A 72,089-nucleotide genomic window follows, 5' to 3' on the forward strand; every position below is an offset into this window, starting at 1 on the left:
ATGTTGTAGCCAGGAAGGGCTATGGTGGTATCTTTGATGTGGGGCTTGAAACAGGTCTTGGATAGGAGTACAATGTCATGGTTATAGAAGGATATAGAGGCATGTAGATCTTCAGTTTTATTCATGATGCTGCAGATGTTTATACTGAGTATTAAGAGGTCAGAGGGTTTTTGTCTGCAGGGGATAATAGGTCCATGTATGTCTGTAGCAGTGGGTATAGTAGTGGAGGAGCCTGGGTTAGGCTGGATGTCACCACTGTGTGCAAGTTGGTTAGTAGCCGTGGTCAGTCTGTATAGGTAACTGGTGATCATATTGTGCATGAGTAAACTAGGCAGTTTTTTTTATAATTCGTTTCTTTGTAGGTGAGCTTGGTGAGCTCAAAGTGGGTGTGGTTGAAGATGGTAGGTAAAATGTATATGCGATTATGGGGATGAGTGTTTGAAAAGGTTAGCGTGAGGGAGTTTAGGTGATTGTGGCTAGTGACAGTGGAGTGGTAGGAAGTTAGATGGTAGCCTAGGGAGAGGAGAACTGCTAAGAAAATAGGAGGTGTAAGCATGGTGAGAGTTGAGGGGGTGGTGGTAGTATATGTGGAGTTACGTTATCTGGTTTGGGAGTTATTAGAGGGAGAAAGGATAGTGTGATGTGCAGAGCACCACAGAAAAAGTTAATGAGCAGGTGGTGAAAGGAAAGGGGGGAGAGTGGTTGGAGGATGATGTGATAGGTTGATGGGAGGTATTAGAGAAGTCAGGTGATTGTGGTTATGAATAAATTTGGGTATAGACAGGGTGGGTGTGATAAGGGGGCAGGGTGGGGAGCAAAGTGACCCTGAGAGATAGCGAGGGTGAACGGAGCAGGCTAAATCAACTCCAGAAGGTAAGCAACTCAACAAACAACTGAAACAGTGAGCTAGAGTAGGTAAGGTACTCATTAAAGTGCAATTATATTTAACTGTGTCTGGCAACGCCACTGCGACTTTTATGGGCAGTACCTATCAGTAAGTCACATGGAAAGTCAGAGCCATTTGTTAATTAAGGGATGCTGTTAATTTTAAGTTAGTTGCAAAGCAAAAGGGGGGTCTATGGCAGGCCTTAGCGTCAGTGCACACTACTCACTCAGAACAACAAGTATGATACTTTAATGAAAAAAACACCTACAGGTTTTAATGACTAGTGCAGCTCTGTAGTGGAAGATGATGGGGCAGGTAGCAGACTGCTGCAGCTTCAGATCACAGAGTACAGTCTCGAGGGAAAGGCAAATCAGCAGAGTTATATTTTCAGTAAAAAATGCAGCAGGTATATTTAAACAAGGACACCAGAACACCAAAATAAAAACACCAAAATACAAATAAAAATAAAAAAACACAAATTAAACCACCAGCACCTTACTTTCTTTATTCAACAACACTGATCTGGCACCTCGACAGTTCACCTTCAAGGATCAAAGTGTAACAATTTCAGCTGTTTTTTATATTAATACAAACAGCCAATTAACAGGATCCAGTTATGTAATCAGCCAATTTAAACATCAATTAATGCATACAATTGTTATAAACTTTCCAAAAACATATAAATTATCATATTATAAACATATTATATTGAATATTTTATACCAATGCAATATTATCAAACAGACTATCTATGTATAATTTATATAAATAAAGAATCCAAGCACCTAATCATTTAATTACCTAGTTCTTGGTTTAAACATAAAGGCAACAATGTTTGAAATTTAAGTATCATCCTGATTTCTAACTCAAGCAATTTACTAATATAATCGCCCCCTCTAGGAAGAAAGGGTTTGGCAAGTACACAAAAAAATAAATCATGATCAGAACCACCATACAGTTCATAGAAGTGATTGGCTATAGGACTAAAATTGTTATGGCTTCTCAATACCTAAGGTGTTCAAGAAAACGAATTCTAACCATCTGTTTACTTTGCCCTATATACCACCTTATGTTAGGACAACTGCATCCCAGAATATATACAACTCCTGTTGACCTGCAGTTAAAATAGTACCTAAAATTAAACAATTTTCCATTAATCAATGAACCAGATAAATTTCTCACTCTGGTACATATACAGCAATGGCCACAAGGAAATGTCCCTAATGGCAAATCAATGTTGGGCCCTTCAACAAAATTATGATTTAGCAATTTTTTTTAATTTTTTCCTTTACTAAATGAGAAAGTAACATTTCTGGGAAATAGATGGCCTATATTATCATCTTCAGCAATAATATGCCAAAATCTCCATACAATATTCACTAAGATTTCAGTTAAAGGAGAAAACCTAGTAACATAATAAAATGTATTATTTGCATCAGTACAACTAGAAAAGTTAGTGCCTCTAAATCTGTTACTATTGTTATTTACTTGCATTTTTTTGTGCTTTTAACATAACACCCCCAAGCACAGATTGCTTACAATGTTTAAGTTTTTCTTCGTCATACCCACTATCTTTTAACCTCCTTTCAACATTATCCAATTCAATTAATTTTAAATTTTCATCACTTAAATTCCCCATAGGATAAAGAATCCAAGTGCTCTGGATGCATGCTAGTTGCATGCAAAAACATATTTACTGAAGTTTGTTTTCTATATGGTTTAAAACTTATGGCCTCACCATCCCCATACAGTGTCACATCCAAAAAATTGATTGCTTCCATATTTAACTCATACGAAACAGTTAAACCATGTTCTTTGCCATTTAGGGTCTCAATAAAATCCACATAATCACAAATATTACCCTTACAGATGAAAATAAGGTAATCTATAAACCTCTTATAGAACAAAACTTTGTTTCTATAAAACATGGTTGGATATATGAATTTTTTCTCAAAATATCCCATGTACTCCATAGCATATGAGGGCGCATAAGAAGCCCCCATTGCTGTACCCTTTAAGCTGCAAGCTGTGCTTTTTTATATTTAAACAAGGTTTTAATAACTAGTGCAGCTGTGTAGTAGAAGATGGTGGCGCAGTTATTAGGCCGCACCAGCTTCTGCTTGCAGAGTACAGTCCTGAGGGAGAGGCAAATCACAGAGTTATATTTTCAGTAAAAAATGCAGCAGGTATATTTAAACAAGGTTTTAATAACTAGTGCAGCTGTGTAGTGGAAGATGGTGGCGCAGGTAGTAGAACGCACCAGCTTCTGATCACATAGTACAGACCCGAGGGAGAGGCAAATCAGCAGAGCTAAATTTTCAGTAAAAAATGCAGAAGGTATATTTAAACAAGGTTTTAATAACTAGTGCAGTTGTGTAGTGGAAGATGGTGGCACAGGTAGTAGAACGCACCAGCTTCTGATCGCATAGTACAGACCCGAGGGAGAGGCAAATCAGCAGAGTTATATTTTTCAGTAAAAAATGCAGCAGGTATATTTAAACAACGAGAAGCAAGAGGTGCACAGAACACCTGGACAGAGCAGTAACTAGGATTCAAAAAATTATTTGTTAGGGAATGTGACATCTTGTTAGATATGTTTAGTAAACGTGATTACCCTTCCAACGTTCTTACAGAAATTAAAAACAAGCTAAAGCATTTTAATGGTGCATATACCCCCTTACTGAAGTTATCAGATCTAGCTGAGAATAATTTGAGTGAAGAGGACACAGATAATATTTTACCAATTATGCCTGGAAGTCATGGGGAGGAAATGGTAGACAGTAATTACACCATGACTTTTATTACTGCTTTTTCTATAAATAGTGGTGACATTTTCAATCACATTATGAACAACAGGTGTATTTTCTCCTCTGATTACAAGATCATGAAGATTTTGGGGAATGGGCCTTTGGTTGTATATAAGAAGGATAGATCCTTTAAAGCACTTTTTGAGAAAAAAAGACAAGAAGAGAACAAGAACATGTAAAAAAATGGAGATGGCTAAGTGTGGTTGTTCTAATTGTAAACATATCCTAGTAGGTGAAAGTGTGGTTATTAGAGGTATCCAATACAACATCAGTGGATATTTTAACTGTGCCTCAACCCAAGCTGTTTATCTGCTTAGTTGACAGCATTGTCTGGATTTTTATGTTGGGAAAACCTCTAGGAAGTTTAAAGAAAGAATATATGAACACCTACATGAAATTAAAAAATGCAAACATACAAATGGCCTTTTCAGGCACATTTTAGATTACCCCTTAAATGTTTTTAAATTTACAGTGTTAGATCAGGTTAAGAAAGATATGAGGGGGTTAGTAGTTGGTGAACACCTACTTAAATCTGAATTTATATGTCAGTTAAAATTAAATGCTTTGGAAAAGCCTGGATTGAATGAAGCATGTTCAATTTCATCAGTTTTAAAATTAAAACAATTGGAGGTTTAACATTTTACATCTAACAGACAGTTTTGCACACACACACACACACACACACACACACACACACACACACACACACACACACACACACACACACACGTGATAATGTGACCATCATTATGATGCCAACATATTTTGTTCTAATATACCACATGTAGCAATAAGAGTTATGCAAATTTTAAATGGCAGTGTTTTACATTTTTAATAAATACACAAATGTGGGAGTTTCAAATTGTGGTGACATACTTTGCTAATACTAAGACTTAAGTGTCAGTCCCTAATCATTTACAAGCAGCTGTTGGTCAGACTTAGGATTAGAGTGGAAAGTGTTTGGAAATCTGTAAAAATGTGGATATCTACAGAAAATGAATAAAATGAGGTTGGTATGTGCTGCTAGTGGTCACCTCTTTGATTATTTGTTTGCATCTGCAGGAGGCCTGGAGCGCAAGTTACTAAAAATGAGTTTACTAACTGCAAACTGTCCAGGGAAGCATCTAAGAACCCAGGAATGGTGTCAGCCTGTCCAAGAGAGTTAGGTGTGCTGTTGATGTGTATGAAATAAACAGGCTATCTGTTATTTTCTTTAAGTGCAATTCCCTGTCATAATGCTATTTGAGACAAGAAAAAAATAATCTCTTCAAGAAAATAAACAACGTAGGAACCATATAGCTGCACAATAAACATATGACAGAGAGAGTTGATTACTTTATTTTCAGCTTTAGTTACCAGTCAGTGCAGATTTCATATTTTTTTTTATTTTGTGACCCAGTGCTTGCATGTTGGGTATATAAAGTGGCATTTACAGCTGAAGGTTAGTTTAACTGCATGAATAAATGCCATCACTTGGAGCTTTGTGTACTCACTGTCATCCTGCAGACTGCATGCAAATCAATGCATAATTATAATGCAGCATCACGTAAGTTTCAAAACAACTGGCAACTGCAAGTAACCTTCATTACTTTATAACAGTAACATGCTGCAAAAGTACAGCATAAATGCTGTTAACAAGTCCATTTATATTAGTAGCCAAAATCCTTTTATGTTTAATTTTTCATAATCAGCAAGCTATTGTTTGATTAAAAAAGTAACAATGACTACATATGCTTTATCCAAAAAAAGAGGAGTGGGTGGCTTTATTGGTCATCTTTTCCTTCACTGCCTTGACTGCCTTCTACACGCTTTCCCTTTGTGTTGCTTTGATGCTCATGCAGACTTGTATTTTCTGCTTTAAGTCAGTAAGTTATGTACACAGTTCATGTAAGGAAACAAAATCTTGGAGGATATTATTACCAGCTCAAGCATAGATTTATAAGACATGTTTTGTCCACTATTTTGGGTGAATTCCAAAGTGCATGAATGTAGCTTGTGATTTTTAGTGCACCACTGCAAGACATGATTTTTACACAATATTTCTTGTTGTTTTAATGTTAATATGTTTAATGTCAACCGAATGCGTCAACAAAACAAAGTGCCTTGCCACATTGTGTAGTCCAAGGAAATAGGAAAGAGTGTGTGTGTGTGTGTGTGTGTGTGTGTGTGTGTGTGTGTGTGTGTGTGTGTGTGTGTGTGTGTGTGTCAGTTATACCAAAAATAATGATGGGACAAAGACCAAAAAACTAGGGACAAATTTTAAATAATGCTCATGTAAAATTAGACAGCTGCTAGAATAACAGGTTTTGGATTATTATGTATTTTCTGAGGGATATGAAGTAGGAAATTCAAATGTCTGCCATTATTTATTATTTAGTGACATCAATCTTTATGTTGGTACCCCACAATCTCATTGGAGTAAGCAGGGTTACACAAATATGTATGCAAATTTTATGTTAATCAACATCCCAAATTTTGGCCGGTTGAACTTACTTTTCATGGGCCTTTGTCCAGGTTTTTGATGTTTGCAGGTTGAAAGGTATGGAGGACATGCAGACTCCACACATAAAGCACCCCAGCCAAGAATCCAACCAGAGGACTTCTTGCTGTGAGGTGACCACGCAAACCATTGCACCACTGTGCTGTCCTACTATAAAGCCTTGTCTGCTGGAGTTTTTCAACTGTTAAATGCTATTCATCATCATTGTAACACTGCGTATACAACTTTAGTAATACACTTATATGCACGTGTTTACTTGTGCGAGTAAATCTCAATATTATAACTGATAAAATATACTTATGTAAAAGTAACACATTAGTTAGTAACTAGGAATACTAATATATGACTTTTTTAGAAAAGTAATAAGTAATAGTAACATATTACTTTCACTGATAAGTAACTAGTAATATTAACTTATTACTTTTATAAGTAACTAGTACAACACTGCACATAAGTCATCTCAAAACAGCTGGTGATCTACTGAGTATAAGGAGTCATGCTAATCTATTGGGATACATGAAATATTTAAGTGCATTATTTATTTAGTTTAACATAGAAATCCTTTGGGTCTTCCCAGCTGAGTAATATACTTGTCTTTCTATATACTAAAGAGGGCATTGTATTCGCTGTGTTGGGTAAATGAAGAGTATAACAGTAAGTTGACCTATTTGGCTTTTCAAGATATTTCTCTGGAAATTAAATGGTCCAGAGAAAAGGATTGCCTGACTATGGTAGAAACATGATGGTCAAAAGAGACAAAGGTGTCTGTGTCAGTATAAAGGTTTTTTATGACCATATTTTTCATTACAGGAATACCATTTATAATGTATGTGTTGGGCAGCTTTTTTATCAAAGGCCATCGTACTGCACTTTTTCCTGTGTTGACATTTAGTTTAAGATAATTTGAAGTACACTAAGTATGTGCATATTCTGCCCATGCTAGAGCTGTTTAGTATCAGTGGTCGAGCGGATTATAGTGCATGAGTTGCAATCATCAAGAAACTCAGTCAGCTACACTAATACGATATTGTCTTAGATGGCTGCAAAATAAATGCTACATATAAAGATGTCTAGCACTTGACCCTATGGTACCCTTCTTTTAATAATTTTAAATTCAGTGAGATAACCAACAATGTTCACACCCTGGGATCTGTTGAGGGGCAAATTTACAATCCAGCATACAGTGTCTGGGTTTAATTTAAGTTTGTCTAATTTCTCAGTAATAACAGCATAAGGAATAATGTCAAAATCCTTGGTCAGGTTGGGATAAGTAGCATGTGTGGAGTGACCACTGTCCATATCTTCTGTATCCTTTTCAACAAAAGCTTTATAAGTTCAGGAGACAGAATCTGCCTTTCAGAAAACCAAAATTTGTGTTGTATAGTTCAATTAATTTTCTTATGTCTGTATTAACTACTTGTGCATTGATATTTTCCACACCTTACATATAAGAGTGGTGAGGCTGATGAATCCATATAATTACCTAAGTCCATAGAGCAGCTGTCTTTGTGTAGGTGAGCCACAGCAGCTGCTCTCATGCTTCAGGCACAAATAATGAGGACAGGCTGGGGTTGATCAGTTTAAGCAGACACTCAGGTAGTACATATTTAGCACTGATGAGAATGCAGCATAATATTCTGTTTGGTCGCATAAAAATATTACTTTTAGCCATTGACAGTGATTTTAAGACCTGTTACAAAGTGATGTCTGGGGAAATTGTTATTGCACTTCATGTGATAATATTAAGCAGTTTATTAATAGAACTATATATGTTGGAGCATATCGCCCCGGGCCTCTTCTGAATAAGGGATTCATGCCCAGTCAGACTTTCCGGTAAACAAATGCCAAATAAAATAAAACAAACAAATAAATAAATAAATAAATTGATTGATTAATTAATTAATTCATTCATTAATTAACTAATTTGTGGGGAATAGCAGGGTAAAAATTTAGTCAAGTAGGATAAAGTTACTAGTAAACTTATCTGCAAATGTATTGATTATGGCATTGACACTGGGGTGTGTAGCATTATTATGGATGACCTCAGTGCATTGTTGTACATTATTTCTATACTTTCTTGCACATGTGAAGAGAGATGTATTGTTTCCTATTGTAGCTATAGGAACCTTAAGCTCATAATCAAGTTTTATATTTTCTAATAGTGCTCTTAGATCATTGCTGGTATGTTTTTTTTTTATTTTTCACTATTTTCGTTCTTTTGTGACACAGTTTATTAATATGGGAGTCCTGCCAGAGAGATTTATTCCTGAATTTGAGATTATAATTGTTGTGATAGGTAATGACTTTTTAATCTCTTCAAATGTTTTAGTTTTCTAGTACCATCCAGGGTTGCATGCATTAGTAACATGTTTTGGTCGAGATGACCATGGTTAAAACTAAAGACAAGGTTGTTGGAATGGGGAAATGTGGCATGTGCCCTCAATGTAAATACATTTCTCCTGGGAATAAAGTGAATATTAATAGGAAAACTTATTTTATTAATGGGAAATATAATTGTGAAACCAGGGGGGTGGTATATATTGCTTTATGTGAGAAATGTCCTTCCTTCTATATAGGTAAAACTGAGATGAAATTAAGGAAAAGAATTTATGAACATTTGTATGCCATAGGTAGGAAGGACTTAACTAATGCACTTGCTAGGCACATTGTAGAATATCCAGAACACTCTTTTTTATTCATGGTTGTCCACCAGGTCAAAAATGACATTAGGGGTGGACCATGGCAGTTATATTTGGAAGAACAAGAGGTGTTTTGGCAAATTAGAACATCTGCACATTTGCCCCCAGGTTTGAATGATTATGCCTCTATCAAATGCATTCTTAAGTTAAAAGCACTGCTTAGATAAAAATGATAAATTGTATTTTATTGGGATATTTTTATACCACCAAAGCCATTAATAGTTGAAAGATGAAGGTTTTAAGAACATTTTATACAGTAATAGCTTTTAGGATGTTATATGTATGCTTTTTCAACAAGTTTTACATGATTTATATATTTGCTATTTATTTTTTTTTGTGAATATTTAAAATTCATAAGGTTTAGACTTGTAAATTTCTTAAAAATATTAGTATTTCTTTGAGAACTTGGGAGTTCATTGGGTAGGTTTCGTTTTTAATTCATATTACATTGATACTGTTACTTTTAAAATGCATTTTTATACCATTTTACTTTTCCTTAAAACTTGTAATTAATTAATTGCATTATAATTGCCTTGTGGTGTAGCCTATATAAATAGGCTGTTGTGTGCTGTGTAGTTTTTGTCTGAAGAAGGCTAGGTAACTTCTCGGCCGAAAGCGCTTACAATTAATAAACAGTCCGTGCCTTGGCTGAGACAGCCCGTTTTCATTTTTTTCATTTGAGACACAGTTTTTATTTTGTTTTGTGTTTATTTATTCAGTTTGTAATGTCTGGTGGAAACAGAGGTGCTGGTCAGCAGAGTGGGCATAATGGGACTGATTCACAGCCACTGTTCTCGCAAGATAACGAGTGAGAACTTAATTCTACCCGGAACTCTGAAGAAGCGAATGCTTTAGGTAACCTTACAATTCTAGTTAACCTTTTGTTAACTAGAGTAGAAGATTTATCGCAAAAAGTGGAATGCAGTAAAGAGAGGAACCTTCATGCGCAACAATCTGCTACAGGTGCGAACATTAATGCTGCGACAACTTCTGTTGGTCGTTTGGTGAATTCGCAGGAAGTAAATGGCTTTGGTGGTGTATCTAGGCAGTCTGAAGGTAGTAGAAGCCAACGGAGCGGTGCAAATGATTTGCATGAACAGGGTAATGGCGAAATCAATACAATGTCCATACCATCCATGGCCAATTTTTTGTGTAAAAAGGACTTTTTTAGTAATAATAATTCGAACGAGGTTTCAATGAACCAAGAAGGTCTGGTGAGTACTTTTGTTGACAATTTAAATATTTTTGATCAAAAACTGTTTCGGTGCAGGAAACTGCAATTGGAGGTTGCATACCTCCAAGAATGTATTACTAAGAAAGTAATACCTAAGGGACTGCGCCAGTGGCGTTACCCTGCTGGATTGGTTAATAATTCATTATATCATCAGGAATTATTGGCCCTGTTTGATAGACAGGTTTTTGAGTTTTTACTTTCATTGATTAATTTTTATAGTACTGAGATTACAAGCCTAAAAGAGGATTTAAAAGAATTGGAAACTTGTTTACAACATGATGCTGATTTTTCAAGATACAAATATGATTATTTAATAATTTTTTCTAGTATTGAAGCTTCCATTTCCAAGTTGGTTTTAAACAAGAAACGTAAGATGGATAGAGATGTTAAAGACTATGCCAACAAAAAGGCTTACCCCCCCTCCCCCCTTGGCTGATCAAACTTTACCTAGGGGGAATGATGACTCTAATGCAATTACTACTTCGGTTTTTAACGATGATAGTATCAATCAAGAACAGTTGCCTGTTCGTAGGAGTGAACGCATTAGGAGTCAAGTGAATAACGGTAGTAATAATAATGCACCAGGTAATAATCAAAACCAAGGGGAACAAGTTTATAATGGTGAAAATGATCAGGGTTTTTCCAGGGTCAGGAACGGGCCGAATCACAACAATACCCGAACAAACAACAGGGGTCATGCACAGAGGAGGAAAAGAGGCAATCAACGGAGGAGATGACATCCCCTATAACGAAGGGACCTAATGTCCTTATGAGTCAGCAAGGGGACTTTAAGATCTACAATTATACTGTTTTAGCTGTTGAACAACCTTTGATTGACTTTTTTTCTAAAGGGCTTTCCTTTGTCCCAGATAAAAAGGGTAAACTTGTTAAAATAATTGTTGACCTAAAGCTATTCGTGCGCAAGCTGAATTTGGCATTTAATTTAGGAAACACCCCTGCACTTCTTAACACCTATAAAGTGTCGAGTGTTTTTAATCCTCCATTGTATGGTGTGTTAAATATTTCTGAAAAGGTACGTGAAATGGATCTAAGGGCCACATTGGATTCTCATACATCTACCAGAATGACGAAATGTAATATTTCTAAAAATTAGTTAGACTTCATTTCTCTACTTAATGAATATAAAATTAGAGTCATGAAGCCAGACAAGGGTGGGGGTCTTGTTTTCATGGATGAATATCATTATGAAAACAAGATGATGGACCACCTACAGTCAGGAACTTATTTGAATTCTAGTTTAAATGAGGTCCATGCAGCCTATAAGAAAAATAGGGGAGTGTTGGATGACCTCTTTTTGGAAGGTAGTATTGAGTGTGACATCTTTCACTTTTTATCAATGCCAGCCCCAAGGATTCCTACCATATTTGGCACTCCGAAAATCCATAAAGATTTGTTGAATCCACCATTTAGGCCAATAGTGGATGGGAGAGGATCCATCACTTATGCTTGTGCCAAATATGTGGATGGCATCCTTAAGCCCTTAATACAGGGGGAACCACAAATTTGTAAGGACTCCTGGAATTTTTTGGAGAATATAAATCAAATTGAGTACAACTCGGATTACATCTTTTTAGTTGTTGATGTGAAAGACTTATACACTGTTATTTCCCATCAATTGGGAATAGAGTGGACTAAAAACTTTATATTGCTTAAGAAGGCTGGCAACGTACAGATGTATCTTGTTGAAACCTTATTAGACTTGGTGTTATCTAACAACTTTTTAGTTTTCAAGGATCAATTTTTTCTCCAAAAAACTGGGATAGCCATGGGGTCCCCTTGTGGGTGTAGTTTTGCAAATAGCGTTATGGCATGCTAGGAACATCAATGGTTGTTCAATAAGGAAATGTACCAACGATGTGTCACTTGGTATACCAGATACCAAGATGACATGTGTTTTATATGGAAAGGACTTCAAAATCAGATACCAGATTTCATAGATAGTATTTCACGTATGGCAGACTTTCTTGAGTTCACTTATACTATAGGAGTAGACGAAATTAACTTTTTAGATGTGAAAATTAGTAAGGATAAAGTTAACAATAAATTTAAATCTATGATTTATAGAAAACCCACCCATTCAAATAGTTAACTTCATTTTACTAGCAGCCATCCCTTTCATAAAAAAAGAGGTGTTGTAAAGGGGCAGTTTGTCAGAGCGGCTAGGATGATCTCAGATAAATAGGATTTTATCAGTGAATGTGAGAATATCAGCAAAATGTTTGCTTGTAGAGGGTATCCTGACACCTCGATGAATGAAATCATGTATGAAGTGCAGGTGAAAAGAGAAACTGGATACTTTAGGCCCCTTTTGGGTGGTAGAACGTTGCAAAGGTCAAAGATTGATACCACAAATATGACTATTATTGAGCCACCTAGTATTAATTTTCTTTTTACATATTGTATTGATCACCAAGTCATTAGGGAATTCATCGTAAAAAATTGGAGTATTATATTAGAAGATAATGCATTAGTTAAATTAGTAGGACAACAACCAAAATTTACATTGGGGGTGGGAGGATGGCATAATGGTTAAGGTGTTTGCCTTACAAACAGAAGGTGCAAGGTTTGATTCTCACATGGGGTAAGTGGCTAGGCTTAAAAATGGCCTGCAAAGGCAGTTAGCCTAGTACCAGCCTATGAACCTATGAACATATAAAAGAGGTGTTAACCTCAAGAATTTGGTCAAGATGATCATCATGGTTAAAACTAAAGACAAGGTTGTTGGGATGGGAAAATGTGGCATGTGCCCTCAATGTAAATACATTTTTCCTGGGAATAAAGAGAATATTAATAGGAAAACTTATTTTATTAATTGGAAATATAATTGTGAAACCAGGGGGGTGGTATATATTGCTTTATGTGAGAAATGTCCTTCCTTCTATATAGGTAAAACTGAGAGGAAATTAAGGAAAAGAATTTATGAACATTTGTATGCCATAGGTAGGAAGGACTTAACTAATGCACTTGCTAGACACATTGTAGAATATCCAGAACACTCTTTTTTATTCATGGTTGTCCAGCAGGTCAAAAATGACATTAGGGGTGGACCATGGCAGTTATATTTGGAAGAATAAGAGGTGTTTTGGCAAATTAGAACATCTGCACATTTTCCCCCAGGTTTGAATGATTATGCCTCTATCAAATGCATTCTTAAGTTAAAAGCACTGCTTAGATAAAAATGATAAATTGTATTTTATTGGGATATTTTTATACCACCAAAGCCATTAATAGTTGAAAGATGAGGGTTTTAAGAACATTTTATACAGTAATAGCTTTTAGGATGTTATATGTATGCTTTTTCAACAAGTTTTACATGATTTATATATTTGCTATTTATTTATTTGTTTTTTGTGAATATTTAAAATTCATAAGGTTTAGACTTGTTGTAAATTTCTTAAAAACATTAGTATTTCTATGAGAACTTGGGAGTTCATTGGGTAGGTTTTGTTTTTAATTCATATTACATTGATACTGTTACTTTTAAAATGCATTTTTATACCATTTTACTTTTCCTTTAAACTTGTAATTAATTAATTGCATTATAATTGCCTTGTGGTGTAGCCTATATAAATAGGCTGTTGTGTGCTGTGTAGTTTTTGTCTGAAGAAGGCTGGGTAACGTCTCGGCCGAAAGCGCTTACAATTAATAAATAGTCCATGCCTTGGCTGAGACAGTCCGTTTTCATTTTTTCGTTTGGTACATTATTTCTATACTTTCTTGCACATGTGAAGAATGATGTATTGTTTCCTATTGTAGCTATAGGAACCTTAAGCTCATAATCAAGTTTTATATTTTCTAATAGTGCTCTTAGATCATTGCTGGCATGTTTTTTTTACTTTTCACTATTTCCGTTCTTTTGTGACACAGTTTATTAATATGGGAGTCCTGCCAGAGCGATTTATTCCTGAATTTGTGGTTATATTTGTTGTGATAGGTAATGACTTTTTAATCTCTTCAAATGCTTTAGTTTTCTAGTACCATCCAGGGTTGCATGCATTAGTAACATGTTTAAAAATGAATGAAATTTCATTTTTATTATTCCTGTTTTCATAATACTATTACTACTGTTGAAACTGCCTGGGTCCCTTTGCTTGTAAATCTTGGTATTTTATGATTTCATATTTGTTAGTGTGCAAGGTCATCTAATTTCTGGGTGTAGCTATTTCAGTGATTAATACTACTTTTGCCCTTTTTTCTTGGACCACTATATCTGGTTTTTATTCTTCTATTTTCTAAGGGTTAGTATTTTATAGGTTCATAGGTTGTTACTAGACTAATGACCACTAGGGCCCTTACAAGCCTAGCCTCCCACACCAAGCCATTTGTTCCCAAGTATCATAGGAATCTATATGGGGAGGGGCATTTTAATATGGAGGCAACTATGGAATGTAGGGGGGGGGTTACTTGTGAGAATACTTTTCTTATTGATGGCCTCTGCCAATAAGGAACACGGGTGGTAGATCTGGGGTAAATTTATGCATTCCCATCCAATTGTCAAGGTTTCTTTTGAATAGGGTCAGGGATGAACTTGGTTTAAGATGGATAGGAAGCCTATTCTGTAATATGGGGATCCTTTGGGGTACATATCTGTTTGTCCATCATGTTCTGTTTATGTCACAAGCAAAGTTCAAATCCCTAGTCTAGTGTTTCTGGTACTGTTTGTTTTTTGCATGTGCAACAGACCCGTTCTGGCTGGGTCTGAAGAATCCCTGTAAACCAGGCAAAGATATCCTCACAGCAGCATGTAGAAGACTGTATGGAGACACTCAGCCTATAGGTGATCAGAGTAGGACTTGGCAGTCATGCCCTGAATTATCCTGGTGAAAAATCTTTAAGTGTCTGGTTAAGTATGTGCCAGAGGGGGCATTTTTCTCTATGGTAGGCCTGATAAGGACTAATTAGAGTTGCTTTTTTAATTAATTGATTTTTTTAATTAATTGTTTTAAATAATTGATTAATTGTTTTATTGGGTATAATGGGAGATCCTATTTAAGAAGTGGTTCAATTTCTCAAATGTTTGTGTTTTCTGATGAAGTCTTGGTAGATGAAAGCGTTAAACTGTTCATTAAATTATTCAGTCTTCGTTCAGCCTTTATTGACCATTGGGAGCTTGTATTTTCTAGTTCTTGTTTTGGTGATACTGGTTACACTTTTTTGTTATTTGATGAATTAGAGTTGTACTATAACTTCTTTGGACCTGGGTGCCATGCCATTACCTATAAGTCAGGAAACAGAGAATGATTTCCTTACCATCTCAGCTACATGTTGGACAAAGGCCAGATTGCTGTCTACATATATTCACAGATCCCTTACTAATGATTTGACTCTTAAGGGTATTTTATCAATGGAGTAATTAACTTGGCTTGTCAGTTTCCTAATGATCATTATAATTAATTTTTTTGGCATTGAGTTTTAGGTTATGGTTTTATCACCAGTAATTTGTCTGTGTTAAACCATCTTTTAAGATGTTGGTGTCATGGGGACAATATGTAATAGCTCCCAATTTACAGTCATCTTTGATCTTTGTGATCCAGAGGCCTTTAAATGTTAGCCTTAACTTCCAAAAAGTAGATGCTAAATAGGAGTATGTCCATCACAGAGCCATGGGGTTAGTCTACTGGTGACCTGTCTTTTGGTGAAGGTGTTCTCACTGATTCTGACTGGTTGGGTCTTGTCTGTGAGCCAGACAAAAATCCAGTGAGATTTATGTATTGGGTGTTTTTATCTATCTATCTATCTATCTATCTATCTATCTATCTATCTATCTATCTATCTATTTATTTACATTTGTTGACCAGGAGTGTCCGACTGGACATAGGTCCATTTTAGCGGAGGCCCGGGGAGAAAAGCTCCACAGTTAAAATAAACAGACAGTAGTTATAGGTTCATAGGTTGATACTAGGCTATCTGCCCTAGGGCATTTACAAGCCTAGCCAGAGTGTGTTTGGCTTTCGCCACCCTTCTTAGATTAGTTGACTGTGCCTCTGTATAGTAGGTCACAGAAGATAGCTTATTTAAGGTTAGTTTACCGTGCCTCTGTCTAGCAGTGACACAGAAGAGATCCCAGGGGTAAATTTACGATCTCCCATCCAAACATCAAGATTCTTCTTGAAGAGGATCATTGAGGGGCTCTGTCTGACATGGATTGAGATTTTGTTCCAGAGTGAGGGGAGCCTCTGGGATATGAATCTGTCCCTCCAGCATGTTCTATTTATTTCTGTGCTGAGGTTTAAGTCACTGGAGTGTGTAGTTCTGATCGATTTGGATTTCTTGAGGTGGAGCATGTCCATTAATTCTGGGTTGGACATGGCTTTATACGTCAGGCACAGATCGTCTCTGAGTAGGCGGTAAGCAACTGAGTAGAGCTGGAGTTTCTTTAGCCTAACTGCGTAGAGCATCTGTTTGAGTCCCTTGATCCTCTTGGTGAGGTACTTTTGGGGTCTTTCTAGTTGTAGCAGGTGTCGGGTAAGGTACATCTCAAATGGGGCATTGTGTTCAATTATAGGCCTGATGAGTGATGAGTAGAGGGGCACAATGACCTCTCTTGATCTAGATGTGAACCCCTTCGTGATAAGGTGGGCTATATAGAATGTATTTCTAACCACTTTGGCAATGTGATTGTCAAAGGAGAGATTGCAATCTACTTGGGTCCCCAAATCCCTAATTACTTCTTCAGTACTTAATGGATTACCACCTATGTGGTAATTTGTGGGCACTTTTTTTTCCCCAAAGAGGATGACTGTGCACTTTTTGGCATTTAGCTTTAGGCCATGGCTCTGGCACCAGTTATCTGTCTCTGTGAGACCTTTTTGGAGGATGCTTGTGTCAGCCGGTGAGTTGATTATAGCCCCCAGTTTGCAGTCATCTGCAAACTTTGTCAGCCATAGTCCTCCTGTTAGTTACATTGGATTACATAGCAATTAACAATTTAACATAGCAATTAATTACAAACATATTTACAGATGAAGAACATAGTACATCAGTAGACAACCTGAATCTTTATCTGCAAAGTACATAACAGACATTAACAAATGTTGCAATAAGAAGTTCCTGCTGTATAATAAGTACTAGGCTTATGAGCATCTGAGCTTGCTATAATCAAGGTAGTTAGTGGGTTGGAAAGAAAGGTAGTGGTAGGATGGGGTGGGTGATATTAGAGTCGGAGTTGCAAGGGCATAGCCAGCATGTTTTTAGGTGCACTTTTAGTAAAGTTTTGAAGTGGGTGCATGATGGTACGGAGGTAATTGTGGGTGGGAGGGAGTTCCATAATTTGGCTATGGCGCAAGAGAATGGTGCTTCAGCAGCAGAGTTATTGGCTTTAGTGATCTGCAAGTGATTTTTGTTGCTGGATCTTAGTGGTCTGGTGGTGCGATAGGGTTGGAGTAGATTCTGGAGGGATGGGACATTTAGTGGATGGTTCACTAGTTTGTGGGCGAGTGATAGTTGATACCATTGAAGGAGGTGAGGGAGTTCAAGCCAGCCCAGTTCAGCAAGTGAGAGACAGTGGTGACTATGGTAGGATGCCCCTGTGGCGAATTTCGCGATTTTGTTGTAGCAGGTCTCTAGCTTGTTTAGATTGCATTGCCTTAGGTTGTTATATATTGGAGAGGCATAAAGTAGGGTGGAAATAAGGTGGGAATTTGCTATTGAAATCGCTGCTGCTTTGGTGAGAAGTTGCTTATTTCTATATATCACAGCTAGTTTTTTGTGGACTTTTTTATGGTCATGGATATGTGAATGCCAAATTTTAGTTTATTGTCTATTTCCACTCCTAGCAATTTGGTGTGTTCAGTTGGGTATATAGTGGTGTTGTCTTTTGCTGTGATGTTAAAGTGAGAGTTGTTTTGAGTATGTTTGGTGGGTTGGAAGATGAGTAGTTTAGATTTGTTTGGGTTGAGTATTAACTGGACATCGGATAACCAGGTTTCAACAGAGGAAAAGGCTTCCTGTGTGACTTTTTGCAGTTTGGGTAGGGACTTGGCTGAGCAGATGATGGTTGAGTCATCTGCGTATTGTATGAGTGTGCCATGTTTGGTGGCAGAGGCTAGATTATTGGTGAAAATAGAGAAGAGTGGGGGTCCAAGGATGGATCCTTGGGGAACCCCTATGGAGACAGGTAGTTGGGGAGATATGTCATTCTGCCATACAACGGATTGTTGGTGGTCAGACAGGTAACTCTGAAACCAGTTGGTGACTGATTGAGAGAAGGATAGGTTATTGAGGACAGAGATGAGTTGTTTGTGTGGGACCATGTCAAATGCTTTAGATAGGTCTAGGAAAGTAGCAAAGGAGAGATAGCCATTGTTTTTATGCTGAAGGATAGTGTTAGTAAAGGAGAGTAAGGCAGTGGTGGTGCTATGGTTTGGTCAGAAACCATTCTGAGTATTGGAAAGGAGGTTATTAGTAAGGAGGTAGTCTGAGACCTGAGAATGTATGCACCTCTCTAGTATTTTGGAGAGTGGAGAGAGAATAGCTATGGGGCAGTAATTGGTTAGTTCTGTGGAGGGGCCACCTTTGTGGAGGGGAATTATATGTGATACTTTCCACAGTGTGGGAACGTAACTTTCTGACAGAGATCGGTAAATCAAGATGGATACTGGGTAGGCCAGAGCATCAACTGCGATTTGTAGGTATTCACTTTGGAGGTTGTCTGCTGCTAATTTGGTGGGCTTAAGTTTAGTTAAGAGTTTTTTTTTTATGTTGGAGGTAGGTACAGGAGAAAAAGAGAAGGCAGTGGGGAGATTACTAGTTGAAGGTGTGGGTTGGAGGGGAGGGGGTTTTGTTCTTTAGCTATGGATAGTATGGTTTGTGTGAAGTGTGTGTTGAATGAGGTAGCAATATTTTTGGAGGAGTGAGGGATGTTAGGAGGAGGAGTACTGACTTTACCTGGGTGGAGGATGGAGTTTATGGAGGACCATGGAGGGTGATCCCATGTGATTCAAAATCATTGTCAATTATGTTCTGTATTAATGTTTCTAAGGCCTCTCAGCTTCTTGTATTGTAGTGTTTGCACAATTTCCACTTCAACCATCTTGCCACATTATTGTCCCTTTAAGTATACACACCCTTAGCCATGAGTGTACTACAATCAGTGATGCTACATGTGACCACTTCCATTTAAGTTTTATACAACCTGTTTGTCTATTTCTCACACTCTTCCTATAGGCTTTGTAAATTAAAGTACATGTAGCCCCAGTATCTTTGGCCACCATTATTAGCCTTTTATCTATTGGTATTTGCTTCTGCTTAACAATTTCTGTGTCAAATATTGTTCAACATAATCTCAGCTCTAAGAGTTCTGTATACTTGTCTTTACAATTATAGATTTTCCAATTTTCTTTCCTTTTGTTTCAGTCCTTTTTATATTCATTCTTTTGCTTTTTGGCATTTTTATTTTCTGCCTAATTCATGTCTACTTCTATGTTTTTTTCCACTCCCCTCCAAAATGCTTATGCTAAACTAAGCAAATATATCACCTTAGACTTTTCTTTATGTTTTAGAACTATCACTGTGTTTGGATTTAATGAGGGGAGCAAATATGTATGCAGTCCCTCAACTGTAGAAATATGCTCAACAAGGCTCCTGAGAGCACCCCAGCACTACCAGGTTATACCTCATACCATGCTTTTCGGTCCCAAAACTTGGACCGAACCACAAAAGGAAGGGGAGTATCAATATTCGTCAAAGATACCCACACCTCCAGGTTGGTGGCACAGCACGAAGCATCAGAGACTATCCATGTGCAACTAACAGTGGGTAAAACTGCCTTCCTGTTTATAGCCTGCTACAGACCACCTCCCAAACCCAGGAACCCCACTCGGCCTTCCCGAGAACACTGGAAAATATGAAGGTCTCTCAGAAAACCACTATATTGGGCGACTTCAACTACCCAAACATAGACTGGGAGCATTACTCTAGCTCCAACACCCTAGCCCAAAGGTTCCTAGAATTTATAAACTCAAATGCTATAGAACAACTTGCTACCACTCCCACAAGAGGGGAAAACATACTGGACCTGATCATCACCAACATGGGGACTCTATGCTCCAGACCAAAAGTGTATCCTTCACTGGTAAGTTCAGACCATAAACTAATCTCACTGGATATTCACATCCCGACCCCACCCCCTGCTCAGAAAACCACAGTGAAAAACTTCTCTAAAGCAAATTTCACACTCCTCAAAACCGAGGTGGAATCCTTCAAAGCCCTCAGGCCTGTGGAAAATATGGCCCAGACCGCAGAATCCTTTATAAACGCATTCTATGAACACCTTCAGGAATGCATGGATCATGCAATCCCAAATAAAACCAAGACCCAATCCTCCAAAGGCAGACATCCTGGTCTGGTGGACCCCAGCCATAAACAAACTATACAATAGAAGGAGGAAGCTACTACATGATAGAGCAAAATCCCAAAAAGGGAAAGCATCTCTGATCAGTATTAGCAAAAACACCTTCAGGAATGCATGGATCATGCAATCCCAAATAAAACCAAGACCCAATCCTCCAAAGGCAGATGTCCTGTCTGGTGGACCCCAGCCATAAACAAACTATACAATAGAAGGAGGAAGCTACTACATGATAGAGCAAAACCCCAAAAAGAGAAGGCATCTCTGATCAGTATTAGCAAAAAACTACGGGCACTCATAAAATCGTCTAAGGCCAGCTTAGAGAGAAAAATTGCACAGGACACTAAGGATAATCACAAGGCTTTCTTTACTTATGTTAGGAACCTGGGTGGGAATTCCCAGATATGCTCAGAATTTGTCCAAAATGACAAAAAATACACCAAACCCACAGACATTGCCAACATTCTAGCTGACAGGTTCAGTGCAAACTTCTACCCCCCCACCAAAAGGGCAAATATCTATCCCAGCAGAGTGCTGACCCCTGACATCTCAGATGCTCAAGTAAGAGCTGCCCTCTCCAAAGCAAAAAACACAGCATCAATGGGACCAGACGGTGTCCCAGGCTGCGTCCTACATGAACTCCAAGAAGAGCTAAACCCAAACATAAAACTGCTGTTCAATCTCAGCCTTACTACAGGATATGTACCCAAAGAGTGGCGTACAGCAACAGTGGTCCCTCTCCACAAAGGTGGTGCCTCAACGGATCCTGGAAACTATCACCCCATAAGCCTGACTAGCTTGGTCTGCAAAGCTATGGAAAGGATCATCATTGACCTCATAAATAAAGATATTGGGGACCTACAGACACCGGATCCTACCCAGTGTGGCTTTGTTAAGGGCAGATCCTGCCTCTTAAACCTGATCGATTTCTTTGAAACAGTCACCAAGGCCATTGACGAGGGGAAGGTGGTCCACACAGCCTACCTGGACCTCGCAAAATTCTTCGATACAATACCCCCACTCAGGCATTATAGATAAGCTCACCAGCTTAAATATAAACCCCTATGTCACTAGATGGGTTGCAAACTGGCTCAAGGACAGAACACACATGGTAAGAATTGCTGGAGCCATGTCAGACTCCAAACCAGTTAAAAGTGGCATCCCACAAGGCTCGGTCCTGGGACCTCTTTTGTTCGGTATATATTTCTCGGAGGTACAGGCCAACACGGAAGGACTGTGGCTGACCAAGTTCGCAGATGACTGCAAACTGGGCGCCATAATCGACTCTCCAGCCGACACAAGCATCCTCCAAAAGGGCCTCATAGAAACAGACAACTGGTGCCAGAGCCATGGCCTCAAGCTAAACACCAAAAAGTGTATAGTCATCCCCTTTGGAAAAACAAAGTGCCCACAAATTACCACATAGGTGGTAATCCATTAAGTATGGAAGAAGTAGTTAGGGACCTCTAAACCCAAGTTGATAGCAATCTCTCATTTGACAACCACGTGGCCAAAGTGGTTAGAAAAACATTTTATATAGCCCACCTAATCATGAAGGGATTCACATCTAGATCAGGGGAGGTCATCGTGCCTCTTTACTCATCCCTCATCAAGCCCATAATTGAGTACAATGCCCCTTTTGGGATGTACCTTACCAGACACCTGCAGCAACTGGAAAGACCCCAGAAGTACCTCACCAAGAGGATCAAAGGGCTCAAACAGATGCCATATGCTGCCCAGTTAAAGAAACTCCAGCTCTACTCAGTGGCATACCACCTGCTCAGAGGCGATCTGTGCCTGACGTATAAAGCCATGTCCAACCCGGAATTAATGGACATGCTGCACCTCAGAAAATCCAAATCCCATCAAGCTACATGCTCGAGAGACTTGAACCTCAGCACTAAAATAAATAGGACATGCTGGGGGGACAGATTCATAACCCAGAGGCTCCCTTCACTCTGGAATAAAATCCCAGTCCAGGTTAGGCAGAGTCCCTCATTGACTCTCTTCAAGAGGAATCTTGATGAGTGGATGGGAGATTGTAGGTTTACCCTGTGTATCACTTCTGTGTCACTGTTAGAGGCACAGTATACTAAACTCGAAAAAGGGCATAGCAAAATTCATTTAAAATGGGTGGCGAAAGCCAAACACACTCTGGCTAGGCTTATAAATGCCCTAGGGCAGATAGCCTAGTATGAACCTATGAACCTATGAACCTATACATGTAGTCAGTATTGAGGAGACCAAAGCCTCCTTCAGAATGAGTAATATATAACTTTTTTGTTATATATAATTTGATAAGATTAAGCATTTTTCTTGTTTTCTTGCCCAGATGATTCAAGTGCTGTTTGGAGTCTGTCTCTCACCAAAGCCATAAGTTATTTTAGAACAGGAAGATCAAAGTGATTAATAGCATGGAATTTACTAATAGATGTCAAAGCAATTTTCAGTATTAGCTTTAATCTTTTGAAGTATTCCTTACTAAGTGTTTTCCTCATTTGTTCACATTTTATTGCCAGCCCTCATCTTTTTGCAAATATTTATACAATCCTCTCCTGTTCACATTTCTTTATAACATATTTTTATTCAGGGTTGGTATTTTCTTGATGCTGTAGCTTTCCTGTTATAAATGTTGTTTCTTCTATCATCTGAGAAAGTTTTAATCATCTGTAGTTGATCCTTCTGATCCTCATCTGCTGAACTATACAGCTGTTAAGTCATCTGCACAAAGCAGATGAGATGCCTTTGAACAAGGCTGGTTTCTGAAAGATAGGCTGTAGTCCTAGTCTATTGAGTTAACAGCTTAATGGTTTAAGGGGGAAGACAAAACAGTAGTGATGACAAAGAATCATGCTGGAATACCCCCCATTTTTTTTATCCCTGGAATAATAATTTGTCCTCCATATCTCTGCTGCAAAGTGGACTGCCTCTGTTTCATAGTCACTGCACTTAATACATTTGTAGCATTCTATATTCCATGAAAGTGAATTCTGTTGAATGCTTTATTTGTAATTTATTAATGCCATGCATAGATGTTCACCCTTTTTTAGCTTTGTGTTACAGTTTTATTTTAACTCATTCACAAAAAACGGAGCTCAGGAAGTTTGCACTGTAACTTCCAATGGGCGGAGCCTAAACCTTTTGACAGAATCAAATCATGCCCTCAGAACAAATGTTCATATCTCTGGCATTATAGGAGTTAAGAAATAAGGTCTAGGTCTTAAACCGAATTTTATAAGTCACAGTAAACACAGTAATTATTACATTTGTAATATTTTGTAAACAACTTACAGTATCTCAGTAACCACTTAAGTTATACACATACTATCAGCAGCATTTTATTCATCTAGCTGAGAACTTTCCTATGAGGCTAAGGAGTTATCTGTTATTCTATTTGGCATTGTTCTATGACCTTGTCATTCTGTTGACATAATTGGATTTTTTAGATGGATAAAAACTCTATCTGCATCAATTTTACTCTATAATTTTAACAAAGGAAGAAAAGTTATTGGTATATAGATTTTTGGATGACTTGCAGCTTCCCTGTTAAGGAAGAGTATGTTTTTTTTCTATTGTAAACCAGGTCAGTGTCTGTTCAGGATAACCATAGAAGTAATTTCTACTCGGGTCTAAATATTTGTGTAAAAGATGTTAGTACCTTTAGCCAGAAGATATATACTCCACCTGGACCTGGGATTTTCCATTTAGGAGCTTTTCTTAATTTTGTCTTAATTTCTCTGACTCTTACTTCTTTTAATTTCATATCATCTGTATTATAACTTCTTAATATTTCTTGTAGCTCTTCTATCCAGTCAAAACCTTTGTAATGTAAAATGGGGTATTCATAAATACTCTCCAAAATATACCTTTTTATGTTGTTTCTTTAACTTTTGCTTTGTTTCTCAGCTCTCTATAAAAAAACTTTGTGAGTTATCCATTATTTGTTTTGGATATTTCCTTCATATTTATCTGTATACCTTTTTTTATTTCTGCATGTGTTGATATTTTTAGTTTTATTACTGGAAGTAGTGTATGATAAAATCTGGTACTGTGTGTTGCTTTTAACACATCTGTTTTTCTAAGAACCGTTGATGATCTGTCCCATTTTCTGTGTTCTTCTAACAGTGAAACTTCTTTTATTTGGTTTGTAGTTTTGTCCATTTGATGCAGTCATGGTGGCATTCTACATAGTCTCATCACTTTATTTTGTTATTCTGTGTTTTTGTGATAACACTTTATATGTTATTAGTTTAGTTGCAAAGCACTATATCATATTTATTTTTGATATCACATACATTTCTCTTAATAGTTTCTGTTTTGCCAGTCCTCTAGTACTATGGGATATGCGTTCTGTAATCTTTTTTTTTTTTTTTAATCTATCCTAATACTGCAGTCCATTCCTGTTAAATAAAGCAGGTCTTCCCTTAGATTACTTTTTTCTTGACTGATGTATCTACTTTATTCCCTCTTTCCTGCTCTTTCCCTTGCTGTGCTATTCTAACTATACTTTTATGCCAGCCCCCATACAGAAGGTCTCATAACATTGCCCTGCTGCATAACATCTTCAGATGTATCCTGCTCCATTTGTTGCTCCTCCATCTAGGGCTTCATTTTTCTGTCATGTTGCAATATTACCTGTGTCAGAGTTTTCATTGGTTTCTGCTCTTTCATTTGCCATGCAGTTGTAATGGACTTTTATGTGAAGCTCCTACAGAGGGTTCCAGAGAATCATTGTTTGGCATATGCTCTTCATATGCATCCTGCTCTATGTGCTATTCCTCCACCTGAGGATTCATTGGCCCATCATGTTGCAAAATTGGCTGTGTCAGAGTCTCAACACTAAATCCTTCACTTCACATATGGTCTATCACTTCAATTTTTATTTCTTTAATTTTTACGTCACTAAACTTCTACTTATTAATTATATCCCAGCTTTTAGATTGTATTTTTTATTGCAGAAGTTGTTGTATGTCAATGTCTTTGTCTGTATTTCTTTTCAAATATCTTTAAAGCTTCATTTTTGTATTGATTCATTTTTGCATTCTTCTCTGTGTGCGTATATATATATATATATATATATATATATATATATATATATATATATTTATTGATTGATTGATTGGCATGTATTTACCAGGAATGTTCACTGGTCCAAGCAGAGCCCATTTTCATTGGAGGCCCGGGGAGAAAAGCTCCATAAGAAACACAAACAGAATATATAGTACATCACAAGGCACACTTTTGAGTATATACAGCACAGAGGGAGGAAAAGATGTTTTAACAGTAGTACATTTAAAATATATGCACACACCTGATACACACATAATTAACTAATTACAATGTAGTGCAATTATAATTGACATAGTAGTACGGGTAAATATAAAATGCTTAGTACTCAGATAATGACAGAGATGCATCCTGCTCCATATCAGATCTCTGTTTTTTCCCATGTTCATATTCTTTGTTTACATCCTTTCAATAACTTCTGTTTTCTGTTCTTCAGTTTGTATAATTTCCTCTGTCTCCTTTTCCAGACATCCAAATGTTTGTTTTTATTTACTTTTTTTTCATGTAGGTAATATTTTCTTCTAATATGTTGCATTAAGGATCATACATTATTATCTGTGATTTAACAGTTTTTTTTGTACACATATTTTTCTTTCCTCTAATAGTTTTATAAATTCATAGCAATTACTATGCTAACAACCCAAGGAGCCTTCTTAAGCCTAGCCATTCATACCAAATGTATCTGTCAAATTTTGGTACCTTAGGGTTATTTTACAAGATATATGTAAGCTTGAGCATGGGTGGTCAAGCATTTATAGAATTCCTCTATCCACTAGAGACATAGGTGCCAAATCAGTGATAAATATTGGATTCCCCAACAAGTCCAAGTTATACTTGAGTTAGGTTAGGAGACAACTGTATTTCACATGGATGGTAATCCTGCTCCAGGGAAGGGAGTTATCTCTCAGACACGTACCTGTCCCTCCAACATATCCTGTTTATGTTACAGATGAGATTTAGGACCTTAGGTCAGGTAATTTTGATGTTATTTGTTTTGTGGATGTAAAACAGTTCAAGTCAGAAATAGATCAGAGGATGCGTTTTGGTAAGGCATAGCTCACCACTCAGCAGTCTGTAGGAGACCAAATACAGGGATATGGCTTTGAGGTGGCCCATGTGTGACATGTTTAGATCATATATTCTTTTTTTGTGTAACATCTGCGAATGCTTCACTTGCTGCAATTGCCTAGTCAGGTACATAGCAAAGGGGGCACTGTACATGAAGACTGGTATAATAAGGGCTGAGTACAGCAGGAAAATTATATCTTTGGACCTAGATGGCATACTTATAAGTGGGTTTTCTTTCCACCATAGATACATGATGGTCAAACGTCATGTTACTCTCTACATGTGTTCCCAAATCTCTGTCCACTGAGTCTACTGTAAGGGGTTTATTATCAATGTGACAATGTACCGCGGATAGCTGCATTCCCCAATGATACTTTATTGGATTTTCTGGTATTGAGTTATAGATCCTGACTCTGGCACCCGTTATTTTTATTTTTCAGGCCTTTCTGGATGGTATCTATGTCATTCAGGGATTCCATGACTACACCTAGTTTGCAATCTTATGCAAACTTGTCAGCCAGTGGCCCTTGATGCTGACCCTGACTTCAGAAAAGCAGATGCCAAAAAGGATGGCCCCAGCAATGAGCCTTAATGGACTCAACTAGTGACTGGACCTTTTATGGAGGTAGAGTCTCCTAACATAACTTCTTGGGTCATGTATGTGAGACAGCTGGCTATCCAGTGAGTTACATAGGGATATATACGTAATTTCTTGAGTTTATCTACAATATCCAAGTGTTGTTTTGTGTCGAATGATTTGGCCAGGTCAGGGTAGGCAGTATGCATCATTTTGCCCTTATCCATTACACTGGTGGCCTTCTCAAAGAAATCCACCAGGATGAGCAGGCATTTCTTGTTCTTGACAAAATCAGACAGGCTTGGATACAGTGGCTAAAGATTTATTATGCCTTCATTTGTCATTGCCATCATCATTTTTCTATGCAACTTTTTAGATTATGCTAAAAGCTGGAAGTGACTGGGTCCAGCCTCTCATTTGTGTCCATCTGTGGTGGATTCTGGGAAACATTACCATGTTCAATGAATTGAAGCAGGTCTTCCTTGCAGAAATTAAAAATGGTGGTCTTACTTGGTGCATTAGGTGATATGGTGGTACCACTAGGCCATGTCAAGCACACACACACACACACACACACACACACACACACACACACACACACACACACACACACACACACACACAAACATGCGAGCGCATGCACACATATATTCTTAGATATACCAAGGCCACTGAGGCTTTTGACCCTTTACAGCTTGGCTGTAAACTCCAGCAGGTTGATTCTTTCCCTGGGAGGGCCATAACAGTCAATCTTGTAGTAAGTTTCTAGAAGCCATACATGAAGGGGACGCTTATTCCAGTGAATTGATAGGTGCTAGATTATAAACACCTTCATCCACTATGTTTTATCTGTTGGTGAAGATTTAGGTCCCTGATTCTAGTACTGGAAGACATACTGGACTCATGGTGATACAGAGGTTGAGGACAACTGGGTCTCAAATAGCTTGGTAATTGCGTCAGAAATCTCACCTCATAAATTCTATAAGACTATTAATAGAAGGTTATTGCTTCCAGCCTCTCTTAGTAGCTCAGGGACTATATGCCTGTGATATTTTGGGGTTAGGAACCTTAAGGGTCTTTGCTATTGTTTGCAATATTACCTATTCAGACCTCAGTAATACCCCATTTGGCAAATAGCTGTGCTAAATTAAAGAATTTCCTGACAACTGTTGTGATATGATAATCAAACCACAGGGAATTATCAACCCAAGTTCGTAGCTCTTGACTACAATTTTGTTTGTAGTGGTGTGTTGGATATATATAATATGATGAGAGCAGATATTGTCTACCAAAAGTGAAGAAACTACACTTTGTACCGTTTAGTATAAATCAATTTTCATGCACCAAGAGTTTGAGTTAGAGTTCATGTTGGAGGATTTAGGTGTATTCTTTGTTAGCCAGAGGTCTTAGCTGTCTTCTTTGAGATTTGAAAAGTGAATGCAGAAAAGATCTATCATCAGAAATATCACCATGCCCTGAGGGACACTGCCTGTCACTTTTATACTTTCTGATGAGGCACTTCATAATGTATGGTTTCTGTCCTTCAGACAGTTTGCTATCCATCTTATCACATGTTTTTTGTAAAGCACTTAGTTTCTGTATGATGCCAACATATGGAATTATGTTGAAGGATTTGTTAGGTAAGGATACACTGTGCTTATTGCCAGGCTACTGTCTACAGCCTCATTAACCCTTTCAATGATGTTTAACAAATTCAGTAGACAAGATCAAACCTTCTAAAAGCCAAATTGTTGAGGGGGAGTTGAGTCTAATAAGATTATTGTTAATGTAGTTTATAAGATCAGTAATAGCATGTTCCGTGGCTTTGCTGATAAAGCATGTAAAACCGACGGGTTTGTAATTACCTGGTTCCAGTTATGTTTATTAATCCACTGTGGACTGCATTGATTTTTCGAGGTCAGGTAGAACCAGCTGTAGTCCCCAGTGGCATAAACAGCCTCTCTGATTTACTGAATGGTACAGAGAAGCCTCTAGGCCTTTGATGTATACCAGGCACTCCTGTGTTCATGCCTGCAGCTACAACTGTATAGATTGACAGCCCTACATGACACAATAATGGAGCAAAGTTAGATAGACTACTGTTTAATTAACCAAGTAGCAATGCGTAACTCCTTGGTAATGCGGGGTCCTAACTCCAGCATCATGCCTGACTCTGATCCATTAAGAAATCACAGCCATTAGGTATGGAAGTAGAACAGGTATCTTTTTCTCTGCTATTGTACAAACTCCCCTTCATGCATGCTCACCAACTTCACAATGAGGTGGTGGTAAATAGTATTCTGAAGAAACAGGTTTATCTGCTCCATATGTAACTGCTGTTGGTAGAGATTTTCTTACGATAAAAATGAGATGATACTTTATTTTATTTTTATTATATTTATTTTTTGTTATAATTTGTCAGTATGCTGCTTACCACAGGTTGCTGAACAGCACACTAGAACAGAAGGTGACTATAGGTGCTGAAGAGTGTGGCAAAACTTGAATACATATGGAGTTGATGTCATGTGGGTTACACCCCTGGGACCATCTGGTGCTCTGACGGTTCTGATTATTTGAGTTAACATCCTCAAACAATGGGGGAAAGTGGCCTTGCCCCATTATGTACTGACCTCTCTGAAATAGTATATGTGTGGTTTTCAGATTTATTGTGTACCAGACGATCACTGAATGCCATATTTATGAATATTGCTCAAGGTTTCCAAGATGCTTAGTTATTACTGAAAACAATTTACTCCAACTGTACACATGAAGGTATTTGTGCATGTTTGTGATTACTACATGCACGAAAATTGTCCATTGGAGCTAAGTGCAAGTTCCATGTGCTCATGGCCTATTTACCAATGTGCTGAGTTATACTATAGTCAGACCCATATGCATTGTAGGCATCATGTATGGGACTGCAGATCGTGTTTATAAATATATCACGTTTCAGTGAAGATTATTTGTAGAAAACTTTGTTGTATTGTACAACACTTATTTGAATAGACTTATTTAAGTTTTAGCCATGTGTTTTAAATTAAAGAAATACTTTTAAACTCGCTTCTAAGTATTAATACTTTTAAACTCACTTCTAAGTATTAACAGCAAAAACATCATATATATGACAATGATAGAACTCGCAAAAGAAATTATGTGATCATTCAACCAGTTGAAAGTATGCAAGCGAGATGATAGCCCATTATTTGTTTAACATAGGAAGCGGTTATAAACATAAGTGACCAGTTGTTTAAGGCTTCTCTAAGCAAACCAGAATTTATTCATGCTTTACTTTTGCGGATAGGAAGGACTAATTGCATATTTTTCAACCCCTACCTCAGGAGTCTCAGATTTCTCCACATACTTTAAAATCATGGTTGACAGAGAAGAATGTACCCTTGGGGTAGTAATACCAAGAATCTGTCAATAAAATACTGAGAAAGTTACAGCTTGCTTGTTATTAATTACTGAAAAGAGATTTTAGGACTAAAGGTCTACAATAGATGTCATTACTTCTTCCTCCCACAGCAGATTCAGAAAAGGCATTTTCATCACCCACACAGAAAATAAAATACAGAACGGAAAGTATACTTAATGCAAGAAAACAGTTTACAGAAATAGCTAATGAAATTTTATGAACTAAGAAAGGATTTTAGTACTCTTGCTAGGTAGCTTCTCAGGAAAAGTGAGGCACTCACTCAGGTCGTGTAGGTCTGTACTTTCTTCTTGAATTCATTATCTAGCTATGCAGTTGCCAATGACATGTTTTGCTTATCAAATTTTTTTAAAATGTTGCAGTGTAAAACATAGTAAAATTGCAGATCTTGTCTGAAATACATCAATAAAAGATAAGAAAATGTGAATCAGTCTAATACGTATCTTAGTGATGTTTAATAATTGAAATGGTACAGTTTCATGCAATTCTTTATGTCACTATCAAAAGTAAAAATAGCTCTATTCATACACAACTTTTGAGGCCAAAATATATGATATATATCGGATAATATATGAAAATATGAAAATATAATTAGGCAAACTTTTTTTTCTTTGGAAATGGCACTTCTTTTCTGAGTACTCTCTCTCATGTCAAATATTACAGACTTCGGAAATTATTAGTTATTTTTAATGGTGGGCACTGCTTTCTAAAGTTCCATTATCTAAGGTTTGATATGCTTTACTGCAAAAGGTATGGAGTATGAAGTGATATTGGTAATTGCATTTATTTAGTTATTACTGTGAAAGATATCATTACTTAATGAAAATCAACTGTCTGAATATTGTTTCCCAGAGTATTTTATAAAAACACAGGTGTGTGTGTGTGTGTGTGTGTGTGTGTGTGTGTGTGTGTGTGTGTGTGTGTGTGTGTGTGTGTGTGTGTGTGAGTGTGTGTGTATGTGGGTATGCACTCATTCGCATATGTGTGTGTACACATTTGAATATGTGTGTTTGCACGTACATTCATATGCATCTTACATTAGAAAGTGTAGTTTTATAGTTTCTGATACATTACGTTATAGAAAAAACTTGCATTAACCTGAAACAAGTGTCCAAAGTCCGTTGATCAAGGTTAAAAATTGAGACCAGAAAAAAAACAAAATATATATTTAAGAACATATTTGTCCCTTATGTTTAGTATTTAGACTTTAAAATATCCAGTAATGAGTCATTGCCTCTTTGAGATAATCAGTTTTATTGTTCACAATAGGCAGATGTGCACTGCCTTTCAGATAATTCAAAATTTGTAATGTAACACAAGAGACATTCATATGAATTTATTTGAGCACATTTAAAATTGTTTACTTTTCGGTGAGACTCAAGTCAGATTATGTCAGATTTTTTTAGCCAATGTTTAAACCTTTATAAACCTGTATAAAACTACAACTCTTGGCTTTGTTTGAACAACCTTTTCCATCCAAAAATTGCCATACAAACAATCTCATTGGTTAATGGTGGTAATGCTGTCTTCATAATAGGTCAAGCCTCTGTGCAAAATGGGAGTCATTGGGGGGAGGGGGTTCAAAATGAGTATAGGATGCTAGGTATTGCATTTGGGCCAATCGGGAGACTGGGAGTCTAGGGAGGGGTAAATTTGCCCTAAGTTGGGATTTGGACCAATGGAGCAAAGTTAAGAATGCCAGTACCAGTGAATGGCAGGATTAATAAGTGCTTAGAGTTGACAAAATACCAGTGAATAAAAGAAGGACACATAAAAACAGGAAATGGGTGTAAAAATTACCACCTAAGGTTAATGTAATATAGACAGCAAGAATGAAATGCCAATGTTCTCCAAGTCAAATTGTCCAGCACTATGCCATCACAGGTGTGCATACTCTTTAAAATATTTCCTTAACATGGTCTGAGGGGCCATATTAGTCAGGAAAGATAACATTGAAAACTTACACTAGAAGTTGAAATCAGTATACCAGTAGAAGTTGAACTGGGGAGTGTGGCAGGAAAATTTGTTATGTTTAACACCAGAGGAGCCATTCATATGTATTTATTTGAGATCCTTTAAAATCATTTACTTTTAGGTGATGCTTGAGTCTGATTATGGCCCAGTTCATTAGCCATTGTTTAGAATGTATAAAACTGTATAAGATTAACCACTTGGCTTTGTTTGAACAGCCTTTGCCATCCAGAGATTGTCCTCCAAATAATCTCATTGGTAAACTGTGGCAATATTGTCTCAGTGATAGGCCAACTCTCTGTGCAACATGGGAGTCATTGATGGGGGCTTTGGAATGAGGATATGATGTTGGGGATTTAATTTGGGCCAATTAGGTGGCTGGGAGTCTGGGGTGGGGTAACTCTGTAGTGAGCACTGAGCTGGGATTTGGACTAATGGAGCAACGCTAGGAGGGCCAGTGAAAGTAGATGTGGGAGTGATAACATACCCTGTCCTGGGGTAGGCCAAATCTGCTATATCTGCTCTATGTGGGTGTGGTGGGTCTAGCACAGGAATGAAAGTGACCTTCCTATAGGGTAATTATATAGGAGGGTGGAAAAATAAACGGGAGCCAATGGGGATATTTGGCTGGATGGGTGATGTAGACAAACTGGTAGGGTGGGACAAAAAACGTGCATGTAAACCAATGGGGTGGACATAGGATAGGCACGGGAATGGGAAACCAGTAAACATCAGGGTGGACGTAGGAAGAAGATGCATGGAGGGGTGCAGCTTTAATAACCAAGTATGGATTATTTTTAGATTGACAGAATGGGATAGGTGAGTAGTTGAAAGGTCTTAAGTCAATCTCTTGCCCATCAGACTGATGGAGAGGGTGGTCCATTGAAGGGGGTGGTGCTCCCATAATTGTTTGGATGAGGCTTATGGGCCAAGTTGAGTCGCAAGCTATGATAGGTTTATATTGCCCCAGGAGGGATTGGGTCCAGTTCTACAGTGGCTCAGAAGACCAGCCAACCAAACTGGCCATGTATTAGTCAATGTAAATAGCATAAGCATAACATACGATAAAAATATATGATAAAAGTAATACTAAAATGCAAATAAATCAAAACAAAAATCTCCCAGTGAGAAAAAATAAACCTACCTGGGAAAAAACAGCTTGGAATTGAGAACATAACAGTGAATAAAACAAATAAAAAACAAATAAAAATGCCCTTAAAGTAGGAAAAGGGGTGTCAAATCTACCACGTAAAGATAATGGAATATAGCCATCATGAATAAATTACCAATGTTGCCCAAGCCAAATCGTCCAGTGCCATGCAACCACAGGTGTTTATCCACATTAACTCATTGGGTTAAAAATCTCCGTTAACAGAGTCAGTGGGGCCATATCAGTCAGGAAAGATACCAATTGAAAACTTAGAAATTAAAATTACAGTAACACTTGAAATTGAACTAGGGAGTGGCCATAAAAATGCCTCGGAGACAGAGGGATTCAGTAGGACTAGCAACAAAGGTCTGTAAAGACCAAACTGAAGCTAAAATCATTAACTGTATACTTTATGAGTCTAGTGAAAGGGCTATTATTCCTCCTACATTGAGAATGCAATGAAGTCTCCCTCAGCATGAAATACGGCTCTGAAGGTGCCGCATGCGGGGACTAGAATTTGTGGATAAGAAGTTACATTTAGTTAAGCATGCTTTTCAAAGATGTTCCCCCGGATTCAGCAAGATCTGCACAGAGTGCAGGAATAGAGCAAGAGCTGTTGCACGCAATATGGCCGACGGGTGTTATCCAGGAATGAGTTCCTGGGATGTGCACGAGTGCTCCTACACTATTCCTGCACAGATACCACTGATATATGCCAATTACCTCATTTGCTGGTGAAAACCATGCAAATGAGGTGAATAAGTGATCCAGGAAGCAGGCAGGCATCTGTGCAGGAATAGTGTAACCTGCAGAAATGTATTTCGTTACTAACCGAATACATTCTGCAAATTACAAAATGGAGGCATGACATCTCCAAAGAAAGCATGTATTCAATGAGGTAGACATGCCAATGGCCAAATATATGACCATTGGCATATGGAATAGATGAAAATTATAAAAAATAACTTTTATTTATTTTTTGGCCAATTTCATCCGTTTAAGCATAGGGCAGCAGTGCGCAAAGGGGATTGGCCCGAAAATAAGAAAAAAAGTTGGAAATAAGCTTTTAAACCCAAATCAACATTTTGCCATAATAGTCAATGGCATGCATAAGACAACGATACCAGGCAATAGTGGTTGCTAAGGGGGAAGGCTCAGTGTGAGTGTGGTAACTAGGAATTAGCATTCTGTTTTATGCAAGTGAGGGAATTGACACTGAATCACAGATTTCAGCTCAGTGTTAGCTTGCAACCAACTGTGTAGGTGCAGTAACACCATTGTATAAGAGGTAGATGACCTCATATGGGGGGACTGTCATGCATGCTGTAAGCTTATTGGAGCTCTGTGGCCTGTGCTTGCCCTTAGCTAAGCACTGCTAACTAAGGGGTGTGTCTGAAGCTGCCTAGCAGTGTTTACATTGCCTAAATGTGTGTGCGTGCCGTGCACCAGGTTTTAAATAAATAAGAAAAAAAACAGGAAATAGCAGCTCTGTTCACATCTGAGCACTGGGTATGCACGCTACACCTCAGGGCTTAAATGGGAAGGCAATGAGAAGGGAAAAAAGCAGTAGGAAGGCAATCAAGGAGAACTAGCATTGCTGGCAGGTGAAATGGATCAGAGTCAGCCAATTACACATGGAACAGCCTAGCTCACTACTATAAACTATGCAAACACCTTCCACTCTGCTTTTTCCCACAGACTCTACACCACCAATGTATACAGAAATTTTACCTGACAAAACTAACAAAATTTTAGGGGCTGTGGTTGCTCTCATACATCAATATGTGTAAGGGGCTGCGGTTGCTCTCATACATCAATATGTGTAAGAGGCTGAGGGTGGTGAGGATGTAAATGCTGATGACCAACCCACAATGAGGAGAAGGAGAAGAGTGTACAGACCCAGGGTAACCTACCAGGGGCTACATGAGCTGTTGATAGTGGAGTGCTATTGGGTGGACAGGGAAATTCTACAGCAAATTGTTGAGCTGTGCCGGCCACACCTCACACACAGAACCAACAAAGCGGAACCCATTCCAGTGGATACCAAGGTATATGTAGGCTTAAGAATACTAGCCACAGGTACCTTCCGAAGGGCAGCTGGGAATATCATGGGGATCTCAGGCATCAACATCCAGGGTACTCCACCAGTTCCTGGATACCATGTCAGCACATGCCGGTGAGCACATATATTTCCTCAACACCCATGCAGCGTTGACCAGCAATATGCGTCTCTTCCACCAAATAGTAGAATAGCCTGAGGTAGTGGACACTATAGACTGCACTAGCATACACATCAAAACACCACCCGATGAGCGGGGTATAGTCTACATAAACCGCAAGGGCTTCCCCTCCATCAACTGCCAGGTCATGTGTGATGCCCAGGGCATTATCTTGAATGTGTGTGCTGGCAGCCCTGGAAGCTATCATGACTCCCACATCTGGCATATGACACAGCTGTACCAGTCATTTGCCAATGAGGACATCCCATATGGCCACCTAGTGGGGGATGCGGGTTATGCACTGGAGCTGTGGCTGATGACACCCATCAGAAATGCACACGCACCCAAACAAGAACTCCATAATGAGGCACGTGCACAAACCAGAATCATAATAGAGCATGTGTTTGGGATGCTCAAGTCATGGTTCTGCTGCCTAGACATATCCAGCGGAGCCTTGCAGTACTCTCCAGGTTCATGTACACAAATGTTCATAGTATGTTCCATGCTACACAATATGATCCTGTGGAAACAACTGCAGCAGGAACAGCATGTGGCAAGGGCACCAGCCTCCACCATTGCCAAGGCCATCACAGGCACAGAAGGACTTGGAGGAGCAACAACCTGAGCCTGCCCATGTAGGCAGAAGGAGGCATGCCCAGGCTTTGGCAAAGAGGCAACGCATAGCACATACACTGACACAGTAGGGACCCAGGGAATGACACCTCTGTCTCACTCACACATACAGTAAAAGGGATGCCAAACATGACACTACCTGTGCTTTACTATGTATAGGGAGTGTACTATGTGCATCCGACATAGTCAGCCCTCCAGCATCATCCTCAATACTGGCACAGCCACAAGGTAAGTCACTCTTCCTATAAATTGCTGAATGGAGTAGTATGTTTTGTTAGTTGTATCTATAGTATGGACATGAGCATGCGAGGGAATCAAGTGGCTGAATGGGATGGCAGCAGATAATGGACACCTATATGGGAAGCATGAAATCCCTAACAAATACTGGTGTCAACAAACTAGGCAGTACAAGACAATGTGACAAATCCCACTGCAGTACATGTGGTGGCCCAAATGTGTGTCCATAGGACACACACATGCATGTCAGTGAGGCGCACATACCCATCACCAACCTTAGCCAGCAGGACAGGTGTAGATGACCATAAAGAAAGGTTGGGCTAAGGCCTCCAATTGATTGTAGTGGTTAACAGCCCTCCTCCAGACCTACACAGACAGACTACAACAGGTCTGGCAGTTGTATGTTATTTCTGAAGGATAAGAAGTCTGAAACCGAAATGTAGGCCAATAAACCTAAGATCTGTACTCTACTGATATGCCTCCAGTCTGCATGACAGGTCAGAATACAAAATGAAATGGAAGCCAACAGAGTACCCGAAATACCAGTACAGTCATAGCAAATGTTTAAGGTCGTCAGGTGTGCCCCCCCCCAATCCTATGCAGAAATGCAGTAACATGTACTTGTGTGTTTAATAACTGTGGAACACAGATTACCTGAGCTGGCCCAATCTACAGGATAGATTATTTGCATGTGTACAATATGCAGGGGTGCATCTGTTAGGTTGTTATCTGTTCAATATTATATGGAAGTGGTCATCATGTAGGCATGGAGGGTTGTGTCTCAGTGGCCTATGGTCAGTACTGTAGATGACAGTGCCATGTTCTGACAACTGCAGTGCCAACCACAATGCTTCTCAGCAGTACCCATGTCAGCAGTTGTCCATACTCACTGTCCAGATGTCAATATCTGTCACCGTCTGAAAGATGGACATGCCATGAATGTGGGCTCAGACATACATGCAGTACACATGTGGAAGTACACTAGAAAGAGTACATAAAATGTAACTGTCAACTGCACACACCTTTGGAATTGTACATACAGGTTAGCAGCACATTAGTTGTCTGTGTAGTACGGAATACTGATGTAGTCTGGCCAATCAGTGGCAGACCACAAAAGGCACAGTTATGAAGTAATGAGAGACTGCCTATGTCCCTGCACAAGGCAGCATACAGGGAATGTCCCATGTATATCAGTGAGTCAGCTGCAAGAAGCTTCCATATCGCACATACACTCAGCTCACCCCACCATCAGCCACAGGTTTATCACAGGTCATATCCTTGCTGTTGGGAATGAGTAAAGTATGACCCCCCACTTCTGTATGGGAATACCCACAGAATGCAACATGTTGAAGAGGTGTCCCATGCAGGTGTGTCCCTAGCTCTAAGCAGCACCCTGCCCGCATCCAGACCAATGGATTAATATGGACAGGAACTATTGCCGTTAACACCTCATACACTTACCCTGTCACCCCAGGGGAATCCAGTGGCTTGCAGCCTGGAAATGTAGGAGTCACAGAATGCACTGGCCTGCTATAGATGGCATGCATCACTACCAAATGGCCTACAGTCATCTGTCAAAGGCCTGTGCTTCACCTGTAGTGCCAGTGTATGAAATCTCATGGGGTCCCAACTAACAACATAACACAGTCAACAGAGCAAAAATGCAAGGCCATGTTGACAAATCCCAGTAGCATGCCCACCATGTCCTACTGCATGAAGTGTGGACCATCCCCCGAAATACCACTGGCATGAAGGGACAACTATATGGATACTTCTCAGATATCACTTTAATAATGTTAGGAAGAGGATAGAATAACAGAGTGGGGGTGTAGACGTATGGATGTCAGGGAGTGTGTGAAGTCTGAAACTCTGATGTGTGCCCATACTACCCCTGCCTGCAAACCCAGTTATGGGTGGCTATAAACCTGCTCATAAACCTCAATGTGAAGGGGAACTGACCAGATATATGAGCACTGCCTCTGAGTAACCTGGGTGAATCTGTACAGCTGAGAGGTATGGTCACAGCAGGATATGGCCATTCTGTTACGTCAATATATGTACAAGAAAAGGATCCTCAACCACCATAGTACCAAGGTGCTGGACCATTTATACAGACCCATCAGCAAGTGTCTGCAGCTACACCTCCAGAATGGCATGTATCTGCAAGAATATGTAGGCTGCAGACCACAATACTGGACACAGCTTAATTCATCTTGTATTTTGCAGGAAATAACTGTAAGCAAATAAATATATTTGTCAGTAGTTGATGACAATACATCACAGTGTAAAACAATACATATGTCTGAATATCTCTGCTAACACCAACCATGTAACACAAGCAGCACGGACATAATAGTTACAGTATCCCACTGTCTGTCACCCATTGTGACTCCATATCCTGCAGGGACAGGTTGCTAGCTGTAGGTGTTGAACACCAAACCCTGGACTAGAGTACAACCTACCTGGAATGGATTCACACACTTAATACAGAAGGTCATACTGGGAATGCTCCTACACTTAGAAATGAAGCCCATGTCTGACAACACAGTGGACTATACATATCTGTCAGTCACAGATGTCTGTGCACACACACCGCATTGTAAACCATTCATGCTCTGCACACACATTGGATAGGAATACTCACACATATCCAAGGTCAACACACTATCTTCTTCTTTTGGCTTTTCACGGTTAGGGGTTGCCACAGCAGATCACCTGTCCACTCATGATTGGCAGTGGAGTTTTACAGTGTCAAGTTGCCAGCCCAGCACTAACCTTCCACAGAAGGCACACACATGCACACACTCACATCTAGGGCCAATTTAGAGTGTCCCATCCACCTACAGCATGTATTTGGGATGTGAGAGGAAACTGGAGCACCTGGAGAAAACCCACATAACCACAGGGAGGACATGCAGACTCCACACAGAAGGCACCCCAGCTGAGGATTGAACCTGAGAACCTCTTGCTGTGAGGCAGCAATGCTAACCACTGCACCACCACAGCCACCCAAGGCCAACACACTATAATATGTCAAATATGCACACACACACATGTGGGGAAGAGACAGACAGACAGTAACAGAGAGATTTCCATTATGAAGCCTGTCCCACTCACCACACATCCAATTGGCTGATATCACATGATGTGCTGATGTCAATCACTGTAGACATTTGTTTTGTTAGCCCTCAGCCCTATAGTGTCTGCGGTGCTTGTGATAACATGGTAGTACAAATCAGTATTCATCTAGCATTTGTATTCTCAGTCCTGTCAAATGTAAAGTTGTGTGTGACTTCAGAGGAATGGTTTATGGGCCATTCACACACACTACACTTCCCATTGCCCATGTTAGCAGTCTTGCTGATGTGAGTCACCTTGAAATAACCCTCTGGCCAAGTCTCAGCCCTATAACATGTGTAATACTGCAGTGTGTGTGTGTGTGTGTGTGTGTGTGTGTGTGTGTGTGTGTGTGTGTGTGTGTGTGTGTGTGTGTGTGTGAATGATTTTGAAGCCATTCACAATCAAAACTCCTCCCATTGCCCTACTTTAGCATCCCTGCCGATGTCTGTCACCGTGAAATAACCCTTTGGACAAGTGCCAGTCCTATAAGCTCTGTGGTGGTTGCGATAAATGTGTAATACTATAGTGTAGCATACTAGTTAGTTTGGAGTTCTAATCCCAGCCTGATTTTATGGACATTGACACTTACTACTCTCCCCTTACCCCTCCTTTAGCACTGCTGCAGATGTTACTTACCTTCAAAGATACCTTGGCAAAGCTCTGCAACATGTAAGCTCCATGGTGCATGCCATTAATGCAGAACAATGTAGTAGCAGTAACTACATAGGTATTGGCTTGAATCTCATCTGTGGAAAGTGTTTGTGTGTGTACGTATGTATGTCTGCACCACAAAGGTTGTGGCCCCATTTGCACCCAGTACACATCTCAGTGCCTGACTTTAGCAGTCCTGCAGATATCATCCACCTGAGAAGTACCTGTTGCCAACCCTCAACCATGAAAGGTCAGTGGTGTATGTGGCAAATGTGTAAAATAATGTTCTGTAAAGATTGTTAGATAGAGGTTTGATCCTCACCCCTGGCAAATGTAAATGTGTGTGTGTAGGGTAAAATTATTTTTGGATCTTTCACTCACTACATCACCCAATGCCAGTATTTACAAGGGTTGGTGATGTACCTCAAAAGTACCTTGTGACAACATTCATCCTATAAGCTCCATTGCACATGTGATAAATGCAGTACACTATAGTAGCAATACATAGCTAGGTTGGGGTTTGAATCTTAGTACTGGCAAGTGTGTGTGTCTGTCATCAGTATCCTGTGTGGGGGTTGCTGTGTCTGTGTAACAAGAGGCCCCATTGTGGGGTGGGTTTTTCTAAATTATTATGTTGAAGACCTACTATATGTCACAATGTCCGCCTTACAAGGCCAAAAGATGTTAAACACAGGAGAGGTTGGTGTAGACAATCCATAGCCCTACATGTGACAGTATGGATTGGTGAACAATATAGGCGACCCTTCTATTACTCAGAGAACACTCTCCAACCATGTCTCATATACAAACACACTTGGCGAGGCAACAACCACTATATTGGTAGTTCCCTGCATATTGCCTCACAGATAGTAACCAGGGTGTGATTACAGTGGACTACATGCCTGTTGACCACAACAGTGCCACTGACATTAGAAGGTACTTTGATGTGTTACATTTCCTGGCTGAGTGTATGTTATCCAGCAAGTAAAAGGACATGGCACCCTGTTCCATCCCCTCAGTAACCAAATAAATGTGTATAGTGGCCCTTTTACCATGTTCACCACTGGACACCTGCAACAACTGTAGAGTCTGCAAACGTACACCACAAATGGTATATCATGCCTTATACACATGCCCTGTATGGACAGACCCCACTAACTCCAGTGAATACCCATATCATGCTGTCAGTGTAGGTACACGTACGACCTCAGTTACATAGAGAGGTCTCACCAAATGAGGTCAGGAATGCTACATCAGAAGGTAACAATCTGTCCACACAACATGCCCCAGAGACCTCAAATATACTTCCACATGTCAAAGAATATGCATGTGGGACATGTGCACAACCCAGACACTGTCCATGTTAGGGAATATAGATCACATAAATGGGAAGCAGTGCACATCACTGGCCACCCACCACAGTAACCCAGATGAGTGGATGGTGAATACAATACCCACCCCTGGGGACCACTCCAGGGACTACACACCTGAACCACACTGGGGACTATTGTCATGTGGCCTGATGCCAAGGTATTCCCTTGGTCTAGCCTTGTAGAACCTTTAGGCCCATTTACCTACTACACACCTGTGAAACAATGAATCTATGGATCTCATTAGCAAGTGTGTGTGTGTGTGTGTGTGTGTGTGTGTGTGTGTGTGTGTGTGTGTGTGTGTGTGTGTATGTGTGTGGAGATGAATGATTTTGAGGCCATTCACACTCACTACACCTCCCATTGCCCTATTTCAGCTTGCCTGCCAATGTCAGTCACCTTGAAATAACCCTTTGGCCACATTTCAACCCTTTAAGCTCTGTGGCACTTGTGATAATGGTGTAATATTGTGGTGCAGAAAACTAGTTAGGTAGGAGTTCTAACACTGGTCCTGCCAACTGTGATAATGTGTGTGTTTATGGGAGAGAGTGTGTGTGTGTGTGTGTCTTTGGTGACACCTGATTTCGTGGACATTTACACTTACTACACTTCACTTACCCCTCTTTTAGCACTGCTGCTGATGTCACTCACGTTCAAAGATACATTTGGACAGCTCTCTAACATATAAGCTCAGCGGCACATACAATAACTGCATAACAGTGAAATAGCAATACATAGCCTGGTAGGGGTTTAAAATTCAGTACTGGTAAGTGTGTGTGCGTTATCAGTATTTTGAGTGGATGCTGGGGTGATTGTATAATGACAGGATCCATTGCAGTGTGGGTTTTGCTACATTATTATATTGAGGACCTATATGTCTCAATGTCCACATTACAAGGCCAACAGTTTTCAAGCACTGTAGAGGTTGTTGTAGACAATCCACAGCAATAAATGTGTACTTCCATGTGCAATTACTATGTGACAGTATGGATTAGTAAACAATATAGGCAACCATCATAATACCCAGATACCACTCTCCACCCACTGAGCATACACAGACACACTGGTCTCTTTATCCCTTCCTTTCTTACTTTCTTTCTGTCTCTCTCACTCTTTCCCTCTCCCTCTCTGGTAGATGTGGAAAAATACATCTGTTTTGCATAGGCAGCAGCTTGACATTTGTAGGTAATGCTCATGATCAGCTGATGGCCTGTGCAGGAAATGGAGTCCCCTACTTGCTAATTGCATGTGGAACAGCTGTGGTATCATTCCTATAGCCAATTGCATGGAAACACACTCCTATAACTAAGCACTTCATGTGAGTGTTTGCCCTTTCCTTCACTGCGAGCAGGACTTCATGTGGATGTCTGACAAATAGCATCACATAGGATAGTTTGAAATACCTCTTACAACATACACTGTGGAGACAGGCCAACAAACAAGAGGGGGGTGTACCAGATATGGGGACAGAATCTAGGGTGTTCCAGATATGGGGACAGAATCTAAGTATTACTGTTTTACATTTGAAGTAATGTTGGTTTAACAAGGTTTGTATGGATATGGCTGTTCTGCATGATTTAAAGTCTGGCATGACAGTGTTATGTGGTTGAGGAAACTCTCACCTGTAGGGCTATATGCAGACTGGTCAGAACTTGGAGTCTTAGATGTGGTGTGTTACTCACACATTTCCTGTCTTTAGAAATGCAGTGGCATACTCTGATGACTGCAGTCAGTAAATGGTGACATCCATGTGTGTTACTGACTTCATATCCCTTAGAAGAGATATGTCACAACAAACCATGTTACTCCAGCAATTTTCTCAGTTTATCACAGGAATATGTCAATACTGGCCCTGTGTTTCTGCCTCTGTCCCCCAAGTCTGTCACCTTTTATCCATATGTCATGCAATAAGAGGTGCAAATGTACAGTATATCATTATTTACTGACATCATTCCTGATAACAAACCATTGATTGACTGCCAGACATGTTATGTATAGTAGGCCTTATATTTGAGGACAAAACCTGGACATTCTGTTGTAGTCTGTACAGTAGTGAGGTCTGTGTACTTATGGTGATTATTGACAGAGTGTCAGTATTGTGTAACAGTGTATTGTGAATATGTTACTTGGCCTGTGTACAGACTGTGGTAGATGTCAGTGCTCTTGGTACTGTTCTATCTGATGTTGCATGCTGCTCCAGCTTTTCGTACCCTATCAGCGTATATGTTTGTAGAGCCAGACTGAGACATGTCTCATACCACAGTCAAGCATCAGACTACACTGTGAATTGGGCCAGTATATGTAGTGTTAGTGTGTGAGTGGCAAATATGAAGATGGTTTTGTTTACACAGTCCATATAATGGACTATTAAATAAGCTTACCATAATGTGACTGTGACTATGTTGAGATTGGTTGTGAGTATGCACTTTCACACTGGTGTATGTTGCTCCATGCTGTTACATGTCTGTAGTGCCTGCTATATTTGCAATTACATGTGTATTCCCCCATAGGAAACTTGGGTCATTGTTACGGCAGTCTGCCTGTAGTTTATTCAATGCTTGGTGACATGCCTAGCAGTTCTTTGTATTTACTTAGTGTGATGTTATGTCCAGATACTTGTCAGATGTACTGTTACCTGGCCACCATATGTGATGTGTATTTCTGAAAAAGCAGTGGGATGCTGTGAAGATGTATGCCACTAACTAGTGAGAAGTATGTGGGCTTGGGACCTCTGCTCCTCCAGTTAATATGTGTTAGGACAGACAGGAGGGTGTGAATGCATCGACTGTGTGAGCTTATCTACTCCAGTATTTGTGTTATATCCACATTTTCATGGCTGTAAACATCCCCTTTGTCAGGCTTGGTCCACACGTCTTGCACTAAGGAGTTCTATATATACCTCTGGACTAACCAGATTGTTTCAGATTGTCCACATTTATTGGTCATATTTCTGCTGTATTCCACAGGATCATTACTGTGATTTGTGTGGTACTTCACTATGATGATTTTATGATGTCTGTCAGTAACTGATCACATACATGTCAGTATCAGAAGAGCCTTTCTACATATGTCTTTTGACACAACCATGTTACTGTAGCAACATTCTACATTTAACTGCAATACTTTCATTACGTTCCCTTACACTAAGAGGTTTTGAGTTATGGTACTGAGGTATGACTCCACTACATGTTATGGGCATATGTTATATGCACACACACACACACACACACACACACACACATATATATATATATATATAGATTATATATATATATATATATATATATATATATATATATATATATATATATATATATATATATATATATTATATATATCCATATGTGTAAACATGAGTGTTGTATATACCTTCTCAGATGTATCCCACCATATTTATCTATGTGTATATTTAGATAAAAAAACATGACTGATTCAACACTATTTTCACTAACAAGTAGTAACCAATTGTAGTAGTCAAAGCAGTTCTTCACTACTATTCAGTGCACATACTAAATGATATATTTGAACAAGCAACAGACATGAGTATAGTTTAGATGGCTTAGTGGTTAAGTGCTGTGACTGTAGTCTACAATGTCCTGGATTCAAGACCAGCAAGGGCTGCTTATTTTGTTGCTAGCCAGAACAAGGACTGTTGAATACAGAGTGTTTAAGGCAGCTTTAAGTATGTTTGTGTGGGTTTTCCTGAATGTAAGCAGTGCTATTGTACGGTTAATTGAAGGTTTTACACTGTGTAGGCTTCACTTACCACTGCACAAATCTGCTTAGCATTTACATATATGCAATGCTTACACCTGCTAAGCATAGCTCAGCTCTGGTAACAAATGATCACATTTCAGTCTGTTAAAATAGCAGGGTAATGATATATTTAATAAGTGTATTTAATTCCATGTATATAACATGCTTCTATATGATGTCATTACAGTAGCAAGAGGTGTGCGTATACTGTTTGGGGCACCTGAGTATACATGGCTAGTACCGCAATCTTTTCTCTTTGTATGTGTTTCATATATGGGTAGTATCCCAGGTTATATGCAGTCACACTTGCATGTATTGTATCATTACTTTACTAGTTTTAACAGTGCTTTTCCATATAAGAGTAGATAGCAGGTTATAGTACTGGAACCATACACCCCTGCATGCAAGGCTGAACTCTGAGTACTGACTATCATGTTCTTGGTGTGTGAGCTGGATATTGATCTGATATGTTGCTATTAACTGTAGATTAGTATGTTTTTAGGACATGTCATTGAGGACTGCTGTCAGGTAGTAATGGCATACCTATCAGTTTCAGATGTCTATCTTTCAAAACATTCATCCTAATGCTTATCCTGTTGGCTATCTACTTTTTGTCTGTCCTCTGTGCAGATATCATGTATTCATCTTGGCTGCTTACAGGCAATCTCTGATTGACTGACACTGACATGTCTGCCCAGCTGTGTTATGAATGCCACAGCTAGGAAACCCCAGTTTGTATGGACCACATGCCATGGATACCTCAACCAGACTACCACAGTCAACAAAACATGTCTGGGTACAGCACCATAATCCAGACACTGGCCATGTTATGCAATATATGTTGCATACATGTCAATTGGAGCACCTCACTGGCCCTCTCCAAGAGCAAGCCAGATGTGCAGATGTTGAATGTAACTGTCACCCTGGGGATCACCCGAGTGGCATTACTTGATAGATGGCCTGCTGACAAATGTCATGTGGCATGATAGCAAGTGTACATGCTCTACTCTTCTCATGTCACCATGGACATTAGCCTGGAAGGGGTGCTGGATATACTGTCTTTACACAATGTTACCATCAATGCATGTCCCAAGGTCAACTGATGAGGACCACTGTCACCGTCAACCATACAGGTAACTGATTACATTATCCAGCCCAATGAGACATGTGCTGTGTGCAAAAACTCTGTAACAGAATGGACTCACTGACAAGGTAGTTAGCACTGCTAATCCCAGGTCTGTCAAATGTGCCTATGACTGTATGTGTTTGTCAATGTGTATATGAAAGTATGTCATACTATGTATTGTTCATTAGCACCCAGTACATCCACCATTAGCATACTGTACAAGGCCTGGTGATGTTCTTCACTTAACAGGAAACTCGGGACACACCTCACCCTAAAAGCTCTGTGGTGTGTGCAATTAAGGCGAAACACATTAGTATCAAAAACTACCTAGGTAGGGGTTCCACTGTCATTGTGGCCAAGTAAGTGTTTGTGTATGTGAAGGGATCTACTTCAGTTTGCAGAAAATATATGTCCCAGGAGATCATTTGTCTGAGAACTAACTGGCAAAAGGTAACATTTCAAAGCAATCATCTTGTGGAAATACATTCAATCAAAACTAGTAGTGGATGTGTAAAAGCCCTCTTCCCCAATATACAGCTGTACAGCGATACTGGAGTTGGTATATATATATGGGTGTGGTAGTTGTGGCCACAGCTACCCACACTGGGGTTATTGTTGTGCGTATCCCCCTGCTTAGTGTGCCGTTATACTGTACAGTTTATGTTAACAGGTTAAGTAGTTGTTAATCACACTATGTGTGTTTCTACACCACCCCACACCCTCCAAAGTGGGGGGCTGTGCCACCCACACTAGCACACCTATGTTTACCAACTTCAGGATTGCACTACATTGGGGAAGAGGACATATACACTGCCAGTACCATTGTCAAACACATTAAACTGGTAGACTGATTATTTACTGATGTGCTGTTTTGGCAACTTTGTCTTGGTGGAATTACATAGGCCAAAATGAGTTCACTGCAAAATGAAGTACATTCATGTGAAAAGTATTTTCTGTGTTTTGCATCAACACAAAAGCCTCTGTGTGTGTGATATTCACAAATATTTGGTGTGTGCCACCCAGTACACTTACCATTGTCCACTGTAGAAGAACTGCTTACATCAGCCACCATGCACTCACCTGTATACACCCCTCAGACCTAGCAGCCTTGTGGCACATGCAGTAACTGTTATACAGACCTGTTACCTGTGTTCACCTGTACCCGGGATATGACACAGTCAATGTGTCACCACAGTGCCACACCCTTTGTAGGAAAGGACAGCAGACCAACATCCTGCTGACACATAGTCACCTAGAACAAAAACATAATACATTATGGACACCACAATCAGTCAGTGTTAATAACAACTATAATGCATCATGGCTGGACAGCTACACACACTGACGTGTAAGCATTAATCATTCCAGCAGAAAACACATTAAACAGCATGACATTGCTAAACCTTAGTACACTCACCCCATGCATCAGAACCATATTAGCCGTTTGGTTGATACCATGTGTGTGGGTTAGGGGGTTCTTTATTACATGGGCTGTGCAGACATGGTGTGTGTAGGTATGGATGTGCCTTATCTGTGTTGGTGATGTGTGTTTGTATGTATGCACATATTTCTGCCATGTGGCCGTCCTATACAGGAGTTTATTAGACAGCTGCAGACCATACATGGCAGGGTGTACAGTTCACAGTGTCCGGCCATGGACATGGGAACTGTGCCTGCCAGGGATTCCACGGGCACTACCAGGCAGAAGCCCAGATATGGTACTCTCCCCTGATAATGACACTTGTCCACTGGATCCATGTCCCTCTTGGGATAGGCCAGGACCATGTGCATGTGGCCTGCTGTGTTGTGGTGTGGACAGCACCCCCCTGCAGTGCTGGTACTGCCACTATGAGAGCATCTGTGAGTTGTTGAATGTCCAGAGAGACCTCCACCTGTTGGTGTTGCTGACCTATGTCCACATGCCCGACGTTCTACTCTCACCACATGCTTTACCACAGACACCACATGGTCGAGGATTCCCACCATCTCACCCAACCATCTATCCATGACCTCTGCAAAATAATGATGGGCACCTGCAAGATCACAGATATTGTCATGTACAGCAGGAAGAGTAGCCTTCTGGAGCCTCAGACTATCTCTGGTGTAACATTCCATACATGCCTGTGTCTCCATGATGGTCCAAAACATGTGTCTGGTGACACCTGCTGTGGCACTTCTGCCAGGGGTATGATGGCCAGCAGCCCTGCTATTAGCACCCCTGTACATCTGCCTGTGTGGTACCTCACCAGTCATCTGGCTATGGCTGTTGTGTACAGACACACTTGCCATAGTCCCACACTTTCCTGTCCCTTGCCACCACCCACCAACTGTCCCTCATCTATGGCCACTGGGGTATGTATGGACATTGTGACTGTGTGCAGGGATGGGGTGGATAAAAGTGGGATGTCAACCAATGCACAGATTCAGCCCCTGACAAACCTGCCTGTGCCTCACTATGCCTACCATCATTGTGAGAGTCTGTATGGACATTGACATCAGTTTGCCTGCAGGAGGGACCCTGACCCACCTCGCCACCTGTGAGGGGCAGACAAGAAATGTAAATTATGACCTGCACATTATGGTTTACTTCTACATGCACACACACATACACACACACACACACACACACACACACACACACACACACACACAAACACTTACAGGTGAGGTGGCACAAAGATATTACACAGACCTCTCATTACCCAACAGTCAACATGCATGACATATGGCACTCAACAGCATGCACTGCAGCCATACTCAATCCTTGTTACCAACATTATACATCTCTGTGATGCATGAGTTGTGTTAGTAGGTGATGCCCCTTCCCATGGAACACACTGCACCCACGTACACAGTATTGCTGTGCACCTGTACAGCACACTGGCATGTACTGTGCACCATACCTCACAAAACTACACACCATGGTTAAATGTGTATATGTGTGGCAGTTATGTTTGCTCTGATGCCCACAGCCCCTATGCGTTTGTTTGACACATACCTAGGATGATATGAGAACTGATGTCAGTAATTAATGCATGTCCTTTGATTTGCAGATCTCATCATCAGCAGTGCATGTATGTGCAATGAAATCCAGTTACACTGACAACCTTCAAAGATTAATGTGGATATGAGGAGTGTACACACCTTTGTTGACATGCCAGCCTCTTTTATGATATGCACTGGGGCCACAGTACTGCATTTGTTAACATTACACACACCTGATATGTGACATATGATCTGTGCAATCCAATGTAGTAACAAACAAATGTGTTAGTTGTGCAGATGCTGAATGAGATGCATACAATATATGATTTTCAAAAGTGTGCACAGCCTTAACACAATGGTTTGTTGAAGCACCTGTTAAGTGAACTACAGCAGTCACTATTCCTGGAAGGGGTATACTAGCATGGTCCATCTTCACTTGCCATTATTTTGTCACTCTGCCCTACAAATGTCCCCCAACTCTGCCAGATTGCAAGGTCAGCTCATGTGCACAGCCCTTGGAGGTCACACTGTGGTTTCACTATTGCTGTAGAGTCAGGGTTATGTCTGTCAGAATTCATTACCTTCACTGTGGTCAGATAAAGCCATTCTTAGCAAGCATTGGATGTATGCTTCAGTTCACTGTTGTGTTTCAAATCAACACCCCTCCCCATCCTCAGCCTTATTGCAGATGCTTGACAACTTTTGATCACATATGAGTGTCATTTTGCAGAGTTCCAAATACCAAACATCATGTGTACTGGCCTAGTTCCAGCTAATGAACAGCAAACCTAAAGATGTTTACTGGCACCAGCAAGCTAATTATTGGGGATGGTAGCCCTAAGGTGGGATGAGATGTTTCTTGTGCACCACAAGTATCTTTATGAATACTGTCTGTAGGTTTGAGCCTTGGCCTCATGACACCATTACACACTGCAACACATGCCTTTGGGAGACTTGATGTCATGCTTATGGTACCTGTAGAGAGCCCTGGATGATGTATCATGTGGGACAACTCTTCCATCTTATTACCCTAACCCATAGGCCACACATATGCAGAATCCAGGCAATTGTTGACACAGGTACTGCACAGGCAGTACTTGCTAGACGTTCCTGCAAGTCCCTCAGTGTTGCTGCATGTTTCTGGACAGCCTCCATGACCAGCTTGCAACATGTTTGCCATCTATTTTGGATGGGCATCTGTTTATTTTCTACATCAGTTTTGTCCCATACTTCATACACACATACATGACTATCTGCACTGTTTGCCATGGTATATGCAATGGTGAGGTAAGGCTACTTTTCCCACTCTTGAGTGCTACTTTTCAGATACGGGATCCATTTCATGGTTTGTAAGATGTGTGCAAGCCATGGCTGCCTCTGTTGCAGGTGAGTGTGCAAATTTCATGGACATACGTCTTGGACAATAGACCATGACTTGGTGTGGCATTGAGGCCCTATACTTGATGGATGGTGTGTACTCAAGAAGAGTGAATGCTGTCAGTACATCACAAGCTGCTTCCACAATATCTTATTTGGATTGTGTGCACACATATGCTTTCAGTGTTTGTTAAGGTATGTATTACCCATATCTGTTGTCCTAACATAGGTTTCTATATTACACATTTATTGCTCATGTTAGGTTCACATTACAGGTTGTAAAAGGTGTGGAATGTGGTATTTTATTTGCTGTTATTTATATCAGGAATAGTTGCCATTGTAATAGTGATGTATACAGTGTTGTAGCCACTGCACAAGGGTATCATTTCAGTCCTGTCCTTACTGTAGGCCATTTGTCCCACCATTATGTTCATCTCAGTCCACACATCTTGGACTGACAGGTTGTTAGGTATACTGCAGGACTCTTAGATACACTTCAGAAATGCCACCATGGTGACCACTGTAATGCAGTGCAATTAACACTAACAATAAGTGTACATGTACAGTATGCATTATGGGTAGGTGTGTTAAATGTGCGCATGGCAAATAGCATGGCCATAACATGGCCGGTGTATTGTCAAACCTGAACAAAACAACTCCATACTCACCAGCTATAGGCTGCTGCCCCAGTTATATACCAGAGGGACATAAATAGTTGTGAGACAGAAGTAATATCAGTAGCCACACCTGTGGCATTGGTACAGGATGAGAGCAGCATTTCAGCACATCAACAGCATAAACCCACAATACTAGAGATTATGCACATCTGTTCATTACTACACTGCAGCGACAGACTGTCTTATCTGACATATGCATGTAGATACTTTATAGATGAAAATGGATAAGCAACAGTGGTCTAGTAATGTTCCCTGGGGACTTACCTGCATTCTCCTCATCCATTGTTTGGGTGGCACCCACCTCCACAATGCTGTCTTCAGCCTGCTGGCTTGGCTGGTGGGCGGGTGCACCAAGGCTGGCGATGAGCTCCTCAACAGCACGCTGATGGGCATGATGGATCAGATCAGTGCATCGATGCCACACATGCTGATAATTAAGGTTTTGCAGGCTGACATTGTTTACCCTGTTGGTGAGCTCATTCCACAGGGCAGTCCACTCCCACAGATCCTGGGCCCTGTGGCCAAAGAGGATGGCATGAAGCATGATGACATACTGGATGATTGCATCATTTTCCAGGTCTGTGGATGCGGGCAAACATTTTGTCCCTGGACATTGTACCTGGAAGACATAAACAGGAAAAAAGGTCACAGGACCTCATATGGTTGTCCATGTGCACATGGACAGTGGATATTACTTGCAAATAATCCTGACTATACCTTAACACTGTAAGATATTATGGCTTTGACATCTTGCATTACACTCCTGGCCCTGATCTGTCTAGTTCCCCAATGTTAGACACTTAATGGCATAATCCACTATTCACCATTCATTTCTGAGTAGATGTATGGCAGTGACCATCTTCCATGTGGATGGTGCATGGATGGTGGCATGTGTGTCATGGAACTGTGAGCACATGCCTGTGTTCATGTAGGAGGCAAACTGTAATGTACTCATGGCCCATGGAGACTTGCTGTCGATGCCATCAGTCAGTATTATGTCGATGTTCACCACTGATGCGGGCAGGAGTGTGGGTGATGTGTATATCCCCCTGTACTAATGTTATGGAAAGGGTGCCATTGTTCCCACCTATCTTGTCTGATGCAGGTTGCCTGCATCCATGGCATGTGTGTATGAGGTGTGCTTTACCCCCAGTACAGGTTTACATATGTTACTGGCTCTGAGACTGCGCACATATGTGTAGACATGGTTGCAATTGGCTTTGTTGGTGTGGATATGTCTGATTTCTAGTCATAGTCAGTCTTACAGGAAGTCACCTGTGAACCTACATGCTTGCTCAGATAGAGGTGCACTTGCTTCCAAGTTGTGGTTTGCACCTATGTGTCCCTGTACAGCCACTATAGCAACCTATTATGTGATTTGTGCCTTGCTGCTGTCCACCAAGGGGGATTACTCTATCGTTGGTGGAAAATGGTTGTACAGATTTGGTACTGCTGATTCCATATAGCTACAGTGGATATGAAGAGTACATACCCCTGTTACAATGCAAGGTACTTGTGCAATTGGAACATGACCCCACAAAAGCACCTGTCATCACAATCCCCACCTGTGATGTGTCCTATAGCCCTAGAGAACATACCAACATGTCCAGTGGAAACATATGGGAATTAATACTCAGTACAGTAAGCCAGTTGAATGTGTGTGTACACCCTTACACTGATATGTTGTGTAAACACCTGCTGAGATGATTACAGCATCCATTTGTCTTGGTTTGTACTCTAAGATCATATCACATCTTCACTTGGCAATGGTTGCTCACCTTCCATGAAATAGCTTTGTTTCTTTTTCAATAGAATTGTAAAGGTTATGGGTCACATTTGAGATGAGAAAAGTTTTGACATGACTTTCTGTGGTCTCATTGGCATTCAGCACATATATCTGACATTCCAACAGATGTGTACACTTTGATATCCAGTGTATATGGGTGTTGATATAGCTGTTAGTGGTAGGCATGGACAGTGGGTCATAACACAGTTTTACACCTCTCTGATTACTACTTGATAAGCATGCCTACTGTAGTACCCATATTAGTGTCACGGCAATGCAACAATCAGTAGCAGTACACATTTTATTTTGTTGTATGCAGTGACAGTGATATTACACATATGTGCAAAATGTACATCTTAATTTCCGGACTGCTTGTGACCCATGTTATTACTTCTGTGCCTATCGGCTGAACATACGCACACATACACATGCTCAGAGGATACCTGGTACATAGTTGTGTTCTATGTCATTATGGCACACTGTAGTTACAGTCTTGCAGCTCAATCATACATCTCAACCTGTTATACAAGGACTTCTGGTCATTAGTCTACCTCACTGGGTGACAAAAACAGGGAAGTTAAAGTATCAATATAGCTGACATAATACAAGTATATATATATATATATATATATATATATATATATATATATATATATATATAAGTGACTACAGATATCTGACAGAACTGTGAACTTTGCCCAGAACAACATTGTACAGTTGAATGTTATTAATACAATATATCACATGCAGTTTAACACACACATCTGTATGTTCATGCCCTATATAGGTAACCTATATTTACAATACAAACATGTATAATACTCATATTCACAGGTAATATATGGATATGGGCAACATCCCATTAACTGGCCTAGCAGTGGCACAGACATGACTATTTGACAGACACTCTAGCGGTTGCCATATGTGAGCTGTCCTTTCCTAGGGTGTGTTAGGCTCCTTAGCTGTGACCCAACCTATTCACCTCTTAGAACATCACATGTGGACAAAGCCTAATGGGGGGGATATATAGGGACAGATTTTAGATATGCCTATTACAAACTTATGAAGTTTGTGCATGATACATTTCGGATTACCATGACTGTTCTGAAGGTGGTGGGGTCTGAAACTCATGTGTCTGTCATGACTTCATAACTTCCACCTTGAGCTATTTGCCAGACTAATATAGATGTTTGGAGGAACAGAACAAACACTATGATGGCTAAATCTTGACATTCTGTGCAGATCTGCACAGTTGACAGGTATGGCTCACTGCAGACAGAGACAGATGCTATGTCCGTAGCATTTCTTCAGCAGGACTCATTACACCAAGTACTGATGGCACATATACATCTTTCATAATCGTCTATCCCATTATTACAGACCAAGTACTGCATTCAATTACATGCTTACATGTTTCACATACCTGGTTTATCTTCAGGTTCCTTCTGTGTACAGAATGTATTCTTGTTTCTTATTTCAAGGTTTTGTTTACCTTTTATTTATTTTTTGTGTGTGTGTGTGTGTGTGTGTGTGTGTGTGTCTCTCCACTACTGGGATCAAGTTTGTTTGAATAGGTTGAAGCATGGCTTTCGTAGGTGATGCTCATGTTCAGGTGATGGCCTCTGCACCAATTGCTGTTCCCCACTTGCTAATTGCATGGAGGCAGCTATATAGTTCTTCCAATAGCCAATGTCATAGCAACCCACTACTATAAATAACTACATCATGTGAGCATTGTCCTTTTACCTTTCCTGTATGGAAGACATCCTTCATGTGTGTGGGCAGCAGTGTTACAGACAGCAGGTAGGAATACTTCTTACAACAGGACTTGTGGACACAGGCCACCTACATGTTTGTATATGGTTCCAGACCTAGGGAAAATGTGTGAGTATTGCTGTTATATGCATTGAATTCTGCTAGTTTTACAGTGTGTGTGTGTGTGTGTGTGTGTGTGTGTGTGTGTGTGTGTGTGTGTGTGTGTGTGTGTGTGTGTGTGTGTGTGTGTATGTGTATATGCTAGTTTTGCATGGAATGCAGTCTGTCTGCATAGCTCTCAACTGTGGGCCTGTCCACATGATGGCCAGAGGATTGACTGTTATGTTTTGTTTGTTCCCCACACAGGTCTTGTCCCTGAAGTATCAGTGGCATTCTCTCCGTTGATTGCTATAAGTACATGGCAACATCCATTTGTTTCTGACTTCATATTCCTGAATAAGGATATGTTGCAACCAATCCTGTAACACCAGCAAATTACACAGTGTATAGCAGCAATATTTCAAATATGGCCCTGTGTTTCAGCCTCTGTCCTCCATCTATATACCAGGCATTGTCCAGATGTCATGCAGTAAGAGGTTGATAGGTATGGTCTATCATTATTTAGTGCTGACATTCATGCTATCATTCCAGTGATGTTGTGGACTCCCACACAAGTTGTGGGGTAGGGTCCATATATATAAGGGCTACAGCTGGGCAAAACATGTGTGACCCTATGCAGTCTGAAGGTCAGTGTATAGAGAACACTGTTACATGCCCTTGTAAGACATTTTATGGGGGAGAAGTATTGAGTATTTTTAAACTAGACTGTTACAACATGTGAGGGACATCAGTAATAAGAAATATTAAGGTATATGGCTGTACATTTTCATATGTTTCCCCATGGGAACAGTGGTGGGCTAGAGCTTACTGTCTTACAGACAATTCTGTTTGTCAGTGTGATAGTGTCATTTTAAGTGAAGCATTGTTATGTAATGGATACATTTACGTTGTGACAACTGATACTTTTCCCCCTGGGGGTTGAGTACAGAGTGTAATTGGAGGCTGTTAAACTACAGCAAGTGTTGACTAATTCTTATCTTCAAGGCAAGTGTGTTTTTAAATGTTGTATTACTTGAAGACTTTAGCTTAGACAGCAAAGTATATTTTGCAGATTACTGTATCATATGTTTTCTTTGAGAGCTGCATTAATCAGTTATTATGTATTTCAGACACTGAAATGCTATAAGAAACAGCATAAACAACTGAAATAGTACACAAATAAACATTTATATGTATGCAGACTGTGTGTGGTGTCATGTCCTTTGGTGGATTAGTTTAAATACTTGGGATTAACAATTCAGAGTAATGATGAGTGTGGAAGAGAGGTAAAGAAGAGAGTACAAGCAGGATGGTTTGGGTGGAGAAGAGTGTCAGGAGTGATTTGTGACAGACGAGTACCAGTAAGAGTGAAAGGGAAGGTCTACAAGAGGGTAGTGAGACCAACTATGTTATATGGGTTGGATACATATATAAATACATTTTCCCTACTGTTGAATGACTGTGCCGCATGATATGTTTGAGAAAACATCACATAGATATACACTTCAGATGGTGTAATAGTAATTTGCTGTGGCTATGGAGTGCCAGGTCTGTGGTTTGAGACTTGCAAGGGCTGATTATTTTGTTGTTGGTCAAAACAAGGGATGCTGGCTACAGAGTGATTAAGGTACTTTTAAGCAGTTGTAAGTGGATTTGCGCGGGTTTGTGCCGTGGTAAGCAAAGATAATTTCCTGTTAAATATGCTTACAGACAGCCTTAAAAGTGCTTAATCTGTGCAGGTATTGCTTAGCACCATGCAAACATGCTTAATTCCACTTAGTACTGCTAAAAAGTGCTTACTCCCACTTACCCCTGCACTAATTTCTTTAAAAGAAATGAAAAAGGGGTGATAGAAAAGTGGTGAAAAGGGGGGCATGCAGAAAGAAAGACGATAGGGAAACTATCTAGAAATGTGCAGGACGGGTGTAGGGAAAGTCCATAGCTGTCCATTTCTTCTACAGTAACAGCTGTGCATATATAATGAATTTGGAGGTATATTTGGACACTCAAACCTCTGAGAGAGAGGTGAGGACAACAATAATGTGTTGTGAAGCCAATTAGAGCAGATTACATGTGTACAATGGACACGTGTGAAATGAACAGCTATGTATGGGGCAAAATGTTTTGGGGGGAACAGATTTCTTTTTTTGTTTTAAGGTGAGAGTGGGATGTTGGGGAAGGATAGTAGGTATATTTGTGGAGGTAGGTTGGGTAGTAAGATAGACAAGACAGCATACAGGGGTGGTATATGGCACATGTGTGGGGAAAACACCTTGGACGGGGAGGGGTGTTTGAAAATCAGAAGCCCATGAGCTCCCAAACTGAAACAATGGGATTGAGTTCCCCATGCATGGGCAGTCACCACTGCACCTTCACGGCCTCGAAGGTGGCTGTACAGGGGGCTGAGCAGGAGTGGTAGGCTGACCCTCTAATTGTGCCATGCATCTCTCAAGCTGGTGTAGCAGATCTCCAAACTCCTTTTGGAGCTCGCTACGCACCAAACCCCAGACCTGGCTTCAGGTGACAGTATCCTGTCCACACTCAATCCTGGGGGGGGGTGAGCCCCATCCCCTGAGGTGGTTCCACCTGAAGGTGGTGCAGTACCAGCGGAAAAGGAGGTCCTGGGTTGAGTCCCAGATGTGCTGGGGCCCAGTGCCACAGCCAGATGAAGTGGGAGAGGTGGGTCCGCTGGGACCAGGCTTCACAAACGTGCTATGGTGTTACAGATTTAGAACATATGTGGGTTAGTAATAGTCAACACAATCTAGGATTAGTTAAAACAGCATGCATAGATATTCCCATTAACTCAAAACAACAGATTTGGAACAGTTGCATAGCAAACAGAATACATGCATATATGGAACCACAGTGGCCATTACAACAGCATGCAGGTTACATTAATAGCAACAGGCCACCAGTGATAGTATTTCAACAGGGGACATTAATAGAAACACATTTCAATATTTTTTGAACAGTAGGACATATGTCCCAACAGTAGGTTTGGTGTAAAACATACCCATTGATTTGTGTGTTGATTTGTGTGTTTAGATTATTGTTACAGATATGGTGTGGGGGGAGATAGATGTCAATTAACAACTTTTATATCCTTGCCGTACTCACAACTTTAATGATCACTGCTCTAAACATTACTCTACAGGTATTATTACAACACCCTATGGCCTTGGTTTGGGCAGTGGTATGTTTGTACACAGTGTATAAGTCAAGTGCCTTATAGCTAAAGTCTACTTCTCTTACCTGGTAGACCTGTGGAAGGAATGTTTGTTAACACAACCTGACTGTTTCTACACATATTCCCAGATTCCTAGTTAAAATTATGCACATACATCTCCACCTCTTAATGCACAACATCTGGACAATGCTTGACAAAATGTGGGTACAAATATGGACATATTTTAAATACTGCTCTTTTAAACTTTTAGACAGTTGCTAAAGTAACAGGATTTGTTTTAATATACATTTTCTAAAGGATACGAGCTCTGACACACAGATGTATATCATTATTTGGTGACTACATTTTTGAGATCATCCAAGTGATTTGCCAGGAAAAAAAGAGGAACAGGCCAAAAATATGAGCCAATTATCTGAACATTCTGGGAAAATCTGTACAGTTGAGAGGTATGATTATGCATACAGCTTACTTTCACTCCCAGGATTCGAACCATGGCTGTGTCTGCTAAAAATACAACAATTTCTGTCTCATCAGAGTGAGCTATTTAGAAATTGCTGTCTGCTTCTTCTGTGTTTTCTTTCTGAGTCACTCTTGGTTATACAATCTGACCTTGTAATTACAACATTGCTATACAGACATTCCTAGACATATTTTTATGTAGCACAGTATAAGAAACAGTGGTTGACACAACAGTATTATTCTGATATCAGATCTTGGTGAATGCAACATGTCAAGTCATACAATACCAGAGTAAACACAACCAGTCCAGGATTTAAATCTTTATTGCCAGGCAGTTACTTTTCTTATCTGAAAGACCTGTGGTGGGAATGTTTGTTAACACTACCTGACTGTTTCTACACATATTCCCAGATTCCTAGTTAACATTATGCATATACCTCTAAGTCTCTTAATGCACAAAATCTGGGCAAAGCTTGACAACATGGGGGAACACATAGGGACATATTTTGAATATTGCTCTTATAAATTTACAGAGTTGCTAGAGTAACAGGATTTGCTTTAATATACATTTTCTGAAGGATTTGAAGTCTGAAACTCAAATGTATGTCATTATGTAGTGACTATAATTCTGAGATTATCCCAATAATTTGCCAAGGAGGAAAAGTAACAGGCCAAACATATGAGCCAATTATCTAGACATTCTGTGAAAATATGTACAGTTGAAAGGTATGATTTTGCATACAGCTTACTACCACTCCCAGGATTTGAGCCATGGCTGTGTGTGCTAAAAAAATACAACAATTTGCATTTCATCAGAGTGAGCTATTTAGAAATTGCTGTCTGTTCCTTCAGTGTTTTATGTCTAAGACTCTCTTGGTTGTACAGTCTGCCCTTGTACTTACAATAGTCTTATACAGACATTCATACACATATTTTTAATGCAGCACAGTGTGGGTAACAGTGGTTAACACAACAATACTATTCAGAGAATGCAACACTAAATGCATACAATACCAAAGTAAACACAACCAGTACAGGTTTCAGAACTTTATTGCCAGGCAGTTACGGTTTTATTTAAATATCACCTATATAGGACTATTAGGGTCATACTGTCTGGTTTATTCACTACAACTCATACACAGTATTTATACTGCCAGGAGACTTTATACTCCTTTATATTTATTTGGTATAACTACTACAACCAGGATTGTTACTCACCAGACTCACGATGCAGCCTTTGCAAACTACTGGAGTAGGCTTCCTGATTCACAGCCCGCTCAGCTGCATGTGTAAAGGGAATAGAGAAACATTTAGGTATACCTATCTATCACATACACAGGCTGGACTTTGGCAAACAGTTATTGATGGGAATAGTTGCACACTGCTGGGACATCAACCCTCTGTCTTGCTTCTTGGACCCACTTGTCCAAGAGCTTCCTCTTCCTCTGCTTCAGGTAGGCATAGTGGTGCCAGACCTGCTCAACAGTCCAAGGGATACCAGTGGCACTGGTGAGATCATGGACGAGACATTCCCAGGCTGCTTTATATTGGGAACCCTGGTACTGGCCCTGCAGCAGTCTGTCATCATGTTTTTTTTTTACCAGGAGTCCTACCATGACTTTGGACTCCTGTATGCCCCAGCACTGCACCCAGAACTGCATACCATCGCCAACACCTGCCATACTGCCTACAGTGGAAAGCTGCAACCAGTTATGAGCTGTATGCCCACCTGCAGGGTTTAAATATGGCTGATTTCCCACCCTTTGCCATGGTTGGATAGTTTTGAATATGCTGAGCTAATCTAAGCTATGGGCAAGCCTGCTTAGCTAAGGTTGGCAGTACTTAAAGGGGCGGGTTCAGCAATGCTTACCAATGGGAAAATCCACTTAGCTGGGCTACTCATTGCTTAGCAGTCATATTTACATAATGCTTACACCTGGTAAGCAGAGCTGTGCAATGCTTAGCATTGCTTATTTTATAGACTATCTGCTGTATGGGATTGATTAATCATTCATCGCATATTATAAATTTGTTTACTGTCCTTGACATCCCCCAATGTGCTTTCATTGCATTTATTCATGCGTGACTATACTGTATGGGGCACTTGTCTTTATATGGGTGTTTGACAACTTTATTAAACTGACACCTCACACCTGGACCTACTATAGTACTCTGGTTAACAAATATATGTTATTTAGTTGCTAATTATAAAAAAAATGTTTATGTACTGCTTTCACATGTAAAATGAAAATTGGTTACAATGGGGATCAAATCAGGAATGGCTGCTTGCAAAGCATACACTCTAACCACTACACTATTGCAGTACTGCTTATGCTGTATGTCTCTTGCTATTTAACTTGTTGTGCTGTTTAAGCTGGACTAAGCATAGCTAAGCAATGGGCACACCCATGCAGCTACACTTAAACTTTATTGCATGTTTAAAAAATATATATTTGTTGTGTTTATTTTATTTGTACCCTTCAGAATATCCATGCTAAATGCTGAACCTGTTATTTTATCAACTTTCTGCTTTGTGGGACAATAGTCCCTTATGGCTTTGTCCACATTCCTTACTCTGATGGGTTGGAAAGTATGCACTATGTGCTTATGCTACATCTGTTATTCTATCAATTTTTGGCTTGGTAGAGATGATTGTCCCTTATGGCTTTGACGAGATTTCTTACCCAGATGGGTTGGGGGTGTTATGAGTGTTCTTGTTCATTTTAAATTGCTGAAAGGCAATTCTGGAGTGCAGGGGGAATATGTATTGTCAGGGTTTTGCTCTCAGACACCCCCCTATGCTCATACATGGAACCGTGTCTATTTTACAGCATGGCAGTGTGCCTTCATACATATGCATAGCATGCTGTTGTGCTGAACAGGAACGATCCCTGGCATTCAGGAATATCTTATTCCTGCACGGCTGCTTACTGAATCTGGGGGGGGGGGGGGTGTCTTGAAAGTACAGTGGATTTTTTTTTAAATAATTAACTATTATGCATTAACATCTCCAATTTTTGTAACTTGGACCAGCACTTTTGTTGTAGCTTCCTCAGATCTGCCTATCTAGCCTGTTGCTGTCATAGAGTATTATTTAAAAGCATTAAACTTTAAAAATGAATATCAGTATCGAGTCAACTTATATTCTCCCTGCTTAGCAATGTAAGGAAGTCATAAGCTATTAAAGATTCATCATTAACTCATGCCAGAAAATTAATTAGTTAAATAAAATAAAACAAAATAAAATAAATTAAAACTTAGAAATTTAACCAGCAAAACTAATTAAATGTCTAGATAATTTAAATGTCCAATATGAATCGAGGATGGCCTTTCAATAATAGGCATGATGATAGATCTTTCTTAGGTTGAGAACACTGTTCATGGATATTACAGCATTTTGGCAGGGAGGTTTACTGGCCTTGAGTCTTAACTGCCACGCCAGCTCTTTCTTCTCGAGTCTGTCATTGCAGTTTCCCTGGAGTTCCTCAATTAGTACTTTGTCCAAAACATGAAAGTAAAAATTGTCATGTCCAGGGGGATTAAGGCTGTGTTTGGCCAGAGCATTCAGGTGCTTTTATTTGTTTAAGTCAGTCAAATGTCTTGCAATAAGTATCAGCTAGTAGTGATAGTTTTACCAATGTAAAATTACTGATATTTGTTACATTGAGCTCTGTACATGACTCCAGCTGTGCTACAGTAGCTGTGGTCCCTGCTACATTAAAATCTATCACAGCTGGGACAGTGGATACCTGTCTTGCCACTCACAAATTGACAATATGTGTAGTGGGGAAGGCCACAGAGATAAGTACCCCTGGGTCTATCTGATCCTGTTTTGTTAATCTTGGATGACTTTTCAGTGTAATCCTGTATGTTCCAATCCCTCCTTATGTTAAAATTGGGTCATTTGGGGATGACTTGGTTGACCATGGAATTCTTGCTAATAATGACCCACTTATCCTGAATTGCCTTGATGATTTCATTGCAGTCAGTCGAGTATGATAATGTCATGGATAACTCTTTTTCTGGGTTTTTGTGCTTCTTCAATGTCCTAAAAGCCTCTCTGTCATTGGAAAGGTTTTGTTCATTCTGCTTTGCTTTGGAAATGGGGTCCAGGATGATTGGGATGAATTTAGTGCTATATCCACATGCCAAAAATACTTTTTCCAAGTCAAACAGGTTTTTGGTGAAATCTTCCAGCTCTTTAGATATTCTGGCCATCCTGATGCCCTGGGATTTTATTACATTCTTTTTTTTTGACAAGGGTTGCATACTTTTCTTGAGGGATAAGTGGTTGACTCTGGTGGGTTTTCTGTAGAGGTTGTTGGATAGGGTGGTTTTATTTTTTGAGATGTTTAGGTAAAGAAATACTTCTTTGTTCTTGTTGTGTATGTGTTGGTAAATTTAAGGAAATTGGTTGATTCATCAGTATGATTGTAGAAGTACTTTAGCTGGGTTTCTGAACCATTCTATAAAATAAAGATGTCATCTGTATATCTCAGATAAGATCCCATCAACTCAGTGTAAGGGGAATTGTAGATATGTTCTTGTTCCCATTTCCCTAATGCTGTATTCACAAGGCTGGGCACAATTGCAGCGGCCATGGCAATTCATCTATTTTGCCAGTAAAATTTATGGTTCAAGCAGAAATAATTATTTTCCAGCAGGATCTTGAGGAGCCTGCTAATGGTTTCTGTTGTGATATTGCTTCCTTAGTTGGACTGCATGGCTTCAGCTACTGGATTAATACAATACTCATGCGGTAGTACCATGTACAAAGCCTCCAAATCAATGCTTACTAAAAAGGAGCCCTCCTTCACTGAGATGTTTTTAATCTTTTTCAAGAAGTCTCCATTTCCAAGGACAATTGAAGAATTGCTCTCTGTCAATGTTCTGATCTGCACCTCAAGGAAAACAGAAAGCATTTTTGTGATACAATAACCGCTACCAATACTTGGTTGGTAGGGAGGGTCTTCCACATTTTTATGTGGCTTCAGGATACCAAAGAAACTAGGAATTTTGGGGAAAGTAACAGTGATGAAACCTAGAATTCTGTCACTTATTAAACCATCCACATACATTTCTTCAAATTCAAGTATGATGTTCTCATAGGAGCCTTCACATGATGGAAGTTGCAAATGTCATAAAATGTGTTGTTGCTTTGCATAGTTTCTCTTAATAACTAGAATCCTGCCATCCTTGCCCGCATTTGTGATCCTCCTGGTGCAGTTTGACCCTAGGGCTTTCAGGATTTTTAGTTCTTGCGGGTCCTTGTCGTATAATTGCTTTTTAGTGTTTTTTATCAGAGTCTTTCTTATGTTGAATTCACACTTAATTTCAAAAGCCATAATAGTAGGTTGGGGAGGAGCACAGAAATCGCTTGGTCGTTTCAATTTTTCTGTCTGGTTAGTGTGGTCAGTGTTTAATTTCTCACTGAAAAACAACTTTTAGATTGATCTTTCTAACAAAAAGTTTTAAGTCTGTTAAGGTTTGTACAATATCACTTCTATGGGGAACAAATGTCAGACCCTTTTCAAGGACTTTTTATTTCATTTTGGTCAGTTCCTTTTTGGAGTGGCTCCATACCCTGTTTCTGGGAAGAGGTGGTTTGCAGTTGTCCATTGCTGAGGTAAGTCCTGTGGTTGTGGTCAGAGGTACTTCAACTCCCTCACTCCTCTCCAAGGTATGTCCTTGTGGTTGGAGGTGTGCACCAGTGTTTTGCTCAATCTCGCCTGATATTTGTCCTCTGTGCTTAGATTCATTGGGGAAATTAGTCTGGGTTTGTTGGAGGAAGGCAGGTATTCCTGGTTAATAATCGGGTATGAATGGTCCAATCTGGGGGAGCTGCCATTCAGAAAAAATGGTTGGTTGTCTCGTATTCCAATGAGGTCTTTGTTTTTTGGTGTGTTGTAATCTCCTTGTTGGTTGTTGTTGTCCCTCACTGGTGTTCTCTCCATACTTGGGGGGTCTTTTAGGTTTGTAAGAACTGTTCCCATGGTCAGGGGGTAATTCTTTTTCCATCATTAATGTTCCTTTTTTGTTTTCTGCATTTAGGTCTCACAGGATCTTATGTTATTTTTTGTATTTGAGTTTTTTATCAAGTGCCTGGATCCTGTAGAAAATATGCTGTAATATGTCCTGTTGGATCTCTCTACAGCACGGCTTGAGTTCTTCTAGTGCTTCTATATGTAGTTTTTGCATTCTCCAGTTGTGTTCAAGAAAACACTTTATGAGATTAAGGCTTTCTTCATCCAGTAAAGGCTTTCTTCATCCAGTATGTTTTGCCAGTTATGGTGCATTGCTTCATCAGAGCCCTTTAGGTTAAGTCTTTTGTAAAGTTTTAATCCTTTTGGGCAGAATCTTCTTGTCCGGCAGGTTTTGAGGTAAACATCTTCCCATTGTAAGCTTTTTAGTGTAGTAAGGTGATCCTCAAGAGAGTATAGGGTTTCTCTCATTGTGTCCTCTGGTAAATTTCCAAGGTAGTAGGTTTCTAAATCATCTAATATCAGAGCTGTCATTAGTGTTGTGGATCCCATTTTCATGCTTTGGTTTATAGGGATGTCTAGGGAGCCAAAACTAATTTTAGAGCTATTAGACACAAATTACCCTTGGTTGGTCAAAAAGATTGTGGTTAAAATCATGGCAGAACTTTTATATATAAAAAAAAATGAGTTAACCTGAACCAAGTGCACAAAGTCTGTTGATCGAGGTTAAAAACTGAGACCAGAAAAAATATAAAAAAAAAATATATAAGAACATATTTGCTCCTTATGTTTAGTATATAGACTTTAGAATATCTAGTAACAAGTCATTGCTTCTTTAAGATAGTCAATTTCATTGTTCACAATAGGCAGAGTGTTGACTTCCACATAATTCACAATTTGTAATGTTTAACAACAAAAGGGACATTCATACGTATTTATTTGTATATATTTTAAATCATTTACTTTTAGGTGATGCTCAAGTCTGATTACATCATGGTTCTTTATCCAGTGTTAAAATGTTTAAACCTGTATACACCTGTGTAAAACTACAACTCCCAGCTTTGTTTGAAAGCCTTTGCCATCCAAAGATTGCCATCCAAACAATCTCATTGGTTAATGGTGGCAATACTGTCTTTGTGATAGGCCAAGTCTCTGTGTGAAATGGGAGTCATTGAATGGGGGGGGGGTTCAGAATGAGGATAGAATGTCAGGGATTACATTTGGGCCAATCGGGTAACTGGGAGTCTGGGCTGGGGTAAATCTGCCCTGAGCAGAGATTTGGACCAATGGAGCAAAGTTAGGAGGGCCAGTGCCAGTGGATGATGGAAGTGATAAGAGCTTAGAATTGACAAAATACCAGTGACTAAAATGAATCATCATCTTCTCATCATCTTCTTTCGGCTGTTCCCATTAGGGGGTCGCCACAGCGGATCATCTGTTTCCATTTCTTCCTGTCCTCTGCATTTTGCTCTGTCACACCAACCCCCTGCATGTCCTATCTCACCACATCCATAAACCTTATCTTAGGCCTTCCTCTTTTCCTGTTACCTGGTAGCTTCATCCTTCGCATCTTTTTTCCCAATATACTCAGCATCCCTCCTCAGCACATGCCCAAACCAATGTAATCTTGCCTCTCTTGCTTTGTCTCCAAACCTTCCAACCTGGGCTGACCCTCTAATATACTTATTCCTGATCCTGTCCACCCTCGTCACACCCAGTGCAAATCTTAACATCTTTAATTCTGCCACATCCAGCTCTAACTCCCACCTTTTTCTCAGTGCCACTGTCTCCAACCCATATGAATAAAGATGCATAAAAACAGGAAACGGATATAAATGTACCACTTAAGGTTAATGGAATATAGACATCAAGAATGAAATACAAGTGTTAACCAAGTCAAATCTTCTAGTGCCATGCCACCAATAGTATGTGTACTCATTAAAATATTTCCTTAACAGGGTCTGTTGGGCCATATCAGTCAGGAAAGATAACATTGAAAACTTACACTAGAAATTAAAATGACCATACCTCTAGAAATTGAACTAGGGAGTGGGATATGAAAATTTATGTTTAACACCAAAGGAGCCATTCATATGTATTTATTTGAGTACCTTTAAAATCATTCACTTTTAGGTGATGCTTGAGTTTGATTATGTCCCAGTTCATTAGCCATTGGTTAGAATGTATAAACCTATATAAAACGGTATAAGACTAACCCCTCGGCTTTGTTTGTGCAACCTTTGCCATCCAAGATTGCCATCCAAATAATCTCATTGGTTAATGGTAGCAATGTTGTAGTCATGATAGGGCAAATCTCTGTGTAACATGAGAGTCATTGGTGGGGGCTTTGGAATGAGGATATGATGCCAGGGATTTAATTTGGGCCAATCAGGTGGCTGGGAGTTTGGGAAAACTCCTCCCTGAGCTGGGATTTGGATCAATGGAACAATGTTCGGAGGGCCAGTGAAAGTGGATGGTGGGAGTGATGACATACCCTGTACTGGTGTGGGCCAGATCTGCCATATCCAGCCGCTGTGGGTGTGATGGGGCTAGCATGGGAATGAACGTGACCTTCCTATAAGGTATTTCTATAGGATGGTGGAAAAATAAACAGGAGCCATTTGGGAAATTTGGCAGGAGGGGTGATGTAGACAAAGAGGTGGGGTAGGAAAAAAAGCATGTGTGTGGACTAATAGGGTGGGCATATGAGAGGCATTGGAATGGAGAACCAGTAATCATCAGGGTGGGCATAAGAAGAGAAAGATGGATGAGAGGCTGTAGCTTTAATAACCAATTATGGATTCTTAGAATGATGGAGTGGGATAGATGAGTAGTTCAAAGGTCTTAAGTTAATCTCTTGCCTATCAGACTCATGGAGAGATAGTCCATTGATGGGAGTTGTGCTCTGGTCTTTGAGTGGATGAGGCTTACAGGCCAAGCCAAGTCACGAGCTGAGATAGGTTTAAGCTGCTTTGGGAGGGATTGGGCCAAATTCTGCAGCTGCTCAGAAGACAAGCCAACCAAAGCGATCATGTCATACAACACAAGAATATGGTATGGGTATACCACTGTTAACTAAAGGAAAAGAAACTGAGGAAGGATTGTGGTATTTGTTTTATGTACTACACCCAGTACCCAGGAATAGTGTCCTGCTTACAAAAATAGAAACCTGACCTTACGTTGAAAATTGTGAATGCTCAGATGGAATTCAATGTATTCTTTCATAGTATCTCCATTCTACATCTACTTTATATTAAGATTTTGCATCTGATCCCTCCGTTTCTTCACAGTTAGACTTTTGTGTATGAACCATTATGCATTTCTTGGCAATTATTGTTTGATTAAGCCAGTAATGAAAAATGAGAATTGGTGATAAAAGAAGAAAGGCATTATAATTTGCTGCAATATTATCACAATAGTTTTTAATGCACTTACTATCTGTCCATTGACATCATGAAGTTAATGATTAGTAGTTTTATGATCCTTTTACCACTTCATCCATTGACTTCAGGAGGTACATCTTGCAGGTACTCTGGTAATAAAAGTGCTGCACCCACCCACCCCATTCTGTTACAAGAGCCATTCCAACTGAAGCTTTACTGATGCTCTACCTCATAATAGAAAGAGGCACACGAAAGTTTCTTTGCATCATTGTACTGGCCTCAAAAGCTGCTGTGCACCTTCTTGAACCCAGTTCATCATATCTACAGTGACAACCACAGACGATGCACCAGCAGGACTAGATAGGTGCATTAGTTTGGTTAACATGAGCAGGGATGGTCAACATGGAGAAACCATGGCAATGTATCTACAAATATTGCTAAGATGTTTCTTGATGCTAGAATGCACAAGCAATCTAGGGTGACTTGATAAAGCTTTTATAATAATATACGATGGGAGGCTCAGCAGGCATATTAAATCATCACAGTGCACTATACTATAAACACAGTAGAAATGGTAGGAGAAACCTTCAGGGACAGGCTTAGGGAATATTAGGTGTGGTGATGAAGTGTTGCACCTTTAGCAGACCATAATCTTTCAAGCCTGAACTAGGATGTACCTACTTTTGTAAGAAAAGACAAAAGAGAGAAAGACAGAGAGAGAGATGGTGGATTATTCTGGTGGAAATTAAGATCCTATGAAAGAACATACCTAATTATACTTTGATAGTTAATTTAAGAAAAAGTTGCAGGGTCAGTGGTAGAAGAACCAGACAACAACAATAACAATGCTGCAATGAGATTAATGACTTTTATTGACTTTTATTCTTCAGTCAGAAATGAAAACTATATCAAACTATGGAACTACAATGAGACCTTATCATGGTGCATGATAAGAGGAACAGAGGGACCTGCAAGGACTACATTTTTTTCTCTAATTGTATGGTGTGCATGGCAGTTATGGCTCCCAGAACTGACCCCAACCTAAGCTCCAGTCAGTATCTGGTTAAACTAAATTCCTTATAGTCACCACTACATGGCACTACCCACCTATATTTTCAGCCTACTAATATTTTACAGTAACTTATTTATCCCAGTTAAATAATTGCTGCAAACTTATTAAAATACCTATCCAACCCTATTAATTAGGTTTGGGACACAGTCACCCCCTTAAGTGTTTCATTGATAACCCCACTCAATAAAGTTAAATGCTTGATTCCACATACCTTTCCTTAGTCCTCCACTGATATTTTTTTGACTCAGCCCTGCAGGGGCAAGCCCGCTCCGCTCACCTTCCCTAACCCCAAGTCCCTCCTGCCCCTACTAACTCTAGCTTTATAGATCACAGGCCACTCCTTCCAACCTCCTCATAGGCTGTAAGCCCTCCTGAGTTAATCACATCTCACACCCAAATCAACTATAGCCTCCCCCCACATCTCATATCATGCATACTCTATCTCTACTATTAGTAACATCCCTAACCTTCTTTAACCTACTTACTCTCTACCACCTCACTTCTCACAACACCACACTACAACTAACCCCAACAAAAACTACAGCATACATAAACCATAACTAATTTCAAAATAGTTATTCTGTCTGATATTTTACCATCACTCTTCAATCACAGAGACACCACCACTTTCAAGACAAAACTGCATTATAATATATCACAAATCAAACAATTATACATCTCATATGCATACTCCATACTTAACTACATTTTATCCACAATCCAAACCACTATCTTCACATTATTATGCCAAAGTGAAGATATTCATCTAAACCCTAAACCCTCTCCCACCCAACATATAAACAGCTCTACATCAATCTCAGTGAAAACACCAAAAGACCTTTGTATTGTGATGTTAAACATCCATAGAATCTGCACCAAAGTATCTGACTTCCATGCATGGCTTACACAGTATACACCTGATTATAGGTACTCTAACAAAAACCTTGCTCAAACCCCAGATATCAGACTCAGAAATACTTCCCCCTGGATATCAAATATTAAGAAAAAATAGACTTCATACGAAAGGGGGAGGCCTAGCATTAATATACAGTAACCACATAAACATAATACCCCACCAAAAAATAGTTCCCAGCTTCAATAATATGGAAATCCTATTAGCATCACTATTTTTCAACAACCATAAACAGATATCTATTGCCACCATTTATATTCCTCCAGGTCCCAATATCCCAACACTGAAAGACTTCTTATCATGGTCTAACCACTACATCTCAAATGAAACCATCATCCTCAGTGACACTAATATAAATTGGTTTAAACTAACACCAAACAACTCCACAAACTCCATCTGTTCAAATTTATACAACTTATTGAAACCCAACACACACAACAAACAATCTCCCTGAATCCATCCTAGATTGGATATTAGCATTCCACCCACAATACTACTCCAATCCCAACACACTTCCCAAAACCCTAAGTGACCACTTACCAGCCCTGATACACAGACTATTAAACTCCACCCCAAGCATTCATTCATGCAAATATACCAGAAATCTAGCTGGTTTTAGCCAGTCTCACTTTTGCAACCTATTACAAACACTAAACTGGAACCCACTGTAATATCTTCCCTTAGATGAAGCACATTATTTCAATATTCTCTTCCTAGATACCCTTAACTCCATAGCCCCCATAAGAAAAACAAGAGTTAAACATAACCATGCTCCTTGGCTATCTAAGTCAACCAAACAGCTACTGATTAATAGAGACCAAGCATGGCACAAATGGAGAAAAGTTAAGACCCACCCAACAAAAACACCTTCAAAATACCTAAAAACAAAGCAAAACAGGTCATTAATCAGGACAAAAAGACTTACTTCTCTCAACAAATAAACACCCACAGTAAGTATCCTAGACTTTTCTGGAAATCTGTCAACTCATTCCTAAATCCTGGCAGCACTGAAAACCCATCTCCATTTCCAGACAAAAGCCCCATTAAAATCACAGAAATATTTAATAAAAACTTTATTGATATTATCCCTACATTAGTAAAGACAGGCAATACCCCAACCCCCATAAACCCATCCACCATTCCAAAGGCAATATCAGCTCCATAACATCCTTTAACTTCCAACCTGGAGCAACCTCTCAAAGTCAAACAGTACTTGGCAAATTGAAACCAGGCTCCTTATCCGCTGATAATCTCCCCCAGAATACCTAAAAATTAGTGCTAAGGCAATAGGCTTCACAGTAAGTATCCTTATAAACTGATCACTTCCAGAACACACAGTCCCCTAGCTCTGGGAAAAAAAGCAATAATCACCCCACTTCATAGAGGTGGAAACCCTCATGACCTATCTAATTGTATACCCATTTCCATACTATCCCCTCTATCTAAAATAATGGAAAAATGCATCCACAATCAACTGGTTGAATATCTAAGCAGCAACAATCTACTATCCCCATCACAACATGGTTTTTCACCATCCCA

This window comes from Protopterus annectens, chromosome 2.part2, assembly GCF_019279795.1.
Source record: "Protopterus annectens isolate FY-2018-M chromosome 2.part2, PAN1.0, whole genome shotgun sequence".
NCBI lineage: Eukaryota > Metazoa > Chordata > Ceratodontiformes > Protopteridae > Protopterus > Protopterus annectens.